At 39.3% G+C, this 54,440-nt stretch overlaps 2 protein-coding genes across 2 annotated transcripts; one reads left to right on the top strand and one right to left on the bottom strand.

Moving 5' to 3' along the window:
- Window positions 1-15,264: 15,264 nt before the first annotated feature.
- desi1a (desumoylating isopeptidase 1a) lies at window positions 15,265-22,980 on the bottom strand. The gene is made up of 6 exons (XM_042505780.2): window positions 22,784-22,980; window positions 22,415-22,436; window positions 21,124-21,193; window positions 19,920-20,029; window positions 19,482-19,604; window positions 15,265-18,773 (listed from the first exon to the last, which is right to left on the bottom strand). Exons 1-6 carry the CDS (start codon window positions 22,872-22,874, stop codon window positions 18,683-18,685), a joined length of 507 nt encoding a protein of 168 aa, XP_042361714.1. The 5' UTR covers window positions 22,875-22,980; the 3' UTR covers window positions 15,265-18,682.
- A 1,140-nt stretch (window positions 22,981-24,120) lies between these two features.
- flii (FLII actin remodeling protein) lies at window positions 24,121-42,168 on the top strand. The gene is made up of 31 exons (XM_042505021.2): window positions 24,121-24,274; window positions 25,986-26,096; window positions 26,880-26,951; window positions 27,107-27,187; window positions 27,421-27,668; window positions 28,038-28,141; window positions 28,343-28,518; window positions 28,904-29,061; window positions 29,692-29,776; window positions 30,235-30,382; window positions 30,554-30,684; window positions 30,784-30,891; window positions 31,036-31,140; window positions 31,319-31,498; window positions 32,464-32,546; window positions 32,805-32,879; window positions 33,149-33,232; window positions 33,357-33,528; window positions 34,466-34,573; window positions 34,713-34,904; window positions 35,555-35,653; window positions 35,789-35,878; window positions 35,998-36,137; window positions 37,696-37,951; window positions 38,074-38,228; window positions 38,340-38,400; window positions 38,552-38,680; window positions 38,952-39,058; window positions 39,270-39,375; window positions 39,612-39,677; window positions 40,481-42,168. Exons 1-31 carry the CDS (start codon window positions 24,212-24,214, stop codon window positions 40,613-40,615), a joined length of 3,828 nt encoding a protein of 1,275 aa, XP_042360955.2. The 5' UTR covers window positions 24,121-24,211; the 3' UTR covers window positions 40,616-42,168.
- Window positions 42,169-54,440: the final 12,272 nt, after the last annotated feature.

Here is a 54,440-nt window from a genome sequence, read left to right as displayed (position 1 = left end):
TTTCAGGTTGATTGTTATGGTGTGCTGTGTTGGAAGCATAGACTGTAAAAGAAGTGGATGTGGCCGCTGTGATTGGTTGTGCATTGGTTTGTGGACTAGATTTACTGTTTTGAAGTCTTGAGTTTGGCATTTTGGACATTGCCATCTTAGATTATTGGAGCCAGAAATGACCATGTTTGGACGAGAGTTTGGAGATAACACTTAATGTTAGCCATTAGCTTGGTTAGTATAGTACAATTACAACTATTTTTAACTGTGATAATACAAATGCTAATACTGCATTTACATGAAATCAGGGAAATGTACACAGTAAACCTGTTTATTTTAATTAGTTGATATTTTTCGGTTGTCCGTCCATCTGAACATCTTACTGTCTCATTCTTTTGAATGCAATGTCTTCAGAACACCTGGAGGGAATTTCTTCATATTTGGCATAATGCAGATTTTGACTAAGTGATGAACTGATTGGATATTCGTGGTCAAAGATCAGTCTGACCGTACAAAAATGTTTTTGGCCGTTACTCAAGAATTCATACACTAATTAGGAGAAATTTTCACAGAAATGTCTAATTGGATGATATAATGATGTGATGACATTTTATATCCAAAAGGTCAAAGGTCATCTTCAATGTGACCTCATAATGTTTTGCAAAAAACACTTTTTTGGTCATAACTCAGGAACAGAGCGGGAGACATTTGGTCAGATACTGATTTGGTGACACCAGTCATGAGACTGTGCTGATTAGATGTTGTGTGCTGCCGGGGGAAAGATGTGAGGGAAGCATCCTTGTCTTAGAATTTGTTGCTTCTTTGCAGCAACATTTGAAGCATTGTCAACTGTCAGGGCTACACATGAGTCTGGACAGACCTGGATGTCAACTTTTAACAGCAACTTTACTGAAGCATACAACCGCGACGCAGTCTTAAATTATTTAATTCACACCATTTACATGTACCTCTAGGAAACTGCATCGGTACCCTTTAGGTACAAAAACCTCTGGTTGGAAATCACTGTTTTCAGGGAGATAGAGAGACCATGTGTCCATGAACAGCAGCATCACAAAAACAGCTTGCCATATCGACATTATAGATTTGTCAGTTTGGGAATTGGAGTAGAAGCATTGGTCACCTGAAAGTACAGACACTTTTGTTAGCTCCACTGAGGTAGCACAGGTCATGTCAGACATTATTGTGAGAAATATAAGAAATCTGTAACTTATAAATGGGTACACAGTTGAACAGAATAGATAATTGGGTATGGTCAAATAACATGGAAAGCATTGAAACCAAAATATCATTCATCAAACTCCAATGGGGAACTTTTCCTGTAAGATTACAGAACTCTGGTCAAAAGTTAAATTACTGTAGGCACGCCTGCCCATAACAAACCACCTTCTACATTTCTTCTGCACATTTTCCATCCAAAGTGCTCTCTTTTATTTAACGCTATGTCAGATTAGATTTACATTTCGATTTACAAAGCACTATTGTTCTGATTCCCCATGCAGGTCCCACCTTTTAATCAGCCACACTTGGCAATACATCTGGCACCTGTGAGCAGCAGAATTAATTTATTACACCCAGCTTTGCAGTTAGTTGGCCTGCCTTTCCTTCTGGGCCACAATGAACAATTCGATCTCATTCGTTTGAGTTTGAATCGATTCAGTCCAACTGTCTTTGTGAGTGCTGAATGAGAAACAATCATGCCAAGGCATTCGAGCACATAATCAACATTGTTTTAGAGGCGAAATGAGTCTCATTCCCTCTCATAGTGGAGGATTAGAGTTTAAAGATTTTAATCATGCAGAATGTTTTGACACATTAGCACTCCAGTGTTCAAAAGTAGTAAATACCAGTTAATTTATATTATCATTATCAGTGCTGCTGACTAAAACATAAAGATTTACAATACCAGGGAGTCAGTTAAGGAATCACACAGCCGTGAAACGATGTAGTCACCATCATCGCCATCAAAATTGACATAATTCACTTATCCACTGAAGAGTCACAATGTAACTTAGATTTTTTTCAACATGGACCTCATTTCCTCATTTTTTTGTGTCTAAGTAACCAATGGAAACAACAACCTTTGTTTAAAAAAAGAAGGCAACAAGCAATTTAACAAGAAATGACCCCGGAATTTGCAAGAAATTGTTATAAATAGAAAAAGAAAAAAAAATACCTGAAAAGAAAAGAAACCAGAAAATGGCCTTAAGGAAATGGTTGAAAAAAAAAATCTGTAAAACAATTTTAAATGTATGTAAGTATATAATGTATAGATATGGTCCAAAAGAAATCTCACAAACTGTCTTTGTTCATCTCAGCACCTCAGCACGGGCTTTGTTGAAATAAACCTAATTATCCCAGTTTGCTGTGTCAATATGTTGGCTCTAAACATGCTAAAATGATTGATTATTTAAATGAACGCTGGCTGAATTAGCGATGGCAATTTAGGAACTTTTGTGGTTAAACAAAAAGGATCTCTTAATTGTGTCTTTATTTGTCAGACACTTTAAAAACCAAAGTGTTCCTGTCAGCAGCAAAAACAGGCACTTTTAGTGGATGTAAATTGACTGAACATGCCACGAGATTGTTACTTTGCAGCCTGTTTTAAAACTGCTGGTTGCCGTGTTCTTGCTCAATACTGGGCCAAAATTATTGATCCAATAATAGTAACTTAGACACAAAAACATGGGAGAGGGTCCAGGTGGGAAAATACCAAACTTACCCTTTAAGACTGCATTTAACTTGGATTTTCTCTAATGTTAAGGTGATTTTCATCGCATTTTTCTTAAACTTCTGTCCATGTCTGTCTCTGTCGCCTTGTGTGTGTGTTGGGTGAGTGTCTTTTGTTTCAGGGTCAGGTTTAGAGGACTTGACTGCTGTGTTGGGCTGAGTTCGGCCCCAGTTAAAACAACAACACTTGACAGCAGCAGAATACAAAGTGAGAGATTCGGCAGCTCGGTGCCCTGTATACTCCCTGCTATCCAATTCTCTCTTTCCCGCCCTCTCTGTCTCTCTGTGATATGATCAATCTTTCATGATCGTGGCTGGTGTAAAATGCCACATTGCAGCAGCGAGTAGCAAATGGCTTCAGTAAAGAAAAGATTTGTGAAAATAAGAATGGCGCAAATTAGTTTATGCAGAAATGTGTGAAATATGAAAAAGGGTTGCCGAGCAATGCCTCATGACGGAGTAACAAAGCAACAGGAGATGCAGCAAAAGGACAAAGAAATGTGAACATGTGTAATAATAAGAAAAAAAAGTATGTAGAAGAAAGCATAGTTAAGAGCATGAAGATTTGGATCTGTGCAATGCCGGCTGAGTCTATTTATTTATGCGTCCCTTCCCTCAGGTCTGTTTCTTTGTGTGTCTCTATCTGATTCTGTTTGTGTCCCCCTCTCATTCTCTTGACTCAGCTCTGTGTTTTTTTTTTCTCTGTGTGCCTGCCTTCATATCTTTTGCTCGCTGCACTGTCACTTAGTTGCTCAGGGCTACTTGTTTCAGCTCATCAGTAAAGTCAACTGTACAGTGCAGGGCTCGGCTCCCTGCAGCTCTCCGGCTCTTTGCTCACATCTGAGAAAACATCCAAATCTTCTACAGCCCCGGCTGCTAATATTATCCATCCTCATGAGAAACCACAGTTTGAATGATTTCATGTACTTTTCTTTTTTTATATTTTAGCTATAAATTGACCATTTAGACAAACCCCCACCCCAGCGCAGTGACTGTCCAATCATATCCTCGCAACTTTAGGCACACAAGTCTGTCAAGCATTACATTTCTCCAGATGTTGAAATGTTGGTGTGGATGCTGCTATCAGGCCCAGCTGAATGTGCTCAGCCTTGACTCCAACTTTTCCAGACTAAAGGGACTTTTATACAGCACCGGTTCTTGCATAAAACATTAACATTTTGTTGTGGTTCGGCCTTTCATTCACACGACAACAACAACGTTTTTGGTGGCCTGAAAAAGCACACTGTTGAAACCAGGTTCCAGACTGTAATCTCTGAAAATGTAACGCAACAGCCACATTTGATGTGTGTGTGGTGTTCTTCTGTGGTGTGTTACACCGCCAGCTACTGGCCTGGCATGCATACTACAGCATTTTGGGTTGTTTTTGCAGATCCGTGTAAACGAGGATCGTTCTGAAAATCACATTGAACACGGATTTTTTTTTTAGATGCAAAGGAAAGACTTGCTGCAAGCAGGGTCAATATGACTATATTATGGATTTTCCTGATGGTTTGTGTTATGTTCCCAATAGCACATGCTAAATACGTTTTGTATTTTCAGCATCGTGTTGTGTTGTTAATGTGTTAACTGGCTAACTAGCATCTTGAATCCTTCCCGTCCGTCATCCAGTTTCCCTTTTTGAATGACGAATACAAACTACCGGCGCCTGCCTCCGTTTCAGCTGTTAAAATTGAAGCTGACTCACCAAAATGAGAAGCCTGCTTGTGTCTGCCTCTTTCCAAAATTATTTAGCTATTGTTTCAAACATTTTTACAAATTCTTAACAGAAAAAAACTACATCGGTCATTATTGTAGTCTGTATAAATTAAGCGATGGGTCAATTCTCTGTTTTTCAAATTGTGGTGCAGAAAATGTGTTTTGGTCGCACAACAAAATGTTTTTTTGTGTTTTCAGTTTAAAGGAAGTATTACTTTTGAGGTGTGGGAACATATACTTCTTAAGAGAAGGAATCTGTCTCAGGAAAAAGATCAGATGTGATTTTTCTTTCACTCTGAATGAGTGATGATCTGGCAGCCATGTGAGCTCATCACTCATTCATGACTGCTAGAAGTCTTTTTCAAAAGATATCCTTTGGATGAATGATTGTATGGTTTGCTGTGGCGGTACCATGGCTTACTCAAGAAGAAAATATTCTGGGCAACAGTTAAGACTCTTAACTTGTGGAACTTTTCCAATGCAATCATACTTTTGGAGGGGAAAATGTCCTCAGTCAAAGGAATTCAGCGCTCAAAAGAGTATTGAATTTCCAAAGGGGACAGATGTTCACAAAAGTTGTTTAACATTAAAATTTGTCTTTTCACTATTTCCTCCAACAGCTAGAACTTTTCTCTCTTCCTTTTTCTCTCCTTCTTTTCACCTGGGGACACTCCTTTATCATATTTGCCAATCTCTGAATGCATTTGTCATTTTTAAACTTGTTTTGTACTCATGTACTTCTACTTACTTTCCACTGCTTTGTGGAAGTGTTGTCAGTCAATTGTCCCCATCATCTATCTGGTCTTCCTTCCTTTTTGTCTCCATCTCTTTGAGGTATTACTCCAGGTTTTGTTTCACAGAGTCTTTAACCTTTTCATCTTGACATCCAGAGTAACTTGTATAATCACTTCTGAAAGGTTAAAAAGCACGAGTTGTGAGGGCAGTCAAATACTGAACTTTGTCAGTGCGATGCACAAGTTATAGCGACTTCTCTCACCTTGACTCCAGGCTCCAGGTTTACAGCAGTCCTTCTTTTAGTTCTCCGCTGACCTGGAGAAGCCATGTTTGTCAGGATGCTGTTGCGTGTCGTGACCCCGTCTCTCCTGTGGGCAGACTCCAAAATGCTCCACTGCCCACCTGCCCATGCAAATGATTACCTTTGGTCCTAACTCGACCCGCCTGTAGCTGAAAGTGTGAGAGGGAGACAGAGAGAGTCCACTCTATGATAACCCCATAGTCTTGTCTCCACTGGTATTGATGCTTATGTCATAATGATATCCCTGTTTCAAGGTTAAAGGAATAGTTCAACATTTTGGGAAAGATGCTTATTTGCTTTCTCGCTGATCAATACCATTCTCATTATAAAGCAACAGCCAGTTATCTCAGCATAAAGACTGGAAGCAGAGGAAAAAAACTCATCTGTTTAAGATTTCTGGTGGGACTTCTTTCAGAAAACCTGCACAAATATCGATGAACTGAACGATGATGTTGGACATAAGGATCAGTCTCTGTCAGTATATGTATCTAGCGTTGAGCCTTTAGCATTTATGTATGAATTGAGTTTCCTTCAGGTCGTACTGACGTTGTAGTTTCCCATCAGTGAATCTAATCCAGAGAATCTGTCTGAGCTGTGATGTCCCAGCATCAACACAAGGGAGTTAATTAGAGGACCGCTGGTTTGTGTCATGTTGAGAAGAAGATGCCAAATCCTTTCAGCGATGCATCAACATCAAATGTTTGATGCAACAAAAGAAGCTTTACACACCAATAATGACACACACAAAGTTTCACGACTATTTGTGAAAGTTTGACAAACATGCAGGTTTGTTTCTGTAATTGTTCGGCAGTTTTGACAGTTTGGTGTGACAGAAATATTTATTGTTACTGAGACAGCAGATCCAACTCCTTCTCAAAGTGCAGTAGGGCTGTTAACAATGGCTCAACATGATATGAAAGAGAGTCAGTATGATGTGTTTTTATTTGTTGTTTTTCTACTTTCTGTGATTTCTTTCATGATGGCAAGGAGGGTTACCGTCACACATAGCTGTTACGTGAAGTTGCGGTGCATATGTGCACGTAAAACTGACTCTATTGTTTGTGGCAGATGTGGAGAAAAGATCTGAAGGTAAAGGTGCTCTATTTTTGACGACAGGGGTGCTGCATTTCTCTTTTTGTATCCTCTGTGTTAGCGTTTGATGTGACCCCTTAGGTTCTGTCACCTAATTTCAACTTAGAGCTATACTGACACTACAAACACTGTCAATCCGATACTGTATTTTATTTTTATTTTTTATTTTTTTTAGAATATACGTGCTTGTGCTTCAACAAACTGTTGTAATTACAGGTAGCAGACTTGGCAGGTATCTGAGTTGGAGCATTTCAGTAGCCAGTGTTAGTTGATCTCACAGGACAAAAGAGAATAGAGGGTGCCGTTGTGAATACGCTTTCTATTTTCAGTGACATTTTTTCTAACCATCCTAAAGGTTTTCTCTGAGGAGACATTTGTGGGACGCAGAGGATTGCCTTCATGCGGACTGCCAGCTGGCTCGTCCTCTTGTCTTTCTCTAAAATGCCCCAGAATCTGTCCACCTCTCTCTTCCGCTGGTATCTCCTGCCTGTCAGAGATCTGGTCGTCTACCAGTGGCTCTCTTAGCCCGTCTGCATCACGCCTCAGCTCAGGAAACATCCTCTACGGCCTTGTCACTATAGATACAAAACATCACACTGCAGCTGTCAGAGCTGAAGCCTGAAAAATGCATGTGTGTATGTTTTGTGTTTATGTTTATGTATGACAATGCATTCAGTATTCAGCGTGCATTCTGTAACATTTTTAATTTTTCAATATCACACTCGCAGGTGCACTCACATGAGAGATGAACCTGGATTAGGAGCAAGGCTGTTGAGTTAGATTGCATCAGATTGTACCAGTGTTATCTACAAAAATGAACTTAGTATAAGGGACTGTTCTTTATTTTTCAGAGGATGGGGGTGGCTGGGATGTGACTTCTGCTTTTTGGTTTGTTTGTTTTTTATCTTGACCCTCATCGAAGCTATAGCTATTTTTCTATGAGCCTCCCTGAGTGACTCGAGGAAAATGCAGTAATATGTTATAATATCAGTTACTTGACAAAGCAACTGTTTTTTAGATTTTTAAAACTTAAAAACTGAGAACGAAATCCTGGAGTAAGAAAAAACCTTGTTTTTCACTATTGTCGTGCAAACAAGAGTGCACGATTTAATGTTACTTTACAGCATCCAATTTGTGCCAACTGTTTATTTTTGGCAGTTATATGTAGACTTAAGTGCTTTTGATGAAACATCACTGTTTTGTGTATGATTTTGAAGTAATCCAAAAGCTTTCAGATGCAGAAAATATTATTGTCCCCAACACTAAAAACATGGAAGAGGCAGAGGACTTTTATTTTGAAAAAAATAAAAACATGTAGACTGCAAATGGACAAAATTGAACAAAATGTTGTATCAGAATTGACCAGAATGCAGTAAATTAAGTGTCTGATATTCAATATTTTCTTGCAGAGGATCCCAAATGCTGTTTTATATGTATTCCCTAATGTTGAAACGAAACCTTCATCCTTACGATTAAAAATTGGCATGAAATTTGTATTCAGTAACTACATTTCTCTATTATCTGACCCAGCCGTACTGGTAGCAGCATCTTTCTCCTCAGTAACATTTTTTTTTGTTTTTACTGGACTTTTGTCTAACATTACTTGTACCTTCAGTGTGCCTCTACTTTCAACAAATACAAGCATCTTCACAGTTAACACTCCACTGTGCACTTATTTGATGCATTGAAGTGGAGGCTTCAGCGCCGCATCTTTTCACATGGTCTAAAATTTGTAGTGACACTTTCTAGTTACAGGTTTCATGAGTGCAAAGAGATTTTCTCTCTCAGCCTCCACATCAGTGAGCACATAGTGTGCATGCTGCAGATGAGTCAGCTTGTGCAGTTTTCCTCTAAAATTTGATAATCAAAACATCCAAATTATAGTATAATAAGGATACACTGACAACAATTTTCAGTCCTCATCAGATTGTTGAAAATATGCCCAAAATCCCATGCGGTTTGGTACATTGTGATACATTTCATGGGTCTGAGGGCAGAAACAGAAAGCTGCTGTGTCGGTGGCTTATGTAAGATGGTTTAAAGTGGCCTTCATATTAAGAAAATCCAAATAACATTTTTAAAAATCCTTGTCATATTACACCTTCCAGACAAACACATCCATGTTTGACTGAATTTACCACTATAACAGCTGCATCGTATTTCTGTAGGATGTGTTCTGAGCTGGTGCCACCAAGTGGATAATGTGAGTAATGCAAAGCTCAGCTCTGTTGCTACTGAGGAATTTAAAGCTTCCAGGCTTGTTCTAATTTTAGTAAGCTGTATCACTAAATCTCCACTATGCCAAAATGACTGAAACAGCTCAAAACAACGTTTGGAGTTCCTTTTTGAAAGCGCGTTTGGTAAGAAGGTGGCCCCGCGTGTAGGAAGACATTTTATGTGATCAATATAAAAGCATCGTTGCAAAAGCCAATGTGTCCATTAAGGACCTTTAGACTCTCAGCTATCAGGTAATTAGTGTTGCCCTCTCTTACCTCCTGCTCTTTTTTTCTCCGTCTTAACCTTCCTTTCTCCTCTCCATCCCTCATCTCTCTCCCTCTCTGTCCTCCCTCTCGGCTTACAGGTCCACAGGCACCAGATCAGGTCCCTGTAGACTCAGACACCACCGCTCTGCCACTACACACTTCACCTAATGAGGGACAAAATGGGTTTGCAGTCTCTATTCAACTGTAACACCGGCTCTATAGTGGATACGACCGTAGATCGATTTAGTTGTGCCTGTGTGTGTGTGTGTGTGTGTGTGTGTGTGTGTGTGTATATAGATGCACAAAGGCAATTTCCAGTACAGGGTTACATGGTCCCTTTTGGACTGCTTGACCTACACAGGGCATTTCAAAATAAAAGAGAGACTTACGGCGTATGCTTTTGTTTTTGGGGTGTGTGGATGCAATTTATGGTAAAGTGTTAAATGCTAAAGGACATGTTTGACATTTTGGAAAATAACCTTATTCGCTTTCTTGCCAAGAGTCAGATGAAAAGACTCTCTTGAATGTCCGTTCAGTATTAAGATTCTGCTGTTGCTTCTAATGGCATTAGACATACAATTAGGCATTTTCTGCAGCTGAAGGAGAAAAAATGAAAATAAAATAATGGAGGAGTTTTCTCCGTCTGGTGAGCAGTACTTTATTGGCTCAACAGTTAACACGTGTCACAAACTCTCATTTTACAGCTAAATAGTACACTTAATGTGTTTCTGAAAACATCAGAAATATGCAATTCAGTCACAGAATCTTGATTCATATTTTATCTGCGCTGTCAAGTTTGACATTTTGACTGCAGTTCACAGAGTGATTGTAGTAAGAGCTGAGACTCCTCGGCTCTTACTGGTTCTTTTCGTGATTGTTGCAAATACCATTTAAGCTCTAGGAGGAAGAGGAAAAGGATTTTTATCACAGGGCATCTGTCTGATGTACTACTGTCAGGATATGACAGTTTCAGCAAATAATACAAAAAGTTCTTTGTGTAAAAGTCACCAACGACAGTTAAACATGTTATCTTGTGTAAGAATAACGTGTTACAGTGTTAAAGTAGGGCTACGTACTGAATTGTCACTTGGCCAGGGTAATTGAATTCCTGTCAGTCATACAGGCACCTTAACAGAGCGTCCATGCTGTGTAACTACATTTTTTGGGTCCATCTGTGATGCTGTGGGACCTAAATGACTGTAGGAGCACCTTCTGGAGCACTCTGAAACTCCAAAAGTTTCCAGAAACTGTTTCTTGGATGCTTTTTTCTGCCACACTCCTAACGTCTGTTCCACTTCTTTCATCTTTCCTTCTTTCCTGCTGAAAAGTCACCACAGACACCAGACACAACAACTCCAGCATACTGCGAAATACAGAGAAAGGGCGTAATCACAATTGAGCAAACTTGTTTGACAAAGGCATGAATGTAACAGACATTCACTTAGATGTAAAATTCCTGCACTTGCTTCATGTAATTTTGCAATGATCAAAAGTTGAGGCCACTTAAAGTTCAAAATAGTACGGGCACAGAGGCACAGAGAGGTTGTCACTTTTACACGCACACACACTCATGCAGGCAGACAGAAATGAACTCACCGGCACACACACATTGTCCAGATGGTACAACCCAAGGGCATTCCAGGAAATGGCCGCAAATGGTGACTGATGCAGCAGAAGGTCTGGAGGACAGTTCACATGTCTCTTCTCTCTATATATATATTTATGCATCTATGTATTTATGCAAGGACACGGCAGTTATCCTGGCCTCTGCTTGACACAGACAAGGAGCACACAGCAGCTGTTGGCCCAAGTGATTCCAAAACGGTGACCTGCCCAGCTGGTTGGCCGTCCCCAGCTGGTTGTCTGTGCAGGGAGCTGACAAGTTGGAGGGGAAATAAAGGAAGAAGTTAGAAGTGGTGTGAAGGAACAGAGAGACATACAGTAACAGAGCAGGAACAAGGAAAAAGCCTCCAGTTGCTGGAGGAAAATGTTGGCATTTTACAATTTTGTAAACCATGAATATATTACATTTGTATGTTTCATACATATCATATCAGAGTTTCTAAAGTTATGTATATCAGCTGACTTTCGTCACCTAGAACTATAATGGAGGGTAGGTAGTATGACATCTTGGTGAGAGGCCTGCTAAGTTGCAGACCACTGATATTTTAAGCACGGGTGGATTGTAAGACAATAGGCACCTGAGCACAGATATGCAAAAGGCCCCACCACCTCTCCCACATTAGAGTAGGATACACAGACTTTGTGGTTATTTTCTCTGAAGTCATTGTGCATCTTTTTGTGGTTTTTCATCTCTTTGCAGTCATTATGAATCTTTTTGTGGTTTTGCATCTGTGATGTTGTTTTGCATGCTCCTGTCGTTTTGCGTCTCTTGATAGCTATCATGCAACTTTTTGTTATTTACGTCTGGTTGTAGTCATTTTGTTTCTGTTTGAGGCAAATTTCTATATTTTTTGGTTGTCTTTTGTTTTTTTATAGTCTTTTTGCTTTGCCTTGCTTTGCAGTACATTTGCATCTTTTCTTGGTCATGTTGAGTCTCTTCCTAGGTGGTACACGTGTATTTGAGTGACAATTTGGGTGCCTTGGCCCATTCCCTGTAGGCCCATGGGCCTGCTCGGTAATTCAACCATGACTGAGAGCCAAAACATGAACCTTTTCTAACCAAACTGTAAGTAAAAACTGTAAATATATCCCCTACATAATAACTTGTAAATGTAACATATCCATAGATTCCAGAAATGTTTAATGACAACTTTTGTTTCTTTTTTCTTTTTTTTTGGCAATTGGGTTGGGATATGACATCCTTGTAATGTTACTTTCTTCTGTAAATTAGTGTCAATCACTGGGTATGTTCTTTCATTTAAGTCTTAATCTAACTCCAGAAAGTAATCTGCAACCCAGAAATGAATTATCTGGCTGTGAATGTCTTTGCAACGTGCGACAAAACAAAAATACAGTGACATGCAGAAACTTTGGGCATTTATATGCTTTTACTTTGCATGAGTGCTTTTCTTTTTAAGTTATCTTCTTAAAAAACTCAATGGAGTACTTTGTTATAGCTGTAAAGTCTAAGCCCATTACAACTAGAAAGCAAAATGGATGATGGAAAATGATAGGGGTTAAGGAACAAGGTCAAGAGAGTCGGAGGAGGAGGCGAGGAGAGAAATGAGAGGAGGCCTGGAAAGCGGAGGAGGTGCAGCCAAGCAAAAAGTCGCAGGGTAATTAAGGATTTTGAGAAAGGAGAGGATGGAGAAGAAGGATGTAGGGGTGTGAGACGAGAAAAGATGAGCAGAGAGAGGAGATCTGAGGTGAAACAGGTGAGGAATGAATAGATGAAGAAGAGGTAGGCGTGTTTGGAAAGTGTGCTGCAAAAGAGGTGGCGTGAGGACAAAGATGCAGGGAAGGAGCAGATGACAGATGAGCTGGGGATGAAGATGCAGGGGGGAGATGGAGGGTAGAGGAGCGAAGAGTTAAAGGGTGCAAAGGAGGATATCCTCTTTTTTTTTGTATGAGGCTGCTGTGACAAATTGACAGTCATTTAAACTGACACCTACAGAAGAGATGAAGCCATGTCTGAGCAGGCATGACTGGACAAGAATAATCATCACACTTACTGATGTGGCTTACAACATTTAGCCAGACTCCTGTGAGACTGAACTTATTTAAATGAAGAGACAACTGCCGTGACAACAGGAGGAAGTATCTGTGATTGCGAGTGATACATATTTTAACAGATTATTATAGCATCAGCAAAGTTTATTCTGCTGTCTCGGCTTAGAGTGCACGGAAAATCTGGTTCAATATTGGATGTTTAGCTGCTTGAGAGACTGGTGTGTTGCTTGAGTTTGGTTTGACTGTGCGTCGGGAGAGATTTGAGAACCAAAGCTGTGCCATTTAGAAGCTTTCGCAGTGCATAGTGTTCTTCAAGCGTGCAGATTTGTAAATGAGATTAAGGGATGTCTTCGTGCAAGACACCAGAAGCACGAAACATGTGACAAATTGTAGATTTTTCTGTTCACCCAAAAACTAAGAATCTGACACTCTGCTACAGTGCAGTGCAAACATTAATTATTCCTTGCTGGAAGTGGCGGGGTAACCTTCAAAAAATGGTACATGAATCCCTTAATTATGCATATCAGTGCTAAATGAAACATTAAGCCGTGGGGATGTAGTTCTCCCGGCAAAACCTTCAGGAGAGCTCACACAAATGCAGCTTTTAAACACTTACCTGTTAAAAGCATCCCTCTTTTCTCTGTCCCTCGCATTCTCTCACGCCCACAGACACACACATTATTATGCACACAAACTTTGAGGACAGTGTTATGCAGCGTGTGTGGAGAGATTCGGATCAAATCCTTTTAAAGGAAATTGGAGCCACTGTTTACTCAGTAAACAGTAACATTCAGCACTGCTGGACTACAACAGAAACTAAAACGCTTCCAGGACCAAAATCCTGTTTATCTGCCTGCATATACAGATATCTGTTTTAAGCATAATGTAATACATATCACATACTTTACAATGTGGAATAATAATCAGTCTCACTTTTATTTTAATTGCTAGAGTTAATGTAGATGTTTTTGAAGACAAAATAGCTGAACCGTATGGCACTTTTGACTTCTAATATCAAATCTTGTTAACAACAGTGGCAATAATAACATGAACTTTGTAGCACAGCTACAGCAGAGAGCCTATAGGAAGAGAAACCAAGTCACCCCTATGTGTCATGAAAGGATTTGTCACCGCAGCAGGAGGGTCTGTGTGACTCACTGGGTTTTGTCACAGAGGTACTGCCGTGCTAAAAACTTTGGCCAGCCTGACAGTACCCTTGTAGTCGGAGAGAAGGTTAACGTTTGTCAAACGTCACATGGACACTCATAATTGTGCTACTAACCGAGCTGATTCAGCTACTCAGCCGCGGGGAGCAAGGACAGGCTAGGTCTGTCTGCATTTATTATCCACTCTGTCTTAGGAGGGGTGCTGATCTAAAGGCCACGGAGCAAGTCTGCTTCACATCTGTCTGCACTACAGTTTTGCTGCACAGTGAGATATCTGCCATCTGGAAAAGCTGCCTTCCTTCTCTGTCTTCATGATTGATATACCACAGAGTTTAGTTGACAAAATGATGTTGATGAGATCTGCTAGATTGTTTTTGAGCAATGAATTTGAAGACATTAGAAGGACAAGTAAAATAGAAGATGAGAGTTTTGGGGTCACGGTACGTTGCCAATGTATGTCTTTCCATTATGCTCTCTCACTCACCTTCATCACTCTTTTTTATCAATATCAAAACCAGGTGAACATCTTACTTTCCTTTTTTTTATTTTTAGTGCATTTCATTTTCTTATTAACCTTTATCTTTCCCCAGAGAGGACCCAGTTTTGCTGAGCACTCACTTCCCTCAACACTCATAATTTAAGGTTGCTCAGCACATCAGCCACTTATTGCTGGTTCATGGTTATGTATGACATGGTTACGCAGCCGTTAAGTGTTTTGCTCATTGCAGTTTTTAAATACAGGGATACAGATGCGATATTGATTAAATATTTGGTTGAACATGTCACGGGTGGTTTTCAAACTGCAATCCTTTGATCTAATGTATGTCTGTCCTGAAAATAGCCAGAGACAGAGCAACACTGCCTTTCTGTGGACGCTCGAAGAACTGCAGGCCACTGAGCACTTTTCGATACCCAAACAATGAAAAAGTTGATATGCAATCTAGAGGAGGGGATCACAATAACCAGTGGGGACTTTTATGTTAAAGGGATAATTCCAGATTAAAAAATACACTTTTTGTCCTCTTACTTGTAGTGCCTGGTTGTTTTGGTGTGACTCTCAGAGTGTCGGAGGTATCAGCAGTAGATTTATGTGCCGTCGCTCCAGTTTAATGGAACTAGATTGCACTCGGCTTGTGGTGCTCAAAATGCCAAACATTACATTTTAAGGACTTCATATTGGGTTCTGGGAAAATTGGACAGATTAATCGACACTGACAATAATCATTAATTGCAGCCCTTATGTGCACAGGAGTACTGAAATGTTCCATCCCATGAGAGCACTTTTCCCTTTTTCATTTTTTTTAACAGATAAATGGTCAAAGTCTTCACCAAGATCGCACACCTTAAAAATAACCAGAAACTATTGGAAAAGGTAAAAAATGACACTTTAAATTCTCAAATGTGCAGTCAATGGCTTTATATGTAGGTAGATTTACAAAAGAAAATCAATAACACAAAACAATACAAACAATATGCAGAAACATATCTACTATAGTTAGATTACCTAAATAGGGAATAATATCCATCACTATCTGTTGCAATTTCACAGTACAGGTAGCAGCCAGCAAAAACGCATATCAGAGCAACAAAGGGTGACTCGTGCAGTAATACATTTCACTGGTCTGGTTAGCATGTCACTTAATTGATTAGCAGAAGGCAAAAATGACCAAACCCAGATTCACCTGAGCGTTTGAGCCTCCTAAAGGGGAATTAACCTAAAAGTAAGCAAATACTTAACAAATATCAGGTTTGAAAATAAAACTTGCACATCTAATATTTATGTGCAGGTGCACGAGAGAAATGATGATGACTGCTTGGAAGGTAAAATGTGTGTGAGGTTTATTTATTGCAGGAGAACACGGTGAAAGTTAATGCTGGTTTAAACGTTCTTTGTTGTGTTTCTGTGCTTCTTTGATCCTTTGCTCTGTTCGTGAGGTTCAGTATGGTCAGTATGTAACTTTCTTTATTAGACAAACCCTAAATATGTCATTTAATCAGTGTTTTATCTTGAAAATAGACAGCTATGTGTTCTTTCTGATGGCAGAGGTTAAAGGCTGAGATCCAGATGTTGTTTAATCTGGAACATTTTCAACTGTAAGTGTTTTAGTTGCGGATTTCTCACCACTTCTAACCCCGTTCACCTCATTTATGTATTTAAGATTTCAGGGCCTTCACACAGTAAACGAACTATCAGATTGGAATGCAGACTGCACATGGAGTTCCCATCTGTGCTATACGATAACCATGCCAACTCCCAACAGTGTGACTGTAGCCAAGCAGAGGGAAATGAAGGCACAGAGGTGTATTGTATATCCAACACACTCTGGTGGCTATTAAAGGACTCTAGCAGGTTGTTGTTATTAGGTTGACAGTACAGGACATTGTCCTGCATATGGTCACCTCTATGTTTAAAAAAAAATCAGTGGATGAGCAGTTGTTTTTAGTTAACCACATGGCAACAAAAAAACAGTATAATAAAATGTATCTATGATCAGCATCTCCCTGCGGAGCTGGTAACACAGGCCAAGAGGCACAGCTTATGTTATATAACAGGGCTGTGATGCAGTTCACTCTCAGTTACATCAAAGAACAGATTTAATACTAAAAATTTGCATTCTTGGTCATTTCTGACCAAAGGAATTGTTTTTCTTTTCACAATTTTTTTTTTTTTAATGAGGATTGTCTTTTCTTTTCTTTTTTTAAAGTACACTTTAAGGTACAGTGTGTGAGATTTATGGGGATATAGTGACATCTAGTGCTGAGGATTGCAGATTGCAACCATCTGAAACTTCTCCCGCTTAGATTTCCTTCAGTGTTTTTTGTTAAGGATTTTTTCACGAGGAGCTGAATTGTTCGCAGAGGTCTTTTCCTCTCCAAAACATACCAACCAGAGTGATTTAAACCAGTAAAAACACTGAATAATGCAGTTTCAAGTTACAAATCAGTGTTTTTCCCATGCTGTTTGGCATGTTAGTGATAGAAATTCAGTGACCTGCTTATGTTTGCTCATCTTTTTTTAAATCCAGATGTTCAGTAGTCAATTACCAGGAGCCTTATTATTTGCAGAGGTCGCTCCCCCTTCAAAACAATCGAAACCAGTGATTTAAACCAATAAAAACACTGAATGAAGCAGTTTCACGGTACAAATAGGTGTTTTTCTGACACTACTATTGTAAAGGGGCCTCTAATTATAGTGGCTGACATGAAAATGCAAATGGCCCTATCAAGAGCCAGCGTTTGGTTTGTCCGCTCTGGGCTACGGTAGAAACATGGTGGTGCAACATGGTGATCTTGCGACACTTATTATGGTATATTCCATTTCTGCCAATATATCCCCCTGAATCCTGCATACCAGACCTTTAAAAAATGTCAGTTGGGGTTTACTTTCATATAAATGGGTATAACTGATTTTACAATGAACTGATCCCAGTCCTGCTACAGAAACATACACTCAAAATGTTTTTATATCACCTCTATCCTTATTACCTCAGTGTGAGCTAGGTGTCCATCACCTGCTGTCTGTCATATTACACATAATGTGACAGATGGAATGATGATGTCAGGTACAGAAACATTAAAGACAAATAAAACAGGTATAAAAGATCACAGATGGGAATTTAACTGCAAGGTAACAAATAACAAAATACATATAACAAATCATAAAAGTGCAACATTAAACTATGATTGACATTAAAAGCCTCTCCAAACATCTTGCTCTTATTTTCCATCAACCTGCATCCATTGATTGAATATATTAAACATATCTATGAAAAAGTGTACACTTAGATTAGTTCCATTGTAGTCAACAGTGGAATATTCTCACAGCAGAAACCATGTGGGGAACCTGATATGTCAGTTATGTTACAAAATAATTGGTGGAAAAAAATATTTAATAACTAAAGGGAATAAATAGAATCTAATTAAACCACAAGTGCACTCTTAGAGTGCAGACCGAATGGCCAAATGCACTATCTTGCAATGTTAAAGAAAGTGAAAAATAATTAGTATATCCACCCCATGATTCCAAAATTTAATGGGGTCTTCCTCGACCTATGCTACACCTTTCCACCAAGTTTCATGAAAATTGGGCTTTTAGATTTTCCATCCTGCTGACAAACAAATCAAACTGAAAACATAACATCCTTAGCGGAGGTAATGAGCATTGCAAGCTACAAATCCCAACTTAAAAAAAAAATAAAAGACCATTGTGCACCTTATGACAAATGTTAAAATACTAAATAAGCTGGATGCACTAATGTGCAAGAGGTATTTTAATGTTGTAGGTGGTTAAATTACAGTCATCAGATAAATGTGGAGTAAAAAGTGCAATTTTCTATGTTGTGGAGTAAAAGTATAAACTTTTGCAAAATGGAAATGCCAAATCAGGTTGCAGTGTCCAAATAAAATACTTTGTCAGATTTCAGTTCTAAATAAAGTTTAATTGGCAATCTGACTTTGCCTTGATTTATTTATAAGAAGGCAACATTCATCAAAGTCAGCTTTTATTGTTGGAGAATAACTGTTTTTCTCTGCTGGTAAACCCAAAATCCCAACTGTTTTGTACTTTGAATTTGCTGCCAGATGCACCCTCAAACATCATCACCCACTTGTTTCAAGTTGGCATATATTTATATGTTATGAATTTTAAGAATTCACTGGTCAGTTTTGTTTCTAGCTTCCAAAATTGCCTTTAGCTTTAATGCTAGTGTGTAACTTATTTACAGACAGAAAGAAAGAGGAAAGAAAGACAGTTAGTTTGACTGACTGACTACAATAAAAGTGACCTTGTGAACACTCGTTGACTCTGCTGCTCTCTCAGGTTACACGTTCCTCCCCCCGTTGATGACGTTACCTCCTGGAGGGGCGATGTGGATAGAGTCCAGGATGGGCCGCAGAATCTGGCCGAACGGTCTGGAGAGTGAAAGAATTGACTTGGTATGTTAAACCGGGGCACAACACAATGGCACCTTTTTAGGTCTAAACCACAATCTTTACTATCAAAAGAGCCATTTTAGGATGAAAAAAGCAACAAAAACTGTATCTTGATCCGCAAAACATGTCCGAGCCTTACTTTGAAGGTAGCACAGCCCATTATGTCATCATTTCTCACAGGCCTAAATGAGCACTGATGAGTTTCACAACAAGGTAACAACTCTGCAATAGGCTGTTTATGATTTTTGGTATTTAAACTTTGTAGGGAATCTGTCCATGTTTTATTCAATTCTTTATTTTCCTTTGAGACTTTCCCTTGTTTTTGATTTGGAATCCACAGCTATTCTAGCCAAGGAAACTTGACTAGCCACTACTGTGGATTTTCGGTAAAATGCAGGCAAAAAGGTGCCAGGTTGTAGAGGTATGACCCACAATTTAGTTGACAATTTTTTTTTTTTCTTGAATTAAATTAGATGATTGGAAGATGTAAGAATCACTTAAGGCCTACAACAATGAAAGAAGTGAAAACGCTAAACAATAATTGTTATACATTTCTTTATAATTTTTTTCTTCTTAGAGTCGCAGGGAGCCAGAGGAGCTAAAGAGCCACGTGTTGCTTCAGAGCTGCAGCTTTTCTACCCCTGACCTGACTGATGTTATGGGCAGCTCTGAGGCTTTAACACTCACGTGGAGAGGACTTCCGATGGAAGGTCAGTGATGTAGGACGGGATGGACCTGCCCGTCAGGAACTGAGCTACCTCGTTGGTGAAGGTGTTGCAGTTGTGCTCAAACAGACGGTACCTGTCACCTCTAAACCAAGAAGGAATAGAAGAGAGATTATACGTTAGATAACAGCTTTTATGCATTGTGACAATTCAGTAAAAAGTGTGATTGGGCTTATGAGTAGTAGAAAATATAGTCTAGTCTTAAATTTCTAAATTGTTTTGGCATTTTGAGCACAACAAGCTGAGTGCCACCTGGTTCCATTATATTCACTGCAGGTAAGAGGAAGAATGTGTATTTTTGATTTGGGGGTGAACTGTCCCTTTAACGGCTACAGAATTTTCTGTATGAGGAAAGAATGAAAAAAAAGCATGTAGAAAAGATGGATAACAGCTGCTCGACCTGTATGTGCTTTCTCCCAGAGAAGAGAGGTATTCCATGAAGATCTCGTCAGACACTTCAGTCTCTCCCAGCTCTACTACTGTGTCTGGAGGACCCAGCATCGTCCCACCCTGATGAACACACAGCAGACAAAATGGTAATCTCACATCTCACAACATTTACGCATCATGAGAGCTGTTAAAAAAAAGAGCCACTGATGTTTCAGTATTGCAGTAGTTAAAGAACAGAACATTGGTCTGTGTGCATAACTGGTAAAAGGCAGGCTAGATTACATCAAGGAAAAATAATTGCAACACAGTTGGAATGATTCAAAAAAATGTTCATCTATCTCAAACATCAGGTTTTATCAGTCCCTCTGAATTACAGAACAAGGATGTCTCTCTCAAGCTGCCACTTTGCACGATCACAAAGAAAGAAATGACTCTCAGAAAGGCCTACGAGCAAGTCTGTTGAAGGATAAGGCTGGCTTGCTATATTGTATCCTTCTATATTCTGTATTTTTCTTGAAAAGACCAAGCCTTGCATTTATCCTACTAACAAGATTTTTCTGTGGAGCCAAAGCAACGAGCCCACACTGTAGCACCAAGTGACAAGTTCATTACAATGAACGTGGGTGCAGTTTTCTTTGAGTCAATCCCACATACACTGTCCTGCTGCCAGAAATACTCCGATCATGGCTGGTTTGATTAAAAAATACACTGATTGCGAAAATGTCTGTACTCATTATTCACTCAAAAAGGAAGAAACATATAGCAGGATTTAGCCATATGATGGAGTTTATAAACAAAAAAATGAAAAATAAAAAGCAAAATGTAGAGACTAAAGTAGACATAACTCAGGGAAATTTAAAATTAATCTAAAAATAACACCAGAGAGCATGTAGAAGCATGTGAATTACTAATTTGGTGATATGTGCCTGCAGGCCTTGTAGTAGCTGGCAACCTCTCAAACCAATTACAACTGACTTTATGTCTAGCACATGACAAAATCTGAATCCAGCTTTTATGAAAAAATAATTAAAAAGCCCATATAAACTTCTAGAGGTTTATTTTTTGCAGTTCTGTGATCTGACTGCCTGGCACACATAATCTGAGTGTCAGGAATAAAACCAGGCACTGTTTGGGTATTAATAGGTCTCTCTGTTTCCCTTCATGAGCTTGTTTGAGACTTGTGAAAGCAGTCGGTCCCCTTGTGACAGACTTACTGGCGAACAGCTGGAGATCCCCTCCCCCCCGAAGAAGAACTCATCCCCGTATGCCACAATAGCTGTGTGCCTGGAAGAAAAGCACAAAATGAACACAGAGGTGAATTCAGGTCAGTACAGTATAACCCTGATGTATTTAAAACTTGCAACTCAGTGCATTTACACCAAATAACAAACCACAAAGAACTGATCCATGCTTGATTAATGTGTCATGTCTTACTTTGTGGAGTATCCATAGAGCTATGCATTCATTTGCAGAATCACTTACCTATTTTAATTTCACTTTTTTAAACTTATCTTTTGAAAATAGCCTTTCATACATTTTAGTACACCTTTATATTTTTTTAAAAAAAAATTATTATTATTTTAAGCTATTACACCATTTGAAACCTTAACGAATTATCCAGTAACTGAAGTTTCTAATTATTATTATTATATATTTAAAATTATATTACTAAAAATTTAACTTCTTGTTTTTTATTTTCAGCATTTTTTTCCTGGGTAACTTTCTTCATTTTTGTGCTTATTTTCAGGTAATGTCTTGTTAAGTTCTTAATTGCTTTCTCACTATGTCTTTGCAAGAAATCGAGCCAGTTTGCTCAGGTTTGAAAGGGTTAAATTGTTATCGGGTAGGCTATTCTCATGTTTCATTTTGGAATCATTTTAATTGTTTGTCTTCAGGGGAGTTAATTGCAAACATCACTTATCTGTTTCATTGTTGGTATTTATGTTTTAAGTTGGGATTTTTTCTTTATATTTGATTTTACTTTCTGTATTACTCACCTGATTTCATTTGCGTGAGTCCTAAAATGTTGTAAATCCTGATACAACAATGTAAAGCACTTTGTAATTTTGTTTTGATAGGTGCATTATAAAGAAAGTTTATCGTTACTTAGTGTTGTTATTATTATGATTTCCTAAATTGTATGAAGTTACTTAGGAAACAGTTTAAAAAAAAACATAAAACATTATTACAAAATAACAGTATGGGCACATTGCCATTGGCAGCTTTTTTCATATTTAAGGTTTCTTAGATTTTTATGAAATTTCTTGGAGCACAGTTCAAATAAAACATTACTACAAAATAAGGACAGGCACATTACCAATAATAACTGTTTGCATATTTAAAAAGGTATTTTCTGTTTTTCCTTTTTATTTACTTTAGGGCCATGAATGGGTCACTGGCCTGAACCTGATGGACCCAAACATTAAATAAGAAGCAAGTTTTCAATACACAGTAAGACAGATTTTTAGGTTGCAAGCTGTTAAAAGTAACAGAAAAGATAATTACCATATACCATCCAGCTGCTTTCCTGCAACAAATAGAAGAAAAAGTAGTGTGAGGAAGGTGACAGATGATCAGTGCTAACAGCTGAGTGGAGCTGTAACGTAAAAGTGTAGCAATTTGATATCAATCCCCATAACGACCATTCAATCATTATAAATCAGTCACGCTTTACAATAGATTTTCAAAATAAATGCATACAAAATAAAAACATCTTCAACTAGAATAGTGAAAAGCGCGGTAATATCTGCATTAAAGCAACTTCACAATGCAAGCTAAAGATAGCATTTCAACCCAGTATTTGTTATTAACACTTAATTGTCCCCAAGGCCAGACTGCATCGGATTTTTTTTTTTTATTATTATCTGTACTTACCTAACATGATGGGACTGAGGCTGCGAGCCATTCCTCTCGATAAATCGTAAATATATAGCTGTACATTGTATCGCGTGGCATTTTTATCCATAATGTAAACCCAACAATAGCTTTTTTTGTTTTATTTTTCTGTCGGCTGGCTAAAGCGACGGACATAAAACGGCACAGCTGACTGGGAGGTTTCCTGCGGATGATGTCATTACGTCTAAAAAATGCCTGGAACACTTCCGATTGTGGTATTTTCAAAATAAAACTTAACAGAGAGGCGCTCCAGCAATAAATGGCGAGCTTTCTTGAAAAATAGATTTGTTTTGAAGTCAACTTGTATCTCTTCCGGTTTCACTCGTTATCTCTAAATGACTTGACAGTTTAATTCTAACAACTGACAGCGGTTTTAATTACTCGTTAAATACCTTGTCATAAATAAATAAGCAAAAAAGTTCCCATTCAGTTAATACAGAAAAGACCTGAGATTTTAATTTTATCGATCTAGTTCCCCACACATCAGTCCAGGAGAAGACGAAATAAAAGATGTGTTTTGTTGAATAAAGGTTATATTATTTAAACATATTACTTTTTAACAGAGACTGCATTCTCAGCTCTTGAATTTTATGACAGTTTGACAGTCCTTATAATAGGTGTCTAGTGTGTGTTGTTATGTCTTGTCGCACTTGATAAGAGACTGTTTGTTATTGAGGAAAGGGGGAGGTGGTGCAAAAAGGGAGAAGGCACATCATATGATGTTTTTGGGGTTTTTTTTGGCTCAGGCAAGGGGGATGCAACTATTTTTTGTATTTTATTTTATTTTATTTTATTTTTTGTATTGTATTTTTGTATGGGTGGATACCAATACCATTGTTTCGGGGTGGGTAAAAAACAAACAGAAACTAAAGCTGTATTCAAAACAGCTCCTTATCTTGGAAACCGTGCACTATATATAGTGTGTTAGACAAATTGCAAGGAATTAGTAGATTTTGATTTTTTTAAAGCAATGGAAAAATGTCCAGAAAACTATATTTTTCATTATAATTATTACACATTTAAAATTCTTCACAGATTTATTATAATCTTAGAAGCACTTTTTTCAAGGTAATTTCTTTGCTTGTTGTTTGTTCGTTTTTTGTGTTAATTTTCAGGTAATTCTTCTTGTACTTTTTACTAATTTATTTCTCGTTTTTTTGGTCATTTCTTCTTAAGTTGCTCATTGCCTTCTTCCCAATTTTTTTCAGGTTTTTACAGGTCACAACACAGCCATAAATAAAGAACACTCCCTAACCACTGGGGGACGCTGCATCATTAATGTTTACAACCGCAGCAGAGGTGTCGTTTAAAAATCCACCGAAGAAGAAGTAGTCCGCCAGCCACAGCCCTCCCTGCCTGTGGACCAAAATAGACAGTTGAGGGCAGAGCAGCTGAGACTAAGCAGAAATGGCTGCCACCGGAGTACTTCCCTTCATCCGGGGGGTAGACCTTAGTGGAAACGACTTCAAAGTAAGGATTTTAAACAGTATTCGTTGATTTTACATCCATAGCTGTTTAGCAACTAAAGCGGTTAGTTAGCAAGCTAGAGCTAATGTAAGTTAGAGACTCAACAACAGACGGCTAAAGGCTGAGCTACAACTAGCTTAGCTTAACGCTGCTAGCATTGGGCGTTAGTCAGTTGTCAAATGTTTGTCATACACAAAGTTGCTGTCTCGGCTTCAAGCGTCCTGCCTGGTTGTTAACATGCCTCTGTTTAAGGGAAATAGTTTGTGAATAGTACTTTTTAAAGTTATTTTATTAGCGGTTAGAGTATTTTGGGTAGTTGAGGCTAACGTATAACTTGCTTTCAACGTCACGTTAGCTTGCTAATTTAGCTTCTGTGTTGGCTAACTGTCACAAGCGCAGAGTGGGGACATTTTTGTCAAACTATGTTGTTAAGAACAATAATATTATTGTACAGTTTGTTGGCTCAACATCGTCATACTTGTTGGTTTTGACACACTTTGCGTGCTAAGTTTGGGAGACTGTAAAAACAGCCCGACTGGCAGGAGTGGCAGCTGAGATCATCTGGCATGTTTTTGGACTGACACAACTATTTGTGTAACCCACATAACGCTAGCTGCCATGTTAGTATGAAAGTAGTACAGATAAGATGGCGAAGTGGCTATTTTTTAATCTATTAGTTAGAGAATGTCTTATGATCTAATTTCAGACAGCGGAAGATGAAATCATTTCCTGGCGTACATCATGAGGACTGTAGTTTTTCAGGTTTCTTACCCTGACTTTAAAAGATAATGTGGATTGAACGTTTATCGCTGGCCAAATCTATACTGTATTTACTCGGGCAGCTGATTTGTAAATTAGTGAGATTTTTTGACAATTTGAGCTGTCACACTCACCCATAATGACAGAAAAATCAACAAGGGCAATGACACTTATTTTACATAGACATATACATTAAATTTATTGTTTTCATTCTTATGTATTGACAAGGTTTATGTAGGCTTGGGAGATAAGAAAAAAATAATAATTTTACTATGTTTTTGACTAAATATTTTAATATTGATGTTGTGATCACATTAAAGGGTTGACTATTAATGCTTTCACAAAAACATTTAGGCTACACAATGAGGTTTTGGATAAATAATCAGCAATAATGTACATATAATGACTGAGTCGATAAATTGAAATAATAGAACAGTGTGGTAAGTTCTGGAAATGACACCACTTCATTCTAATGCAGCAGGTTAAGTTAACACTTAAAATATTATAATAATCAAAATCTAAGTTTAGATCTAGCCTCATATCATGGTGTTTATATAATATCTGCATATTCCCTATCCCTAAGTTAATATGCAGCATTTAATACATTTTGTTAATGATGTGAAACTTTTCATAAGAAATGTTAACAGTTTAAAAATAGTCTTTTTTTATTTTGGTATGAAATGGTCTCTCCCTGTTGCAATTAAACAGAACTCCATGTAAGATTACATCTGGGGTCTTATGTCAATATGTCCAGATCAGATTATTTTGGTAAATAACAGACAGGAATGTGTATGATAAGAAATGTCACCAGGTTTTTTTTTTTTGGTTGCACCAATACCATCACAATTTAACATACCATAGACATGGCATTGATAAAGTCAACACCAGTGTCAGAAATAATTTTCTCTCCTCTTCTTCTTTATCTCCTATCTCGCTCCCCTCTCTGTGTTTACAGGGTGGATATTTCCCAGAGCACGTCAAGTGTATGAGCAGTCTGCGATGGCTGAAACTGAACAGAACAGGACTGTGTTACCTACCAGAGGAGCTGGCCTCTCTGCAGAAGCTGGTGAGACATTCAGGGCTATTTGCCCGTTATTAGCTTGTCCTCACATCTCTGAATGGTAATCCATTAATTCATAACATTGGTGAAGCTGCTCTGTTGTCTAATGAATGGACTCTCATGTACTGTTCTTTGATATTGTCATTTTTGTTTTTATCAATGCCAACATTATTATGGCTATAGTAACACTGTCATAGTCATAGGGTAGTATTTCTATTGCACTCTTGCTTGTTGTTGTCTTATCAATCCATGTTTATCTAATTTTATATGCTATCCCTTACTGCATTGTTGATGGCAGTTTTGTTAATCTCTGATGAGTCAAAGCAACTGATTTTATACCCAATATGTCTTTAACAAAGGACATCACATCAGCAGAGTGGTGCATGTCACCTGTGAAACTTCACCTGATTAAGAGCACACAAAGCTCTACTTAAATCCCTAATATCTTTAAAAGGATTATCAAATCTAAACCTCCAAAGCCTCAGTCAGCATGCCACGCTAACATGCTTGATCTTACCTGGTGCAGGTAAATAAGATTAGTCCCTTATCATGGATAGGAGTCACATTGTCTGAGCAGTGTTTATCTGCCTTGATTTTCATCCTGTTTGCAGTTGAATCATTCTATTTAGAGACAAATGAGCTTAAGAGCAAGAAGTATATTGCACAGCAGTGATCCAGGCTCTTTGTAGAGTGTATTTATGGAGTTTTAAATTATGTTTTATGTGTGCAGTGCAGTGCAGTGAACTGTGTAACTGTAAACAAAACCTCTGTGCTTTTTTCCTTTTTTAGGAGCATCTTTCAGTGAGTCACAACAGCCTGACCACTTTACATGGAGAACTTTCCAGCTTACCGAACCTACGGGTAAGTGACACCCACGCATGCATAAGAAGATACACATAAAGCACATGCCAGTTTCTTCCTCTAACCATAAGCATAAGCACCATTGATTTTGACTGTGGCTATGTACCAGTTTGGAGGTACAATAGTGCTGAAAATGTGTTTCTCTCTGTGTGCAGGCGGTGGTAGCCAGAGCCAACAACCTGAAAAACTCTGGTGTCCCAGATGACATCTTTCAGCTAGATGACCTCTCTGTGCTGGTACATGATAATCTTACACGATTCCTCCTCCTCTGCTTATCATACCCTTAAAGACTTCCTTTCACAGTCCACTCACAATTATTTCAACAACATGCTTCCTTTCTTTATTTTCTGGCCCTTTGCCTTAACTTGACACTCAATGTGCTTCCTCTTTTTTCATTGATTTTGAAACTTAATTGCTTCACCACAGTATTTCATCAAAACACAATACATTTCCCTCTATTCTACCACAGGACTTGAGTTACAATCAGCTGACAGAGATCCCCAGGGACCTGGAGAACAGCAGGAACATGCTGGTGCTGAATCTGAGCCACAACAGCATCGACTCCATCCCCAACCAGCTGTTCATCAACCTGACAGACCTGCTGTATCTGGACCTGAGCGACAACAAACTGGACAGCCTGCCGCCGCAGATGAGACGCTTGGTTCACCTGCAGACACTCACACTGAACAACAACCCGCTGATGCATGCACAGTTGCGGTAAAAAGACTGAATTTTCTTTCCATAACCTCACACCTTTATCTTAATACCGAGAAATGTTTGTAAACATATGAATGTAAAGAAATACAGTAATAGACAATTAGCATTAATATGTGAACATTTAAACTATAATATGGATAATGTGCTGAGTTTGTAAAGTATAAAACGGTGCCCTATGCTGTTATGAAATTTATAAAACTAGTAAGTTCAAAATATTAAAAAAAATATAAATATGTGTGCAATACTCCGATGAACAACAGAGATACACATAAGTAAGAATTACAATAAGAATATATACAGTATGTGTCACATATACAATACGCGTTCAATTTCTAATCTGACTGACTTTGTCTCTGTGTGTCTGAGCAGCCAGCTGCCAGCTATGGTGGCTCTACAGACTCTCCACCTGAGAAACACCCAGAGGACCCAGAGCAACATGCCCACCAGCCTGGAGGGTCTGACACATTTAGCAGGTAATCACGTACTCTCACACACCACTCTCTTGTTTCTTCCAGACTGCTTATTTCGGGACCTGGCCCATTTTCCTTTTTACTTCTTCCTCTTGGCACTGTGGTACATTTTTCACAAAGGTGTCACTTTTGTATATCCTCATATTCCTTGTTCAGTAATTTTTTACAAACATGTGTTTCCTCACTTCTGCCTGTTTCTCTCAGATGTTGACCTGTCATGTAACGACCTGACTCGGGTGCCAGAGTGCCTCTATTCCCTGGGCAGTCTGAAGAGACTCAACCTGAGCAGTAATCAGATCTCAGAACTGTCCCTCTGCATTGACCAGTGGACTCAGCTGGAGACGCTTAACCTGAGCCGCAACCAGCTCACCTCACTGCCTGTAAGAGCTGTAATTATTATTACACAGCTGTCTCTAGAAGCGTCTCTTTTTCACCTATCAGTGTTTATAAAGTTGTGTAGCCAGAGTTGCGTTAATATTAAACCACAGATGAGATTTAATTATGTTTGGATGATGTGAGAAATCTAAGAAGTGAATTCCTCAAAATCTGGGTAAACTATCTATATGGTTTAATACAGAGAAATATCGGAATTTGGGCAAACCAAATCTTTAAAGAGCAAGTGGGTTTGACAACTGATTGATCAGTTTGGTTTATTTTCTGCCTGGGATTCTGTTTTTTCAATCAAGCCGTTTTTAAGGTACATTTCTTTTTATAGTTTGTGTAAGGTGTCACACGTTAAAACTTTGCTTTTGTGTCTCCATCCAGTCTGCGATCTGTAAACTGGCCAAGCTGAAGAAGCTGTATGTCAACTCTAACAAATTGGACTTTGATGGAGTTCCACCAGGTGTGGGAAAACTGGCCAGCCTCACCGAGTTCATGGCCGCTAACAACAACCTGGAGCTCATCCCAGAAGGACTATGCAGGTGAGCTTCACACACAAACAAACACACAGATTGAGAATACTGTGACTGATAAACCACTGATGGAAATCCTGAGATTTCTTTCTGAATTGCTAGACTGATACTGTTAGAATCGTTTTACAAGCCCAATTTTAACAATATTATGACATACAGAATGCATATCACAGACTAGCAAGACATAGCAAATGATTAAACAAGAGACAAAATCGAGGGTTTGCCTTCGGATAAGGTCATAGCAGAGAGAATGATCTGGGTTGTGAGTGCGTTGCGTATCAGAGATGTGATTGCACAATTGGATAGGTTGGGGATTAGAATACCTTTAAAATTGCAGAATTAAGATGTCTTAAATGTAACTCATTAAGCCAGCAAACTCAAACTCCAGGTTCAATATTACTTTTTACTTTTATACTTTATTATTAGACACTTTGTATTTTATTTTCACTTATTTGATGCTCTGTTTTTGGTGCAATGTGGCACAAGAATTTTCTTTGCGATTAAAAACATTATCTTATCTTATCCTTCTGCCTTCACTCTTGTCTGCCCTTTGTCGACATTATTGACGAACTTCAATTGTTTCATCACACAAGAAAATGTGGGTATATAAATAATATGTTATTTTGTGTTGTTGTTTAGGTGCGGCAAGCTAAAGAAACTGGTGCTTAATAAAAACCGCCTGGTAACGCTGCCTGAGGCCATCCACTTCCTGACTGACTTAGAGGTACAAGACTAACACCACTTGTAAAGTATTCAGATAATACTGGGCATAAATAGTATTTACACAGGGTGAATTGTGGATTAATGCAATTCGATGACTTTGCTGAAGTGTCAAAAGAGGATTGAAGTAACCTGGTTGTAACCCCCCTCACAACTTACTTTAATAAATACAGCCCGATTTCATGCTTTGACTACAACTAAGAATGTTACAATATTTCTAAGATATCATAAAGTAAAGGAATAGGATATAGTTGGGCAAAGTGAATGTAATTTTTTGACATCCATATGACATTGTGAAAAACATGAGGAAATGTTTGAAATTATTATATAGTGGTGTTGTAAATTAGACAAATTAAAAAAAGTAAACAAAGCACTCTGTAATGTTTGTTAACATCTACAGATTTCATCGAGGAAAAGATTTACACATTATATATATCTTCCTGTTAATGTATCTTTTTGTAGATTTTGGATGTGCGTGAGAACCCCAACCTGGTGATGCCTCCTAAACCAGTGGACAGAGGTGCAGAGTGGTACAACATTGACTTCTCGCTACAGAACCAGCTCCGGCTGGCCGGGGCCTCGCCTGCAACTGTAGCTGCTGCTGGGGGAGGTACGAATATTTATGTCTAGAGCTGTATGTTGAGTATATACATGAATGTATATTATTATTGCCTTTTATTTTACAGTAAATACAACCTTTGTATATCCTGAAAGCTTAAATCTGTGTGTGTGTGTGTGTGTGTGTGTGTGTGTGTGTGTGTGTGTGTATACCTTTGTCCAGGAGCCAGCCCCCGAGATCCCCTGGCGAGAAAGATGAGGCTAAGGAGGAGGAAAGACTGCTCTCAGGACGATCAGGCAAAGCAGGTGCTGAAGGGCATGAGTGATGTTGCACAGGAGAAGAAGAACTTAGAGGTAAGAAAAAAAAGAAATGCTGCACAGCCCCCCACAGGAAGAAAAATAAAAAGGGTTCATTTATATATTATTTACAACCAAAATCTGCTAATTTTGCAGGAGAACGGGGATTTGAAATATGCTGATTTAAAGATTCGGCGCTGGGACAAGAGTCTAGAGAAACCTCAACTGGACTACTCTGAGTTCTTTATGGAGGACGTGGGGCAGGTAATGTGTTTTTTTTTGTTATGTGTGCTCTTTTTGAACTTTGGTTTGGTTGGAAGTTTGGTTATACACATGTGAAATCTGATTTCTCTACTTTGCATTGTACAGATATCAGTGTATATGTGTCTTTGTTTTCCTGTCCTGCAGGTTCCTGGTCTAACGGTGTGGCAGATAGAGAATTTTATTCCATTACAAGTGGACGAAACTTTCCATGGCAAGTTCTACGAGGCTGATTGCTACATCATCCTCAAGGTAACACATCCAATCTGTTATGTGTCAGATACACTGTCATTACTTAGATTATCGTTAGATAAATTTAATTAATCAAACAACAGAGATTATTCCTTGCTCTAGCTGGAACATATGTCAGTTTCTGTGTGCTGTATGTGCAAAGAAATCTTTCTCACATTTATTGTTTTTGCAACTATAGACCTACCTGGACGACAACGGTGCATTAAACTGGCAGATCTTCTACTGGATCGGCCAGGATGCCACTCTGGACAAAAAGGCCGGCTCTGCCATCCATGCCGTCAACCTCAGAAATTTCCTTGGAGCAGAGTGCAGGACGATACGGGAGGAGATGGGAGACGAAAGCGAGGAGTTCAGTGCTGTATGTAGAAACATGACATTCATATAAGCTATAATAATAATATATTAGATTTTGTTGAGTGCATATCTTTCAAAGCACCAAAATATTTGTAACTTAATCAATCTGAGCTTAGCATTAAGTAAAATAACTGTGCTTTAAAGAAAAACATTAACTTGTAACTTTGATTTTTCAGCCTGGATGCTATTTTCTTATTTTTTTGTGATTAAGGGGAACAACAAGATCTGAAATTGATCCAGTTTTGAGCGAGAGAGCTGGATACTGGCAGCGGCTAAAAAGGCTGCTATGTAACGTGGCATGTTCACACCCTGATTTTACATCCACAAAAGTGCTTTTTTTGCTACTGACAGGCTCATGTTGTTATTCTAAGTGTCTGACAACATTATGGTTTGTCTTTGCACTATCCCTGATGTTGTTAATTCACCCAAAAATATGCTGTCTCTATACACGCTTGAATGACTTCTCATTTAAATGGAGTCTGGTGTGTTTGGCGATAGTGATTTTTGAGCCGCTTCTGATCAAACAAAAAGGATCTTACTCTTTGACAACACTATGCAAAGGATCCCTACGGAGATGCGCCTTTTTGTTAAATATGCCTTTTGTTTTTACACTTATAATTACAATCTGAGCCTGTAAGTGACAAAACAAAATATATTGTATAAATATAGGAGATATTTTGTCGATATAAAATGAGAGTGCCAATGCCCCGAGCAGCTGCATTCTTGCCTGTTTCGCTGCTGTTGGCTGCAGACCTCTCTCTCAGTTCTGCACCAGTTTCAAAAATGACTGGCTCCATTGTATAACACAAAAACATGGAAAAATAGGGTCCAGATTGAAAAACACTGAAGTTGCCCTTTAAATAAAACTTGTTTCTTTTATTGGATGTGGTACAGAAACTATATCTGTAGCTGTATAAACCTCCAATCGCTATGTACTTTTGTAAATGACAGTTTCTGTCTTGTGTGCAGGTGTTCAACAATGAGATTTCCTACATTGAGGGAGGAACAGCCAGTGGATTTTACACTGTGGAGGACACACACTACCCTGTCCGGTAAGCTGGAAGGAACTTTTTTTTTTCATTTATCAGCTCTATGTTGATTAAAATGTATTATATTATTCATGTTTGGTTTTAATTATAGTAATTTTATCAGACACATAAGTCACACAAATCTTTTTTTGGAGTCTGAAATAATTTTGTCAGCTTGCACATTCAGCTGTTATTCTTTGAGCTTGCTCTGATGTAAATTACTGAATCTGTTCAGCCTGGAAACTTAGAAATCAGGTTTTAATTCTTCTTTATATTTATCAGGTTGTACAGAGTTTATGGCAAGAAAAACATCAGACTGGAGTCTGTACCTTTGAAGGCCTCCTCCCTCGACCCGAGGTAACTCTGACACACCCTTTCTGTCCTGTACACCACAGTCAGTACATTTGTATGGTTTGCCACACCCTCCAGCAAACGCACTCACTGCTTTCCAATGCTTTGCATCCCTCCTCTCTCTGTTTGACATAATCCCAGCCTTGGCTGTAGACCTGCATTGGTTTTGATGCTAATTTTGTTCCTGCTGCTGTTTGATTAGAGCACAATGTCTCATTAAGTGTGGTACTTAAAGCAGTGTTTCCTTGACATCCTGTCTTTTTTCTTTTTGTCAGGTATGTCTTCCTGTTGGACACAGGGTTGGAGATCTTTATCTGGAGAGGAGGCAATGCAACTCTCAGCAGCACCACAAAGGCCAGGTGGGACAACCATTAATAACCAACGTAACCATTTTCTGCTTTCAAGTTTGTTTCCAGGTTAGGAACACAATTAAACATAAAAAAGAAATATGCGAAAACTAAACTAAAACTTTATTGTCTTCAGGTTATTTGCAGAGAAGATCAATAAGAATGAGCGCAAGGGGAAGGCAGAAATCACAACCCTCATACAGAACCAGGAGCCTCCAGAGTTCTGGGAGGTTTTGGGAGGACAACCCGAGGAGATCCAGAAACACGTACCGGATGACTTCTCTCCTATCAGACCCAAACTATACAAGGTAAGTCTTTTTAATAGTGTTAATACAGTTCTGATCTTAGACGTACTTTATCCTTTTAGGTTAATGTTCTCCACAGTACAAGTGTGTATGCAGTATTAAGGTAGCGTAGGTGTAATGCAAATTGGTCAGAGCTGGAGGAGGTGTGTAGGACTTACTGTTGAGCTTTCTGCTCCATCACAGGCGTAAAGTCACATGTAATTGTAACTTTGTTTTTGTAAATAGCCCCAGGGCTTTCCACGAGGAAGTGCAATAGCCAGCCTGTGGGGAAAAGTAGCCACCAAGGGGGTCTGGGTCCTTGTTAATCAAAGCTTTTTTATTAGAATAAAAAATGTGTATAATAAAGTTGGCAGGTAGAGTCAAATGAGTAATCAGCTGTTTGGCCGGCTGCTGGCATTTTGGAGAACTCTTTTGCCCACGATGATGTGCAATATGTGGGATAGGCCAAATCCAAAAAATGCTTAATTAAAAATTACTTTTATAGTAACAGAGTCAGACATGTTAAATATTAGTAAACACCATGTCAACATTAAAACTGGTCTTTTTCCATTTTAACTAGGAAGGCAGGATATTGGATTTTTTTGCTGATATTTGATATGCTGATGTCTTGTTTTGTTACCTGTGCTGTATCATTTATCTGATGTTTTCTACTAGTTCACTTTGAATATAAAAACAGAAAAAATATTAGCAGAAATCAGCATGCTGGCCGATTCCAATATTTCACTCTAAAACCACTATCAGCTGATACCGATGATGTGCCAATATCATTGTGCATCCCTTATCTTTACACTTGAATTTCTAACACAAGAGGAGATGATTAAAAATGGTGAAAAGAGGCCAAAAAGTGAGTGCCTGATGTACAGGTAGTGATGATAACAGATGGCATCGCTAAACAAAAAAATCACAGTTCCCTGGTGTTTTCTTCATCACTGTCCTGTAGGTGGGCCTGGGTCTGGGCTACCTGGAGCTGCCACAGATTAACTACAAGCTGTCAGTCGAGCACAAAGACCACAAGATCAAGCTGGACACTTTGCCAGAGCTCAGACTGGTATGTTTATCTGCTGCAGATTCACCAGAATGCATGATATATGACTGAAATAATGCCACAATTGTGGTTAAAATTTTCATATCCTATTATTATTATTTTAACAATGTCATCTTCTCCATATTTCCATCCCTCTCCTCAGGTTCAGTCTCTGCTGGACACAAAGTGTGTGTACATCCTGGACTGCTGGTCTGACGTGTTCATCTGGATCGGGAGGAAGTCTCCACGTCTCGTCCGCGCCGCTGCCTTAAAACTGGGTCAGGAGATCTGCTCCATGCTGCACCGGCCCAAACATGCCTGCGTCACTCGCAACCTGGAGGGCACCGAGTGTCAGGTAATACTGCACCACTTTAAATACTGCTGCTGCTGCAGACATGAGACTGTGGGTAGTGAAAACTGTATGATAATGGTTTTAGTCTGTCATGAATTGATGTATAAATGGATGTATGAAACACCACACTGGCCACTTCTGTTCTGTTCCCAGAACACACCTGTGCACAATTCTCCCAGCGCAATTTCTCCCAGCGCAAAACACTTATCAAAAGCCACCCATTCAAAACTGCTTTTAATGTGTAATTAATGTCATGAACTTTAATGTGTTGTGTATTTTATTGTACATTTTAGTGTATTCTATTTTAGGATAATTTTTGACTTTTGTAAAGTGTCTGAGTACCGTGAAAAGCCCTTATAAGTAAAATTTATTTTTATTATTATTATTATTATTATTATTATTATATTTATTATTGTTGTTGTTGTTGTTGTTAAGGAGAAAGCAACTATACAGTGTATTAATTACAATGTTGGTGTTTAAATAGTTAATTTCAGTTTTTACCCTGGGAAATACAATATAAATGCCAAAATACCAAAGTCAAGACTTAAAAATAGGAGTCCACAAACCACAGCGTGATATCACAGTGGCGACAGCCATTGTTTTACATAGTGTATGAGTATAAGTTAGACTTTGTTCTTTTTCCTCTTCCATAGGTGTTTAAGTCCAAATTTAAGAACTGGGATGATGTGTTGAAGGTGGACTACACCCGAGCAGCTGAGACAGTACAAATGAAGGACAACTTGCAGGGCAAGGTCAGTGATACATGCGTGTGTATCTGTTTTCAAAAAATCTAAATGTTGATGGTTGGATAGCAGTTCACATTTTAAATGCTACTTATGAACTTAAATGTGTCTAATTTATGTTTTGATGTCTGTTTTGTCTCTCAGGTGAAGAAAGACGCAGAGCAAAAAGACCAGATGAAGGCCGACCTCACAGCTCTCTTCCTTCCCAGGCAGCCGGCCATGCCTCTCACTGAGGTAACAACACATGCAGTTATTCTTTTTCTTTATACTCCCTGTTTTAATTGATCGGTAAATTACAGAAAAAAACCCTTCTTTTAGCCTTCACTTCTTACATGTTTACCTTTTCCATCCAGGCTGAACAGCTGATGGAGGAGTGGAACGAGGACCTGGACGGCATGGAGGGATTTGTGCTGGAGGGAAAGAAATTTGCTCGCCTGCCTGAGGAGGAGTTTGGGCACTTCCACACCCAGGACTGCTACGTTTTCCTCTGCAGGTAAGGAGCTGTGTGACTGTGCTCTGAAGGTTGAGGGGAAACAGTAACCCAGACACATCACTCAGATGATTTAAAGGGTTAAACATCCTTTTCATTTGTTTTTTAAAAGATGGTGAAACAGGCTTCAGTGGAACCACTCAGGGCAGGTGCACCGTGTCAATTCACATCTATTAAGACAGGGTTTCCACAGATCCTTAAAAAGTCTTAAAAGGCATTGAATTCATTCATCTAAAAATAAGGCTTAAATTGGTGTTAAAATAACATGCACTAATCTTTCAAAAGTCATAAAAATGCACAGACATGGAAAGTAGGATTTTATGAATTGTTTTTTTCTGACGTTGCATTGTAAAATCTCAAAATAATTGATAACATCTATTTTTAAAATGAATAAATAAATAAATAAATTCCTCTATTTAAACTCGCAAAGATGGGAGTCCAAGTAGCTGAATTTCACATGCAGAGTGAAAAACACAAAAATCTCCAAGAAAATTGGAGTTGCCAAATAATTCCCTCTTTGGTTGGTAAACCTAAAAAATACTTTTATGATAATATAATATATTTATTGTCTTCCGTGTGTGTCACTCAGAAAAGTTCTTAAGTTTTTTTTCCCCCAACATTTGATGCAAATACATAAAATTTTCACTAGATCAAAGACATTGTGACATGTTTTATGTCACACTTAACATTTGGGCAAAATAAATTTGTCCTTCAATTTTGGTTATTAGAAAATTAATCCAAATGGCATATAAAAAATCTTAAAATGTCTTAAATCTAACATGCCTTAAGCTGCAGGAACCCTGTAAAGGTGATTGCTTTTGTCACTCACAGACTCTGACAGCATTTCAGAAAGGACCCTGCAGAAAACATTTTTCAGTACTTTTCACTTGTTCCGATCTGTTTTGTGACCAAGTCTTATTAAAGGAGAAGTCATTTTTTTCTGAAGTCTCAGTAGAGGTGATGTGTTGCTGGAAAAACAGCAGTGGAAACATTAGTGAGAATTAAAGAGTGCTGAGTACAGAAAGAGTATTTTACTCTTATCTAAAGGATTTTTGATGCCAAGGCTAAATATTTAGCAGATTTCCACAATGTAAAAAAGGCCACGAGATTTCAGAATGAGACTTTTTCATCAGGGAGACTTGGACACAAAACAGACAAGGAGAAATTAAAGGTGTGGAAAAACATTTCATTTCACTACATTTCACCCTTTCCATAATATTGTGAGACACTTGGAATAATAATCTGAGCCTGTCAGTGACAAAAACAAGAACGTAACAGCACACAAACACGCTCTGAGCGGTTACTTTGTTTTGTGGCTGCGGGCTGCACCTCTCTCTCTCTCTCTCAATGCTGGACCCATTTCAAAAACTGCTGTTTCCACCAGTCACTTAGACATAAAAACATGGAAAAACAGGGTTCAATTGAAAAATACAAGAGTTTCTTTTTAATAAAAATATACACATTTATGCATTCAAACACAGAAAAAGGCGACTCCACCAGTTTGATGCTGTTCTGTCAGAGTGATTCATCGTCTCACTCTAATCTCACTCTGCTTTCTCAGATACTGGGTGCCTGTGGAGTATGAAGAAGATGAGAAGGAGAAGAAGGAGGGCGAAGGTGGTGAAGGAGGAGGAGGAGGAGGAGGAGGAGGAGGCGGCGGCGCATCAGCAGAGGAGGAAGAGGACAAACAGCCAGAGGAGGACTTCCAGTGTGTGGTGTACTTCTGGCAGGGCAGGCAGGCGTCCAACATGGGCTGGCTCACTTTCACCTTCTCGCTGCAGAAGAAGTTTGAGAGTCTTTTCCCCGGAAAACTGAAGGTAGATATCTTTGTACACACTCTTGGACATCCTCCTGCTATAGAAAAAAATCACACTTTTTTAGAATTATTTTTTTACAATTTTATACTGAATTAATAACCATAGCCCTTCTTGCTGTGTAGGTGGTACGTATGACCCAACAACAAGAGAACCTCAAGTTCCTGTCCCATTTCAAGAGGAAGTTCATCATTCACAAAGGGAAGAGGAAACAGAAGACTGACTCTGCTCAGCCTTCCCTCTACCACATCCGCACGAATGGCAGCGCACTTTGCACCAGGTACACAAAGCGTTGTTATCACCTGTTATCTGATTCACACCAACAGTCATAACATTCCTCCAGAGAAGTTTATGATTGATGACAGTTTTTTACCTTTTATTTTTTTCTCAGGACCATCCAGATTGGAACAGACTCCAGTAACCTTAACTCAGAGTTCTGCTTCATTCTCAAGGTTGTGATTTTTTTCCTTATCTAACAATAATAAAATAAAACAAAACTAACTATATCAAGCCCAGTCAGACATTTCTCCTGTAAATCCTTCTTTTGTATTATTTATATGAATTTATATGGTCACTGTGTAACAGCATAATGTGTTCCTGCAGGTACCTTTTGAGAGCACAGACAATCAGGGCATCGTTTACACTTGGGTGGGCAGAGCTGCCGACCCTGACGAAGCCAAACTGGCTGAGGACATCATGAACAGCATGTTTGATGACACATACAGCAAACAGGTAGAAGTTTATGCACATGTGCCTCATTTTGGAATATAAATATTTCTTATTTTCATGTCCATTAATACATTTTTTCATTTTTAATCTGTGTGCAACTTTAAATACTCAAATACTTGAATCTGCTACTTAAAATATGCAATTTTTCCTTATAAGAAATTTTAAATGTAGCTTCTGCCAAGTGTCTGTTTTTTTTTTTTTTTAATTTTCCCTCAACAATGGATTTTGCTTGAAACAATATTTTGTCAAACCAATTAATGTATTTGTCTCAAAGGTAATAAATGAGGGGGAGGAGCCAGAGAACTTCTTCTGGGTGGGGATTGGCTCTCAGAAGCAGTACGATGAAGATGCAGATTATATGAAACACGCTCGGCTCTTCAGGTCAGTGAACATTATCTGTTCAACGAGTAGGTACAACTTAATCATTCGAGTGAAAAGAAGCGTGTGTCATGTTATACAACAAAATGTGAAACTTTCTGCTTCTCTTTGATCTTTGTCTCTTTGTATCTATCTGTCTTCTTTCTACTTTTCATCTACTGTTCACTGCCTCACTGTTAATTTCTCTCCCCTCCTCTGCCTCTTCCTCCCTCAGGTGCTCGAATGAAAAGGGTTATTTCTCTGTGTCAGAGAAGTGCTCAGACTTCTGTCAGGACGACTTGGCTGATGACGACATCATGTTGCTGGACAACGGAAGTGAGGTAAGAATTGATCTTAATTTTGTCTAAATCTGTCAACAGTGGAATCCGTTTGATGTAGTTATGATAGTTATAACTTCCATTTTGCTGTAAAATAATACCTTTTTCACAAAATTCATTCAAAGTTTTCACTGCATATATCAGAAACTTGACTGGTTTGCAGAGGCATACAACCACAAGGCGGTCATTTTGGTTTATTCATTTCTGTGTTTCTTCTCCATAAACTTGCTTTGCCTCAGGTGTACATGTGGGTCGGTACTCAGACCAGCCAGGTGGAGATCAAACTGAGTCTCAAAGCCTGCCAGGTTAGTGAGAAACTGCACTTTGTGTATCTGCGCACTGGGGCTGGTGATATGGCTAAAAAAATAATATCACAATATTTTTACCCTGTATCGCGATATACTGTATATCTCAGATTTTGAAATCTCCTCTAAACCACTTTAAACCACTTAAATGAAAAATGAGAAATGAAACTACTGTTAAAATAAAGTTTAATATAACACTTATGATATTGAATAAGATAAAGTATAAAGTTAAATAAAGTACTCTTATGGTAAAATTTAATCAAGTGTAGTTATAATTAGAAAAATTAAAGCAGAACCTATGGTGCTTTTGTTTTGAAGGACCTGGCTCATTTCGGGCAGGAATGTAATGTTTTTGCTGTGGACGAGAAGCGTCCAGTCAACAGTAGGATGTCAGGGTTAGCAGAAAGTTAAACAGCAACTGTAACTAAGTTAATGTGGTGCTCCGTGGTCACAAAATGCAACTTGAAAGTCAAGGTCCAGAACGCTCCAAAAAAAAAGGAAACTTCAGTGTCTTCTGCTGAATCCTCACGTTCAGTATCACTTTCCAGCTCCTCCATGTTTGTTTTGGTGCCGTGCATTGTGTAGGCCGCCTGGGCGACACGGACAGATGAAAGGCGTTATCAGATGACGTAAACGATTTAGTAGAATATGAAACTATGGATGTTTTTTTTTTATCGTTAGATGATACATTTTGTCATATCCCACAGCCCTACAGTGCGCTTGTGATTTTTTTGATTGTATGTAAATTTGTTTTCAGATGTTTAGGTGATATCCACATCTTAGTAATGCTTTTTCCTCTCCAGGTTTACATCCAGCACATGCGCTCTAAAGACACTGAACACCCCAGGAAGCTGCGTCTGGTGCGCAAGGGGAACGAGCCCCACTGCTTCACCCGCTGCTTCCACGCCTGGGGAGCTTTCAAAACTCCCCCGGCATAGACACACGCACAGACACGCTCGCACACACATCAAATTTATTCGCTGCCATGTAATTTTCTATAAGATAATGATGATGTCTTTGCCCTAACCCGACTTTATCTGAGCTCCTCTCCCCTCAGTGCTGCTTCAACGGCTTCTTGACCAACACATTACTGTCCGAGTCTGCCCACAAACACGAATTTCAACGCAATTAGTGAAAGTTCTCCTGGTTAAGAGGCTGTTGGCTGTTTCTTGTCTTTGGGACAAACAGCAAAATATCACTTTTTTCTACAAGCTTTTTTTAGCGGCAAGTCTGAATGCTGTGGTTAAATGCGAGAAAGAATTATGTTTTGAGATAAAATAGGTCTAAGGTGTACAGAGGCTTTATAAAAAACTCAAAGGGAGGTGAATGCCCTAACATATCGATCTGTTCTGCTTTTATGTGGCGTATGCTGCATGGTCAATAGTTTTCAGTGGAGGGTTAAGTGCTCGTTACTGTGGGAGTCACTCCTCCATGCTTGGTGCCATATTGCGCGGCTAATTTGAAGCAATTTTAAGGCAGATAAAAGTTGATTTTACAGTCTTTTTTTCATCACCAAGGGAGTGAAAAACAGCACTATTATTGTTTTTCTGAGGAATGTTGGTTTATACATACATTTTTCTGTTGTGCGGACTATACGTGGTATGTTTGTGTGTTTGACCCAGTGCGCCTTTGTTGAAATGGGGACGCTCCCTTTCCCCAGAGTCTGATTGTTATCTGTTCTCACTTCTGATAACTTTTCCAGTGATCTAAGCGCAAAATGTTTCAGTTTAACAGAACGTGACTTTCATGTTAAAATGCTTTTGGCAGTCGTTTGTTAAACAGTTAAATTTATTTGGCCAAAGAAATCTTGAGTGCAGGTCCAGGTCCAAGTTACAGTATTAGAGACTCATTTTATGTTTAAGGTCAGATGTTTAAATGTGCAATCAGTAGAGCCCAGGAGATAAGGAAACTAAATAATACTGTAATCTACTACGTTACAGGCTGCATTCAACTTGTCAAAATTGTTTATCTTGCTTTTCTGGAGTGGAGAGGATAAGAAAAATGAAAGACTTTATTTCCAAAACATAGTGGTATCGTTTTTGAAAAAGTAAAGTCATCATGTTAAAAATCCTGGAACAAAACTCTTTTTCTTTTTTGTTATTTGCAAATGGGAGATCTTTTGCACCATATGAGAGACATATCGTCATTTAGTGTCTTGTTGATCCACTGATCTTAAGTCAGGAGTTTGTATGGTTAACAGATGAGTTATGGTCAGTTTAATACCACTTCTATGATCAGAAACTCCAGGGTAAACTTTTTAAGCACAGAGCTGTCTATGTCTATCTATGTACCCCATTCACAGTTGGTTGCAACTACCATGATTTAGTTTCTTTATACTTTATTTTGTGGGGTGAATTGTATGCCTGGTAGAGTGTTTGAGTTCTACACATATATGTAATTGTGTATATGAAAATGTGCACATGCTCCTGAGGCCACCTGCAGATGCTTTATTTATGTATTTTATATTAAAATAAAATCTCATATCCGTTAATTTGTAATCAGGCCTTTGTTTTTTACAATTAGATACCCTGCTCACAAGTGTTTAAGGTTGAGCTATATTGGTGCAAACACTGAGAGAAACTTAATCAACCCAAATAATTTAAAGCATCTGAATGAGCAGCTGGGCCCATGCAGATCCTTTAAGTCTTAAAATTTGGTTTTTGAAATGAAAAATTCATAAAAATAACCAAAGTAGAATGTCTTCAAAATGTCCAATTTTTTATTTTAAGTCAAATATTAATGCTGAGCATGAGCTTAAACCCAGGATTTAGATGCAGAACTGAAGTTTTGGCATTTTTATGGCATAACATTTTTTAAAAGATTTTTTTTTTGGCATTTTAGCCTTTATTAGATAGGACAGATCAACAGTGTAAAAGAGGGAGAGAGCAAGAATGACATGCAGCAAAGGGCTTTATGCGGGAGTCGAACCCGAGGCCACTGCAGCGTGGACACTGCCTCTTTAATCAAGGGGTGTCAGCTTAATCCACTCAGCCACCAACACCATGGCATAATGTTGAATATTTTAACATTGTTTTGAAAAACTCATTGTCTCATGAAAATGCCAAAAACAAAACAAATCATAGTTGAAAATACCATTTAAAAAAAGTACATTATTGCATAGTATGTCAGAAATGTCATGCTATAGTGCGCCACGAGAATGTGATAGTATTATCTGCCATGAAAAGACATTTGTTTTTAAAACAAAAATCATATTATCCTATGTCACAAAAAAAGATTTAAATGTCATGGTGTAGTGTCCAAAAATTAGGTTAAAAAAAAATAATATGTGAAAAAAACTAATGAAAATGTCACAGTATAATATGCCTTAACATATTTCATTAAATATTTGCATATTATACCATAAAAGAGGTCATTGTAAAAATAAAAAATGTCATAATAGAGTATCAAAAAACTTTCATACTGTATTGTGTCATTAATAGCAAATGACAAATATCATATTATGGTATGTCATGAATAGAAATGTCATAGTTTACAATGCTCTAAAATGTGAAAATATAAAAAAAGAAAAAATCACAGTATACTATGTAAAAAAAAACTGTCTAAAAAGTTACAGTACGTCAGAAAAAATGTCAAAAAGCCATAGTGTGGTATATCAAAAATAGTGTGAAAAAAATCAGAGTATAATATGTCAGATAAAGCGTAAGTACTGTACTAGTGATAGTATGGTATGTAAAAAAAAGTGTCAGTATATTACGCAAAAAAAAATTGTAGTGTACTATGCTAAAAAAAATCTTAAGTCATAATAAGCCAAAGAAATTATTTAAAAAAAAGTCACAGCATAATGAATGAACAACACTGTCAAAAACACCAAAGTATAGTATGTCAAAAATATTGTTTCAAAAACTCAAAGCACAGAATGTCCAAAAAGGTCATAATATATTATGTCAAAAAATAATTTAAAAACGTCATAGTATGTTATGTTAAAAAAGTGTCTACAAAGTCATAGTATAGTATGAGAAAGGGTCATGAAGTGTTGAGAAAAAGTCATAGTATCATATGTTATGTGTATCATATGTAAAAAAAAAAAAAATGTAAAATTAAAAAAAGGTTAAAAAAAAAAAAAGAAGTCATAATATGCTATACATTGAATTTTATTAAAAAGTGATGAAAAATTGAAAACAGTGGTAAAAAAGTGATGGTATTTTATGTCAAAAACAATCAGTTTATTATGCCAAAAAGAGTTTAATAAAGTCATCATATAATGTAGCCAAAAAAGAGTTTAAATTTTTTTTAAAAAAGCAGGAAAAAGTCATATTATATGTCTACAAAAAGTGTTTAAAAAGTTTTTTTGTTTTTTGTTTTTTGTTTTTTTTAAAAAAAAAAAGGCATAAAAAGTAATTATAAAGTAAGTCAAAAAAAAGGAATAGTAAATTATCTCAGCAAAAGTGCAAAAAAAAGTATTTCAGGAAAAGTGTGAAAATAGTCATAGTGAAATCCAAAAAAAAGTATCTTTAAAAAAAAAAGTTGAAGTCAAAGATGGCATTACATCTGCTGCGCTTTTGTATTCCGTCATGCACGCGGCTCTGTATCCCATCAGGAGCGTCTGTGAGCGTTTCAGAAGCGAAGCATTTTTCCAGCTGATATCTGTAGACTTGCTGAGATTGTGCTCATTTCGTCATTTTCCCTCTATTTTGTGGCCATTTCTCCTTGATTTTTGTGATTCTACCGTGGTTGAATCGGCTATTGCTTTCCTTTTGTTTCTGTTGAAATTATGTTTATCGTTTTACCCACTTTGCTGTGCTGCAGCCTACAGTCCACCCAGGAATGAAGTAAATCAAAGAATTATGGCAAAAACCATGCTCATCTTGATAATTATAGCCTGTAGATAAGTATAAAATTAAATCCAGTTAAAACTAGTTAAAAATATATATAGATAGAAGATGTGTGGCTGTGTTTTTTAGCAAAAAAAGGTACATTTATTGGTCATTTTTAAACAAAGTTTAAAAAACAAAATTACATTTATCCGTGATACTGTTACATCTTTGGAGATGAAGGTTGAGTTTATTAAAATCAGCAGCTAATATGAAGATTCCGGTTGCTTGGTGATGTTGCTGCTGATGGCATTGCTCAATTCCTGCGAGCTTGCGTCGGTCTTGAGTCCTTATGGCTCCCAACTTGGTCTGCCCAACAGCTCCCAGTCCAATTCGGGTCAGTCTCGCCCTGATATCAGCTGTCCTCGCTCTCTTCATCTGGTGCTTTCTGTTTCGTTTCTCCCCTCTGGTCTGACTCACCGTTCAGCAAAGGCCACCAGTGAAAAATGTCAGAAAAACATCATGCTATATTGTGGTGTTTTGGGCCGTTTTTGCAACATTCTATGCATCGTGGTCATCACATGGTTTTCAGCAGTTTTTGGAGAGGTCATATTTTGACATTTTTGCCATAGTATAGCCTTACCATTTTGGTGGATTTTTCAACATGCCATTTTATGATGTTTTTGGTTGTTTTTGCAGATTTCTATGCAATGGCGTGTCTCGGCATTGTATTTTATATGGTTTAAAGTGGTTTTTCAGGAGTTTTTTGTAAAGGTCATATTTTGACATTTTTGCCATAGTATAGCCTTGCCGTTTTGGTGGATTTTTCAACATGCCATTTGATTGTGTTTTTGGTTGTTTGTGCAGATTTCTATGCAATGGCGTGTCTCGGCACGGTATTTGATGCGGTTTAAAGTGGTTTTCAGCAGTTTTTTGGGAAGGTCATATTTTGACATTTTTGCCATAGTATAGCCTTGCCGTTTTGGTGGATTTTTCAACATGCCATTTTATGATGTTTTATGTTGTTTTTGCAGATTTCTATGCAATGGTGTGTCTCGGCACGCTATTTTATGCGTTTTAAAGTGATTTTAAGCATTTTTTTGGAGAGATCATATTTTGACATTTTTGCCATAGTAAAGCCTTGCCGTTTTGGTGGATTTTTCAACATGCCATTTTCTAATGTTTTTGGTTGTTTGTGCAGATTTCTATGCAATGGTGTGTCTCGGCACGCTATTTGATGTGGTTTAAAGTGGTTTTCAGCAGTTTTTTGGAGAGGTCATATTTTGACATTTTTGCGATTGTATAGCCTTGCCGTTTTGGTGGATTTTTCAACATGCCATTTTATGATGTTTTTGGTTTTTTTAGCAGATTTCTATGCAATGGTGTGTCTCGGCACGCTATTTGATGCATTTTGAAGTGGTTTTCAGCAGTTTTTTGGAGAGGTCGTATTTTGACATTTTTGCCATAGTATAGCTTTGCCGTTTTGGTGGATTTTTCAACATGCCATTTTCTGAGGTTTTATGTTGTTTGTGCAGATTTCTATGCAATGGCGTGTCTCGGCACGCTATTTGATGCATTTTGAAGTGGTTTTCAGCAGTTTTTTGGAGAGGTCATATTTTGACATTTTTGCCATAGTATAGCCTTGCCGTTTTGGTGGATTTTTCAACATGCCATTTTCTGATGTTTTTGGTTGTTTGTGCAGATTTCTATGCAATGGTGTGTCTCGGCACGCTATTTGATGTGGTTTAAAGTGGTTTTCAGCAGTTTTTTGGAGAGGTCATATTTTGACATTTTTGCGATTGTATAGCCTTGCCGTTTTGGTGGATTTTTCAACATGCCATTTTCTAATGTTTGTGGTTGTTTTTGCAGATTTCTATGCAATGGCGTGTCTCGGCACGCTATTTGATGCGTTTTGAAGTGGTTTTCAGCAGTTTTTTGGAGAGGTCATATTTTGACATTTTTGCCATAGTATAGCCTTGCCGTTTTGGTAGTTTTTTCAACATGCCATTTTATGATGTTTTTGGTTGTTTTTGCAGATTTCTATACAATGGCGTGTCTCGGCACGCTATTTGATGCGGTTTAAAGTGGTTTTCAGCAGTTTTTTGGAGATGTCATATTTTGACATTTTTGCCATAGTATAGCCTTGCCGTTTTGGTGGATTTTTCAACATGCCATTTTATGATGTTTTTGGTTGTTTTAGCAGATTTCTATGCAATGGTGTGTCTCGGCACGCTATTTGATGCGGTTTAAAGTGGTTTTCAGCAGTCTTTTATAGAGGTCATATTTTGACATTTTTGCCATACTATTGCCTTGCAGATTTGGTGGATTTTTCAACATGCCATTTGATGGTGTTTTTGGTTGGTTTTTGCAGATTTCTATGCAATGGCGTGTCTCGGCATTGTATTTTATATGGTTTAAAGTGGTTTTTCAGGAGTTTTTTGTAAAGGTCATATTTTGATATTTTTGCCATACTATAGCCTTGTCGTTTTGGTAGTTTTTTCAACATGCCATTTGATTGTGTTTTTGGTTGTTTGTGCAGATTTCTATGCAATGGCGTGTCTCGGCACGCTATTTGATGCGGTTTAAAGTGGTTTTCAGCAGTTGTTTGGAGATGTCATATTTCGACATTTTTGCCATAGTATAGCCTTGCCGTTTTGGTGGATTTTTCAACATGCCATTTTATGATGTTTTTGGTTATTTTTGCAGATTTCTATGCAATGGCGTGTCTCGGCACGCTATTTGATGCGGTTTAAAGTGGTTTTCAGCAGTTTTTTGGAGAGGTCATATTTTGACATTTTTGCCATATTTTTGCCACATTTTTGCCTTGCCGTTTTGGTGGATTTTTCAACATGCCATTTTCTGATGTTTTTGGTTGTTTGTGCAGATTTCTATGCAATGGTGTGTCTCGGCACGCTATTTGATGTGGTTTAAAGTGGTTTTCAGCAGTTTTTTGGAGAGGTCATATTTTGACATTTTTGCCATAGTATAGCCTTGCCATTTTGGTGGAATTTTCAACATGCCATTTTATGATGTTTTTGGTTTTTTTAGCAGATTTCTATGCAATGGTGTGTCTCGGCACGCTATTTGATGCGTTTTAAAGTGGTTTTAAGCATTTTTTTGGAGACATAAATTTGACATTTTTGCATTAGTATAGCCTTGACGTTTTGGTGGATTTTTCAACATGCCATTTTCTGAGGTTTTATGTATTTTTGCAGATTTCTATGCAATGGCATGTCTCGGCACGCTATTTTATGCGGTTTAAAGTGGTTTTCAGCAGTTTTTTGGAGAGGTCATATTTTGACATTTTTGCCATAGTATAGCCTTGCTGTTTTGGTGGAATTTTCAACATGCCATTTTCTGATGTTTTTGGTTGTTTTAGCAGATTTCTATGCAATGGCGTGTCTCGGCACACTATTTGATGCGGTTTAAAGTGGTTTTCAGCAGTCTTTTAGAGAGGTCATATTTTGACATTTTTGCCATACTATTGCCTTGCAGATTTGGTGGATTTTTCAACATGCCATTTTCTGATGTTTTTGGTTGTTTGTGCAGATTTCTATGCAATGGCGTGTCTCGGCATTGTATTTTATATGGTTTAAAGTGGTTTTTCAGGAGTTTTTTGTAAAGGTCATATTTTGACATTTTTGCCATAGTATAGCCTTGCTGTTTTGGTAGTTTTTTCAACATGTCATTTGATTGTGTTTTTGGTTGTTTGTGAAGATTTCTATGCAATAGCTCCCTGGGCTACCACCTTATCGTGGTGGAGGGGTTTGCGTGTCCCAGTGATCCTAGGAGCTCAGTTGTCGGGGGCTTCATGCCCCTGGTAGGGTCACCCATGGCAAACAGGTCCTAGGGGAGGGACCAGACAAAGTGTAGCTCACAAGATCCCTATGATGACATCAATCAATGGTTCGGAGTTCCCCTCGCCTGGACGCGGGTCACCGGGGCCCCCCCCTGGAGCCAGGCCTGGGGGTGGGGCTCGATGGCGAGCGCCTGGTGGCCGGGCCTTTACCCATGGGGCCTGGCCGGGCACAGCCCGAAGAGGTGACATGGGACCTCCTTCCCGTGGGCTCACCACCTGTAGGAGGGGCCGTAGGGGTCGGGTGCAATGTGAGCTGGGCGGCAGCCGAAGGCGGGGACCTTGGCGGTCCGATCCTCGGCTGCAGAAGCTAGCTCTGGGGACGTGGAATGTCACCTCTCTGGTGGGGAAGGAGCCTGAGCTGGTGCGCGAGGTTGAGAAATTCCGACTAGATATAGTCGGCCTCACCTCGACGCATGGCTTGGGCTCCGGAACCAGTCTTCTTGAGAGGGGATGGACTCTCTTCCACTTTGGAGTTGCCACTGGTGAGAGGCGCCGGGCAGTACTACATACTTATTGCCCCCCGGCTCGGTGCCTGCACGTTGGAGTTTACGCCGGTGAATGAGAAGGTAGCCTCCCTCCGCCTTCGGGTTGGGGGACGGATCCTGACTGTTGTTTGTGCCTATGGTCCAAACAGCAGTTCAGAGTATCCACCCTTTTTGGAGTCCTGAGAGGGGGTGCTGGAGAGTGCTCCTTCTGGGGACTCCCTCGTTCTGCTGGGGGACTTCAACGCTCACGTTAGCAACGACAGTGAGACCTGGAGGGGCGTGATCGGGAGGAATGACCCCCCCGATCTGAACCCGAGTGGTGTTTTGTTATTGGACTTCTGTGCTCGCCACAGATTGTCCATAACGAACACCATGTTCAAGCATAAGGGTGTCCATATGCGCACTTGGCATCAGGACACCCTAGGCCGCAGTTCAATGATCGACTTTGTAGTTGTATCGTTGGACTTGCGGCCGTATGTCTTGGACACTCGGGTGAAGAGAGGGGCGGAGCTGTCAACTGATCACCACCTGGTGGTGAGTTGGCTCCGATGGTGGGGGAGGACGCCGGTCAGACCTGGCAGACCCAAACGCATAGTGAGGGTCTGCTGGGAACGTCTGGCAGAGTCTCCCGTCAGAAGGAGCTTCAACTCCCACCTCCGGAAGAGCTTCGACCATGTCCCGGGGGAGGCTGGGGACATTGAGTCCGAGTGGGCCGTGTTCCGTGCCTCCATTGCTTAGGCGGCCGACCGGTGCTGTGGCCGTAAGGTGGTTGGTGCCTGTCGGGGCGGCAACACCCGAACCCGCTGGTGGACACCGGCGGTAAGGGGTGCCGTCAAGCTGAAGAAGGAGTCCTATCGGGCCTTCTTGGCCTGTGGGACTCGGAGGCAGCAGAACAGGTACCGACAGGCCAAGCGGAGTGCGGCGGCGGCGGTCGCCGAGGCGAAAACCCGGCATGGGAGGAGTTCGGCGAGGCCATGGAAAACGACTTCCGGACGGCTTCGAAGAGGTTCTGGACCACCATCCGGCGTCTCAGGAGGGGGAAACAGTACTCCGTCAACACTGTGTATGGTGGCGACGGGGCGCTGCTGACCTCGACTCGGGACGTTGTGGATCGGTGGAAGGAATACCAAGACCTCCTCAATCCCACCGACACGCCTTCCGTTGGGGAAGCAGGGCCTGGGAACCCGGGGGTGGGCTCCTCTATCTCTGGGGCTGAGGTTACCGAGGTGGTCAAAAGCTCCTCGGTGGCAGGGCCCCGGGCGGACGAGGTCCGCCGGAGTTCCTCAAGGCCCTGGATGTTGTGGGGCTGTCGTGGCTGACACGACTCTGCAACATTGCATGGACATCGGGGGCAGTGCCCTTGGACTGGCAGACTGGGGTGGTGGTCCCTCTTTTCAAGAAGGGGGACCGGAGGGTGTGCTCCAACTACAGGGGGATCACACTCCTCAGCCTCCCTGGTAAGGTCTATTCGGGGTACTAGAGAGGAGGTCCGGGATAGTCGAACCCGGATTCAGGAGGAGCAATGCGGTTTTCGCCCCGGTCGTGGAACTGTGGACCAGCTCTGGACCCTTGGCAGGATCCTTGAGGGTGCTTGGGAGTTTGCCCAACCAGTCCACATGTGCTTTGTGGACTTGGAGAAGGCATTCGACCGTGTCCCTCGGGAAGTCCTGTGGGGGGTTTCGGACTCCCTGATACGGGCTGTCCGTTCCCTGTATGACCGGTGCCGGAGCTTGGTCCGCATTGCCGGCAGTAAGTCGAACTCGTTTCCGGTGAGGGTTGGACTCCGCCAGGGCTGCCCTTTGTCACCGCTTCTGTTCATAACTTTTATGGACAGAATTTCTAAGCGCAGCCAGGGTGTTGAGGGGTCGGTTTGGTGACCTCAGGATTAGGTCTCTGCTCTTTGCAGATGATGTGGTCCTGTTGGCTTCATCGGGCCGTGACCTTCAGCTCTCACTGGATCGGTTCGCAGCCGAGTGTGAAGCGGCTGGAATGAAAATCAGCACCTCCAAATCCGAGACCATGGTTCTCAGCCGGAAAAGGGTGGCGTGCCCCCTCCGGATCGGGGATGAAGTCCTGCCCCAAGTGGAGGAGTTTAAGTACCTTGGGGTCTTTGGAACGGGAGATCGACAGGCGGATCGGTGCAGCGTCTGCAGTAATGCGGACTCTGCACCGGTCTGTCTTGGTGAAGAGGGAGCTGAGCCGAAAGGCAAAGCTCTCGATTTACCAGTCGATCTTCGTTCCTACCCTCACCTATGGTCATGAGCTTTGGGTAGTGACCGAAAGAACAAGATCGCGGGTACAAGCGGCCGAAATGAGTTTCCTCCGTAGGGTGGCTGGGCTCTCCCTTAGAGATAGAGTGAGAAGCTCGGTCATCCGGGAGGAGCTCGGAGTAGAGCCGCTGCTCCTCCGCATTGAGAAGAGCCAGATGAGGTGGCTCTGGCATCTAATTAGGATGCCTCCAGGACGCCTCCCTGGTGAGGTGTTCAGGGCACTTCCCACCGGTAGGAGGCCCCGGGGAAGACCCAGGACACGCTGGAGAGACTACGTCTCTCAGCTGGCCTGGGAACGCCTCGGGGTCCCCCGGGAAGAGCTGGATGAAGTGGCCGGGGAGGGGAAAGACTGGGTTTCCCTGCTTAGGCTGCTGCCCCCGCGACCCGACCCCGGAAAAGCGGAAGAAAATGGATGAATGGACTATGCAATGGCGTGTCTCGGCATGCTATTTGATGCGGTTTAAAGTGGTTTTCAGCAGTTTTTTGGAGAGGTCATATTTTGACATTTTTGCCTTGCCATTTTGGTGGATTTTTCAACATGCCATTTTCTGATGTTTTTGGTTGTTTTTGCAGATTTCTATGCAATGGTGTGTCTCGGCACGCTATTTGATGCGTTTTAAAGTGGCTTTAAGCATTTTTTTGGAGAGATCATATTTTGACATTTTTGCCATAGTATAGCCTTGCCGTTTTGGTGGAATTTTCAATATGCCATTTTATGATGTTTTTGGTTGTTTGTGCAGATTTCGATGCAATGGCGTGTCTCGGCATTGTATTATATATGGTTTAAAGTGGTTTTTCAGGAGTTTTTTGTAAAGGTCATATTTTGACATTTTTGCCATAGTATAGCCTTGCCGTTTTGGTGGCTTTTTCAACATGCCATTTGATTGTGTTTTTGGTTGTTTGTGCAGATTTCTATGCAATGGCGTGTCTCAGCACGCTATTTGATGCATTTTGAAGTGGTTTTCAGCAGTTTTTTTGGAGAGGTCATATTTTGACATTTTTGCCATAGTATAGCCTTGCCGTTTTGGTGGATTTTTCAACATGCCATTTTATGATGTTTTTGGTTATTTTTGCAGATTTCTATGCAATGGCGTGTCTCTGCACGCTATTTGATGCAGTTTAAAGTGGTTTTCAGCAGTTTTTTGGAGAGGTCATATTTTGACATTTTTGCCATAGTATAGCCTTGCCGTTTTGGTGGATTTTTCAACATGCCATTTTATGATGTTTTTGGTTGTTTGTGCAGATTTCTATGCAATGGCGTGTCTCGGCACGCTATTTCATGCAGTTTAAAGTGGTTTTCAGCAGTTTTTTGGAGAGGTCATATTTTGACATTTTTGCCATAGTATAGCCTTGCCGTTTTGGTAGTTTTTTCAACATGCCATTTTATGATCTTCTTGGTTGTTTTTGCAGATTTCTATGCAATGGTGTGTTTTGGCACGCTATTTTATGTGTTTTAAAGTGGCTTTAAGCATTTTTTTGGAGAGATCATATTTTGACATTTTTGCCATAGTATAGCCTTGCCGTTTTGGTGGATTTTTCAACATGCCATTTTCTGAGGTTTTATGTTGTTTTTGCAGATTTCTATGCAATGGCGTGTCTCGGCACACTATTTGATGCATTTTGAAGTGGTTTTCAGCAGTTTTTTGGAGAGGTCATATTTTGACATTTTTGCCATAGTATAGCCTTGCCGTTTTGGTGGAATTTTCAATATGCCATTTTATGATGTTTTTGGTTGTTTATGCAGATTTCGATGCAATGGCGTGTCTCGGCATTGTATTTTATATGGTTTAAAGTGGTTTTTCAGGAGTTTTTTGTAAAGGTCATATTTTGACATTTTTGCCATAGTATAGCCTTGCCGTTTTGGTGGCTTTTTCAACATGCCATTTGATTGTGTTTTTGGTTGTTTGTGCAGATTTCTATGCAATGGCATGTCTCGGCACGGTATTTGATGCGGTTTAAAGTGGTTTTCAGCAGTTTTTTGGAGAGGTCATATTTTGACATTTTTGCCATAGTATAGCCTTGCTGTTTTGGTGGATTTTTCAACATGCCATTTTCTGATGTTTTTGATTGTTTGTGCAGATTTCTATGCAATGGCATGGCTCTGCACGCTATTTTATGCGGTTTAAAGTGGTTTTCAGCAGTTTTTTGGAGATGTCATATTTTGACATTTTTGCCATAGTATAGCCTTGCCGTTTTGGTGGATTTTTTAACATGCCATTTAATGATCTTCTTGGTTGTTTTTGCAGATTTCTATGCAATGGTGTGTTTTGGCACGCTATTTTATGTGTTTTAAAGTGGTTTTCAGCAGTTTTTTGGAGATGTCATATTTTGACATTTTTGCCATAGTATAGCCTTGCCGTTTTGGTGGATTTTTCAACATGCCATTTTATGATGTTTTTGGTTGTTTGTGCAGATTTCTATGCAATGGCGTGTCTCGGCACGCTATTTGATGCGGTTTAAAGTGGTTTTCAGCAGTTTTTTGGAGAGGTCATATTTTGACATTTTTGCCATAGTATAGCCTTGCCGTTTTGGTGGATTTTTCAACATGCCATTTTATGATGTTTTTGGTTGTTTTTGCAGATTTCTATGCAATGGCGTGTCTCTGCACACTATTTTATGTCTTTTAAAGTGGTTTTCAGCAGTTTTTTGGAGATGTCATATTTTGACATTTTTGCCATACTATTGCCTTGCAGATTTGGTGGATTTTTCAACGTGCCATTTGATGGTGTTTTTGGTTGGTTTTTGCAGATTTCTATGCAATGGCATATCTCGGCATTGTATTTTATATGGTTTAAAGTGGTTTTTCAGGAGTTTTTTGTAAAGGTCATATTTTGATATTTTTGCCATACTATAGCCTTGTCGTTTTGGTAGTTTTTTCAACATGCCATTTGATTGTGTTTTTGGTTGTTTGTGCAGATTTCTATGCAATGGCGTGTCTCGGCACGCTATTTTATGTGTTTTAAATTGGTTTTCAGCAGTTTTTTGGAGATGTCATATTTTGACATTTTTGCCATAGTATAGCCTTGCCGTTTTGGTGGATTTTTCAACATGCCATTTAATGATCTTCTTGGTTGTTTTTGCAGATTTCTATGCAATGGTGTGTTTTGGCACGCTATTTTATGTGTTTTAAAGTGGTTTTCAGCAGTTTTTTGGAGATGTCATATTTTGACATTTTTGCCATAGTATAGCCTTGCCGTTTTGGTGGATTTTTCAACATGCCATTTAATGATGTTTTTGGTTGTTTGTGCAGATTTCTATGCAATGGCGTGTCTCGGCACGCTATTTCATGCAGTTTAAAGTGGTTTTCAGCAGTTTTTTGGAGAGGTCATATTTTGACATTTTTGCCATAGTATAGCCTTGCCGTTTTGGTGGATTTT

Source organism: Plectropomus leopardus, chromosome 18, assembly GCF_026936395.1.
Source record: "Plectropomus leopardus strain MGB_pleo_1.0 chromosome 18, ASM2693639v1, whole genome shotgun sequence".
Taxonomy (NCBI): domain Eukaryota; kingdom Metazoa; phylum Chordata; class Actinopteri; order Perciformes; family Serranidae; genus Plectropomus; species Plectropomus leopardus.
Note: the sequence above shows the minus strand (reverse complement) of the source record. Positions and strands in the feature narration are given on the sequence as shown.

Bases quoted from the DNA above. Each gene is read 5' to 3' on its own strand.
- flii (XM_042505021.2), top strand. From the start codon at position 24,212: ATGGCTGCCACCGGAGTACTTCCCTTCATCCGGGGGGTAGACCTTAGT. The intron at 30,383-30,553 runs GTACGAATATTT...ACCTTTGTCCAG, and splicing joins TGTAGCTGCTGCTGGGGGAG to GAGCCAGCCCCCGAGATCCC. The intron at 38,681-38,951 runs GTAGAAGTTTAT...TTTGTCTCAAAG, and splicing joins ATGACACATACAGCAAACAG to GTAATAAATGAGGGGGAGGA.
- desi1a (XM_042505780.2), bottom strand. From the start codon at position 22,874: ATGGATAAAAATGCCACGCGATACAATGTACAGCTATATATTTACGAT. The intron at 22,437-22,783 runs GTAAGTACAGAT...TATTTGTTGCAG, and splicing joins CCTCAGTCCCATCATGTTAG to GAAAGCAGCTGGATGGTATA. The intron at 19,605-19,919 runs GTCGAGCAGCTG...TTCTTGGTTTAG, and splicing joins CTGGGAGAAAGCACATACAG to AGGTGACAGGTACCGTCTGT.